The 70,550-nt window shown below is 39.9% G+C and overlaps 5 protein-coding genes, 1 non-coding gene and 1 pseudogene across 9 annotated transcripts; 3 read left to right on the top strand and 4 right to left on the bottom strand.

The window, feature by feature from the left end:
- The first annotated feature begins 20,540 nt into the window (after window positions 1-20,540).
- LOC141784417 (trace amine-associated receptor 13c-like) lies at window positions 20,541-21,536 on the top strand. The gene has a single exon (XM_074662256.1). The coding sequence runs from the start codon at window positions 20,541-20,543 to the stop codon at window positions 21,534-21,536; it is 996 nt and encodes a 331-aa protein (XP_074518357.1).
- A 3,600-nt stretch (window positions 21,537-25,136) lies between these two features.
- On the top strand, window positions 25,137-26,132 carry LOC141810665 (trace amine-associated receptor 8a-like). The gene has a single exon (XM_074698411.1). The coding sequence runs from the start codon at window positions 25,137-25,139 to the stop codon at window positions 26,130-26,132; it is 996 nt and encodes a 331-aa protein (XP_074554512.1).
- Window positions 26,133-32,229: 6,097 nt separating this feature from the next.
- LOC141810938 (trace amine-associated receptor 8b-like) lies at window positions 32,230-33,225 on the top strand (annotated as a pseudogene).
- A 1,410-nt stretch (window positions 33,226-34,635) lies between these two features.
- nsmce1 (NSE1 homolog, SMC5-SMC6 complex component) lies at window positions 34,636-40,324 on the bottom strand. Of its 3 annotated transcripts, none has more exons than XM_074697589.1 (8): window positions 40,208-40,324; window positions 39,766-39,887; window positions 35,784-35,905; window positions 35,564-35,641; window positions 35,338-35,484; window positions 35,120-35,236; window positions 34,902-35,028; window positions 34,636-34,775 (listed from the first exon to the last, which is right to left on the bottom strand). In XM_074697589.1, the coding sequence occupies exons 2-8, from the start codon at window positions 39,881-39,883 to the stop codon at window positions 34,741-34,743; spliced, it is 744 nt and encodes a 247-aa protein (XP_074553690.1). In that variant the 5' UTR covers window positions 39,884-39,887; window positions 40,208-40,324; the 3' UTR covers window positions 34,636-34,740. The 3 variants fall into 3 exon arrangements, with proteins under 3 accessions (XP_074553690.1, XP_074553681.1, XP_074553698.1); XM_074697580.1 differs by having other exon boundaries at window positions 40,216-40,323; XM_074697597.1 differs by lacking the exon at window positions 40,208-40,324 and adding an exon at window positions 39,996-40,193.
- A 1,161-nt stretch (window positions 40,325-41,485) lies between these two features.
- Window positions 41,486-52,082, bottom strand: vps37a (VPS37A subunit of ESCRT-I). 2 transcript variants are annotated; one of them, XM_074665488.1, is made up of 12 exons: window positions 51,600-52,082; window positions 50,100-50,174; window positions 49,625-49,742; window positions 47,905-48,008; window positions 46,745-46,958; window positions 46,539-46,609; window positions 46,318-46,445; window positions 46,161-46,219; window positions 46,011-46,079; window positions 45,785-45,928; window positions 42,810-42,898; window positions 41,486-42,682 (listed from the first exon to the last, which is right to left on the bottom strand). In XM_074665488.1, exons 1-11 carry the CDS (start codon window positions 51,707-51,709, stop codon window positions 42,818-42,820), a joined length of 1,173 nt encoding a protein of 390 aa, XP_074521589.1. In that variant the 5' UTR covers window positions 51,710-52,082; the 3' UTR covers window positions 41,486-42,682; window positions 42,810-42,817. The 2 variants fall into 2 exon arrangements, with proteins under 2 accessions (XP_074521589.1, XP_074521590.1); XM_074665489.1 differs by having other exon boundaries at window positions 46,745-46,955.
- Window positions 52,083-55,053: 2,971 nt separating this feature from the next.
- On the bottom strand, window positions 55,054-55,269 carry LOC141787235 (small nucleolar RNA U3). Its single transcript, XR_012598051.1, has one exon. It is a non-coding gene; the product is annotated as a small nucleolar RNA U3 (small nucleolar RNA).
- Window positions 55,270-56,471: 1,202 nt separating this feature from the next.
- On the bottom strand, window positions 56,472-69,070 carry ptp4a1 (protein tyrosine phosphatase 4A1). Its single transcript, XM_074697518.1, has 6 exons — window positions 68,921-69,070; window positions 63,625-64,284; window positions 63,420-63,512; window positions 60,791-60,921; window positions 58,976-59,050; window positions 56,472-57,615 (listed from the first exon to the last, which is right to left on the bottom strand). Exons 2-6 carry the CDS (start codon window positions 63,727-63,729, stop codon window positions 57,498-57,500), a joined length of 522 nt encoding a protein of 173 aa, XP_074553619.1. The 5' UTR covers window positions 63,730-64,284; window positions 68,921-69,070; the 3' UTR covers window positions 56,472-57,497.
- Between the last annotated feature and the right edge of the window lie 1,480 nt (window positions 69,071-70,550).

Below are 70,550 nucleotides of genomic sequence, written 5' to 3'. Positions count from 1 at the left end.
GGGGCTGCAGTTTTAAGCCTCTAGGGGGCGCTGTGGAGCATTCATTTTTGTGCAAGCACTGGAATCACGCGATTTTCGCACATTCAGAATTTTGGGGCTAGGCGCGTTCGCGTTTATTTCAAGTGAAAGGCACGCAATTTGGGGTTGTTTCGGCCCAAACAAATAATAATAATAATCGCAAGGGTTTCAATAGGGCTCTCGCCCAACCTGCGGTTGGCGGGCTCGGGCCCTAATTAAAGCTGCAAGCAGCGATGAACGGGCCCTCGCCCTGTGCGCGCCAGTCGGAGCGTGTGCTAGCCGCCGCATGCGCTCGTTCAAGGCTTGCCAAGTGGAGCATGTCCCAGCTGCCGCATGAGCAGCAAAATGTGGCTCAGCCAAAAGCCTTAGGTCAAGGCACGAGGGCTAAGCCCAAAACTTTTGATGCCCGTACCTCAAAGTAGCTGGACAGGCTGCAGATATGAGCCCCCCGGTGGTGCTGTGGTGCATAAATGTTAGTGCAACCAGTGATAGAAATGCACTGAGGCTGTGAAACTGAACCTCTGTGTTAATTTTGGCCCTGATCCAACACTGCACCAGAGAGAAATGAAGATTTTAATGAAGCAGCCAAAATGGTCAACTTTGACTGTCATTTGTGGCCACGCCCATGGACGTAGCAAAAATCCGTTCGGAATATATCATTGTCCGTGTGTGTAGATTACACAAGCTAAGTTTGGAGTGGATCTGATGAAAAACCAAGGAATTGTTGCATTTTGTCTGAGGCGAAAAATCGTCAAAATCCGATGTTTACGGGCAAATTGCGAACTTCCTGTTCGGAATTGACTATGGTCATAATACAATTTTTTGTAGGTCTTGGCATGCTTGTTATGCCTGATAAATTTCAGACCTGTAGCTCAAAGTAGCCAGGGAGGCAAAAAATTTGAGCCCCTGGGTGGCGCTATGGAGCATTAATGTTAACGCAACTAATGATGGAAATGGAATCAGCATCAGACAGTGCACACGTATGTGAATTTTTGTCCTGATCAAACATTTTACAGAAGAGTTATTAAGATTTTCAAAAAGTGGCAAAATGGCCAACTTCGGCGGTCGTTTGTGGCCACGCCCAAAAAAATTATAACAATTCTATTATGATTGTTAATCTTCAATGTCTGTAGTATACACATGCAAAGTTTGAAGTTGATCTGAGAAAAATCGTAGGACTAGTTCGTTCAAATATGTACCCTTTGAATGCAATTTTTCCAAATTCAGGCCATTGCCACTAGGGGGCGCTGTACTTTCTGGTTAAAATAACGACATGGCTGTGTCTGGGGTGCAACACTGAACATGTATGTCTATTTTCGTGCAAATTGGACATAGTTGAAAAATTCCGAACTTTGAGGCAATGTCGTAGCGACAGCGAAAAAAATAAAAAAAAATTTGATTATGATTATTGATCTTCAGTGCGTGTAGTATACTCAGGCCAAGTTTGGAGTTGAAAAGTCAAAAAACCTAGGACTAGTTCGTTAAAATACCTAGCCCAAAATCGCTAAATTTTGAAGTTTAGGTGCAAATAGCAATGTTCGTGTTCAGAAATCACGCAAGTCGTAAGAGACTTTTTTTTAGGTCTGGGCATGTTCATTATGACCACCAAGTTTCAGGGCTATAGCTGAAAGTAGTTTGAGGGGCTGCAATTTTTAGGCCCTAGGGGGCGCTATGGAGCGTTCATTTTTGTGCAAGCACTGGAATCACGCGATTTTCGCACATTCACAATTTTGGGTACACGCGCGTTCGCGTTTATTCCAAGTGAAAGGCACGCAATTTGGGGTTGTTTCGGCCCAAACAAATAATAATAATAATCGCAAGGGTTTCAATAGGGCTCTCGCCCAACCTGCGGTTGGCGGGCTCGGGCCCTAATAATCGCAAGGATTTCAATAGGGCTTACGCCCCTGGTTCCCAGGGCTCAGGCCCTAATAATCGCAATGATTTCAATAGGGCTTTCGCCCCCGGTTCCCGGGGCTCGGGCCCTAATTATAACAAAAACAAACCAATAAAAAAATATTAATCAGAAAAACAAAATTAATTACCACAAAAAAATTACTCATAGAAACAGAAAAAAATATAACAAAAACATACCAATAAAAAAACAATAATCAGAAAAACAAAATTTATTTCCACAAAAAAATTACTCATGAAAACAGAAAAAAATATAACAAAAAACAAACCAATAAAAAAAATTAATCAGAAAAATAAAATTTATTACCACAAAAAATTACTCCGAAGAATAAATTACTCTGAAAAACCTGAGTTGTTTGTTTTTCTTCAAGTGAATGCAATACGCTTCCGTACTCTACTCTACTCCCGTAACAAACAAACTAGACCTCCACTTCTTCAGTGGATCACATTGGTCCAGTTTAGAGGACAGACTTTAAAATAATGCTTCCTTTAAAAACAGCAGGATTATTATTTGTTTATTTTTATTTCAAGACATTAAGAGACAAAAGTGACGCCTGAGTTGCTCCTACAGAGTAAGAGTTTAACTTCCTGTGATGATAATTTCTCATAAGAAACGTGAAGTGGCAGGTGTATTTGTTGGAGCCATGATATATTTTTCTGTTAGCTTCATTTTTTGTTCCTTTATTAAAAGGAAAATATTCAGTGTATATATTGTTCAAGGTTTGAACAGTAGGTGGTGCTTGACACCAGCGAATGTATTTGGGTAAACTCAGGTAATGATCCAGGTGTGTGTGTGTGTGTGTGTGTGTGTGTGTGTGTGAAGGAGGATGCAGCGTGTTCGATCTTCTTTGTGTTAAATTAAAACCTTTGATTTGGAATCATATGCAGTTTCTTCCCCATACACACCTTAAACCAAATCATTTTGTCTTCAATATTTTAAAATCAGACATTTTTCTAGGTCTGTCAGGTAAATGTGGCTCATGTGAAGTCTGATAAGAAACTTTTACTTTTTTAAAATTATATTCAGTGACCATCCTTCTTTTGAAGTAAATGTTGCTTTTTGGACCATGTGTTTTATTCTTCCTTGAACTAATATGAGCCCGTTATTTGTGCAGAAGCCTCAGTTTAATAAACAGTAACCAACTTGGACTGTAAAAAATAGAGATAGACCAAACAGATTTTTGGGGCTGATACTGATTTTTAGTAGGCAAGGAGGCCTATTACCGATATCTGAAGCTAATATTCATTTGCAGTCAAAGTGAAAATATTGGTGTGAAATTTTTGAACAGTACAAACTCCAACACTTAGTTAAATGAAAACTTTAAAAAATAAGTTGCAAAAGTTTTCTCAAGTAAATAAAGTTTTCCAAAATTTCTATGCAACTGCAATAAAACTGGACTGAATTGAGTTTGTGCTGCTTTTTACAGGCATGTGATGAAGTTGAATTAACATTCTGTTTGGTTTTTACATGACTGATTTTAAATGACCATCTAGGGCTTCCATAGAGTAGACAGGGAGAAATTCTGTGCAGAGAAGCATCAGAGCCAAAACAACACAGTTTGAATGGGTTTCATATCAGCTGTTGGATTAACAAAAAAGCAGATGTGGATATGCCCCAAAAATGCCAAATATTGGCCCCGATAATCAGCTGGCCGATAATCGGTCTATCCCTAGTAAAAACTGAAATGTGAACAAGTGTTTATGTCTTTTTTTCTTTTTGCTTCTACTGGAATAACGGTCTGTTTATGTTTTGGTGATTGGATTTTCCGTTCTGAAAACAATATGAAAATATATTTATATATTTTAGTGGGTTTTTGATTTTTGGTTTAAAATTCAAAAATAAAAATTGAAAAAACCGTTGATTTTTTTTCTGTTTCTAAAATAAAATACCAGAAAACAGAAACCACCATTGTGCAACTGAAAGTTGCCTTTCAAAGTAAGAGCGCCAATGTCGCTATGGAGACAGGAAATCCTTTCCTCTTTCAACTGGCATTTTCTTCACAATAATACATAATTGAGTTACAAAACACGTTTTTTTATAATACAAATCTTAACACAAACAAATCCCATAATACAAAAAAACACACACATGCAAATTGCATTGTCCGATTTCAACATCGAAGTTGTGGTTGTTAGTTTGTTTGTTTTGTTTTTAATTTTCCAGATGGGACCGGGACATACACACTGTTAAACATATAGAGATTATTTATAGCTAACAGCTTATATAAAATAAAAAACCAAGAGTTAATATTAAATTCTTTTAGTTTTTATGTATTTTACTTATTTATTTGACAGCGACCCCACATTATATCAGTCAGACTACATGGGTCCAAGGGTTCACGGGGTCCTTATCGGGGTCAAAATGAAAAGCCGTCTTTGTTTGAGCTTACCCATGTTTTAGCAGACACAGCACCATCCTCAATGACGCTCTTACTTTGAAAGGTGTAGTAGCACCGCCTACTACACTAGCAGTGCTGACTTTTTTGGCTGAAATTCAGTCTGTAGTAGTCAGTATGTAAAAAACTTGTAAAATCTGCAGTTTGCCAAAAATCCCTGGATGTCCTACTGATCCAGGAAAATTTCTCAGTATGCAACAGATCAGTCTACCAGGCAAACTGTTTCCCACAATGCACGGCGCTAACGCTGTTTGTCTATGCGGGAAGCAGGTTTTTGTGAATTACCGCCATCTACTGGAATGAGTCGGCATTACAACTACAATACAACAACACTAACGTTAGACCGTCTGTGATATAGAAGTGAAGAGATGCAAAGAAACACCCGTAAATCTTGTCACTTCCAGCCGTAAAAGAGGTGTTTACTTCCACAAATTCATCAAACTCCATATAAACAACTAATTCACTTTTTAAACCATACGTGGATTATATAGAAGTGGTTTTTCCATCAACTGTAAAAAATAAAAATCCCTTTCGGGTTTATTTTCAGTAAATGATAAAACTTTTGGTGTAAGATTAGAAATCAAGTATGATGATTCTGTTTGAAATGATTAACAAAATAACTAAAAGGCCGAAATCTGCCCATATATTGTTTTATATATTTATATTAAAGGCAAAAAACATCATCTGTAGATATTCTTACTATTTTTCTCCTGTGTTTGTCTGGAGATCCTCCATGTAACCATGGCTGCATTGTTTACATGTGAAATCAGCTGTTAGCAGCCTGTAGCAAGTCAATGCTAACTGGTGCGAGGCCGGATGTTTCCCCATAAGGTGAGGAGAAGGAGGTGAGGACGACATGGACCTGTCCTTCCATCCATCGTTATTGGGAACGTAAGATCTATCTCCAATAAGATGGACGAGCTAGCTGTGCTAACCCAGCAACAGAGGGAATACCAGAGGGCAGAGTAGCATCATGCTATTCACAGACATGGCTAACAGAGCTAACAGCAGACACCAAGGCCACATGTGAAGAGCTTCACCTGCTGTGAGCAGACAGGATCCAGGAGACAGAGACTGAACAGACTGCTGAAGAAGCTCAGTCCTGGACCCTGTGGAGGTGGAGGCTGGCTGACTGGACAATGATGGACAAGCTGTCAGCATCGATTTTCTTATGGAGCTTTTTACACTTTCTATACACTTTCTTACTTTGGTTTTCTTGATTGCTGCTGTGGCTTTAATTTCGTTGTACTTCTTACAATGACAATAAAGTTCTATTCTATTCTATTCTATTCTATTCTATTCTATTCTATTCTATTCTAAAAACTTGCTTAGATTTTAGTATTGGCAGTGTGAACAGGCCCTGTGTCCGAGTGTGTGAATCTTATCCTAGAAATAAAGCTAAACTCAGACCTGCTGTGTCCACTTCATGTTTTGGTTTTTGTCTTATCTTCAGTAAAACTTTTCATATCGGATTCAATTTGAGCCACATTCACCTGACGAGTCCAGAAAAACATCTCATTTAAAGAAACTAAACAAGGAAATGACCCGTCCTCAGATAAAGCTACTGTATGCGACTTTAAATCATCGATAAACAGCCTCACTTTGGCTGATCAAACTAAAAAAACTCCTCTTGATTTTGAAAATAAAACTTACCTTTTTTAAAATTTTGATTAGATTTTAAAGTGGTGGAAAAAGTTTTTATTCCACTTTTTGCAGTGTACACTTTTCAATCAACTTCTCCTCAGAGTTTGTTTTGATGGACAGGAGGTTAAAGGTCAGAGGACATGTCGTGGCGTTGCTGCGTGTGCTGTGACCTGTGTGACCCGAGGAGGGTTTAAATATTTGTCTCGGTGGTGGTGGTGGACTCTTGAAGCAGCGTCTGATCCTTAATGATGTGGTTCAGGTCTGAGCAGGGCCAGGAGTGGACACAGGTCTGTGTTTGTGTTTCTAAAGTGTGTGTGTGAGAAAAAGAGTGAGTGGGAAGACGGAGCCAGGCTCGTCTGCACATTTACATCGAGCTTTTTATGAGAGGAGCCCCCTGCTGTGCTCCTCTTTGGCTCAGCCTGACTGTATGAATTCATTACGCCCGTCCAAAAACCAGCCCCCGATCCCCCACGCCCCCCTGCCGACCCATCAATTGGGCCTACATTTATTATTTTGACCTTTCCTTTGCGGGGGGAGCGACATCAAAGTGGATCCTGGACTGCGTGCTCTGTTTGGAGACGGAGGTGTCATCCTCGCAGTGTGAGCGGCAGACTGCCGGCCTGCGCGCCGTTTTGTTGTCAGAGAAGAAGAGAGACAGAGTCTGGGTCCACGTAATTAAAATGAGAATCAATTAGAGGAGTGTGAGAGTCTGTGTGAGAGTCTGTGTGAGTGTGTGTGAAACCTTTGACTCTTTAAGATAAATCTATCATGAGATTTTTAGTTTGTAGTAAATATTCTGACTGGCAGTTTAATTTAAGTGTTTTAACAAATTCACTAAAGAACATGAGACGATGTTTTCTCATATTTCCTCACATTGCTGTTTTGTCAAAAATGAGTTATTACAAAGTTTGACAAGAAAAAGGGCTGACGATATGCTAATTCTCACGATTCAGTTCTATTACGATTTTTTTTTGAGGGGGATGCCGATTTGATTTAAATTGCGATTCTTTGATATTTACGATTTTTTGGATTTTAAGTTTGTTTTTCTAAGACCAGACCATGTAAAAAAGTTAAATAATGATAATAATGTCTGCAGACTTTATCAGAAGCCATATTTTCGTATAAAATGCAGAACGCGAGTCGGCGAGAAACATGTTGCCCTCTGCTGGAGAAAAGTGGTAACTGTTTTCCAATCCAGTTTATAAACAATGACTGAAATGAAGAATTTGAATTTGAAAAAAAAAAAAAATCCTTTTTTTTTTTTTTTTGATATTGTCAAACAAAAAATCCCTTCATATTGATTTTTTACTTTTTAGCAAGAAAGAATAAACCAGGTTTTAAAATATGAGGATGACAGCTACAGTGCAGAGCTGTGAGTCTTTAATCTGGATTATAATTGGTCCACATGGTTCCTCCTTTTAACGAGTAAAGCATTATTTTAAAATCTGTTCTGTGAACCTGTACAAAGTGATCCAGTTTGTCTGACTTGTTGTGGTTGAATTCACAGTTTTTCAGAGTTTTTTTATATATATATTTTACCTGATCAGGTGACTTTCTGTCCCCAAAACATAAAAACTGAATTTGACGCTGAATGAATCTGTTTCAGAGTCAATTTGTTTGCAATGCACTGCAAAAAACTGAAATCTTATCAAGTGTTTTTGTCTTATTTTCAGTCAAAAATGTCTTTTTAGACTTCATATGAGCCACATTCACCTGACCAGTCCAGAAAAAATTCTTATTTCAAGTTATTTAAAGACAAGAATGAGGTCTGAATTGCTGTAACAAGTTTAAAATTACTTGTGTAAAGACATTATTCTAGTTTTAAGCTAATTTTTCTTGTTCTATTGGCAGATATTTTACTAGTTACAAACAATTCAGACCTCATTTTTGTCTTTAAATAATTGAAACAAGACTTTTTCCCGGACTGATAATTTAAATGTGGCTCATACCCATAACAATGAGACATTTAACTTAAAATAATAAAACAATTTTAATAATTGTATTATCATTTTATTCTTCTTATGGGTAATATATGGTAATCAACATCAAACAGGACGAACTTAATTTGATTTATTTTTTTTTATTTATGTATTTATTAATTTTTATTTATTCATTTTTATTATATTATTTAATTTATTTTATTATATTATTTAATTAAGTAATTCACTTATATCTATTTATTCATATTTATTTATTTATTTTATTATATAATTTAATTAATTTTAACTAATTTATTTATTTATCATGTATTCATTCATTTTAATTTATTGTTTTACTTTTCATTATTTTATTTTATTTATTTATTCATTCATTTTTATTAATTTTTATGTATTTATTCATTTTAATTAATTTTTATGTATTTATTCATTTTAATTAGTTTCTAACTTTTCATTATTTTAATTAATTAATTTATTTAGTTATTTGTGTTTCTTTGTTTTGTTTTTTTTGGGTGTTGGGGGGCCAGTCAATTTTGATTTATTTTAGAATAACTAAAAACACAAGTAAAATAAATCTGAACACGGGCTCACGTGCAGCTCTGAAGTGGACACTACTGGATTTCAGAGGAAGTGACTGTAAACGGCCGTTCAGTGCAGCGACCACGACAGGCCCCTGAGGGTTAAGGTGATATTAGAAGAGCGGGGGGGTAAAAAGCGGAGGCTCAGTTTGTTTGTTTTGCATCGAGGTAGTGTGAAAGGAGGGACGGGTCAGCCGTGGTTTTTCCTTTTTTTGATACGTCTCATGTTGTAAACTTTAAAAACTTTTAAAACTTGATTTCTTAAACCCTCAGACAAAAATTAAAATCTCAACAGCCAAGTTTTGCTAAGTTGTAAAGTTGTCATGAACTCCACAAAGACTTGGACTACTTCTGAAGTTGTTGTGATGTTTTATTTAAAGTGGAGTGATGATGACCATGATGATGATGTGGTTAGAGAAAAAGACAGACGTGTGTTTGTCAAGTGTTTAAAGCTCCTTAGTGTTCATGTGTTTCCTTGATGCACCCATGGCTTTGATAAAACCTCTTTTCTGTGTCTTAATACATTCCAAAAGCTCAAATCTAAATACGTTTTATGATTCATTTCAGTAAATTCAGATGAAAAGTCCAGAAAAAAAATCGTATTTTAAGAAATTAAAAAAAAAGACGTGTACATTTTTCTAACCCCAATCACCAGGTTATTATGTAAACTTACATCGACTGGCTCTCCGCACTCCGTCTGCTGTCCGTCAGGTCGATCTTCTCTTGATCTGAGCTGAAGTCGTGGTTTTACTGCTCAAACTTTAACAAACACCAGGACCCTCAGAGAAACACAGAGAGGCTGTCAGGTTGAGTCACTCTTTCATACAACTGTTTAAAAAATAAAATAAAAAATGTGAACTCCATTTGTAAGAAAATAAAAGTGAAAACAGAAAATTACAAGTAGTCTCTCTCCGGTTAAAAAATAAGAGATTAGTGAGGTTATTTCGATGGGGAAAGAACAAGAAGTTTTCAAAGATGGTAAGAAACGTCGATACCAACAGCTTAACCAACAACGCCATCTAGTGTTTGAATGACAAAACAGCTCCACTACAGTTCAATTTTCTTAACATGGAGGAGACAGACCGTTTCCTGAGTTTGGAGCTGGTTAGAAAAACTGTCGGGCAGATTTGAGACGGTTTAACAGATCACACATGACTTTTTCAGTTGGAGCAGTAAAGCTAAGTCAAGTTTTCCTTGGCATGTAGACATGGTCAAGACAAGCTCAAAGCGAGCATCAGAATGGAGAAGAAAGGTGATTTAAGGGACTTTGAACGTGGCATGGTTGTTGGTCTGAGTATTTCAGAAACTGCTGATCTACTGGGATTTTAACCCACAACCATCTCTAGGGTTTACAGAGAATGGTCCCAAAAAGAGAAAACATCCAGTGAGCAGCAGTTCTGTGGGACAAAATGCCTTGTTGATGCCAGAGGTCAGAGGAGAATGGACAGACTGGTTGGAGCTGATAGAAAGACAACAGTAACTCAAATAACCACTGGTTACAACCGAGGTCTGCAGAAGAGCATCTCTGAACACACAACACGTCCAACCTTGAGGCAGATGGGCTACAGCAGCAGAAGACCACACCGGGTGACCCTCCTGTCAGCTAAGAACAGGAAACTGAGGCTACAATTCACACAGCAACACCAAAACTGGACAATAGAAGATTGGAGAAACGTTGCCTGGTCTGATGAGTCTGGATTTCTGCTCCACATTCAGATGGTAGGCTCGGAATTTGGCCTCAACAACATGAAAGCATGGATCCATCCTGCCTTGTATCAACGGTTCAGGCTGCTGCTGCTGGTGTAATGGTGTGGGGGAGATTTTCTTGGCTCACTTTGGGCCCCTTAGTACCAACTGAGCATGGTTTAAAGTCCACAGAAAAAAAAGAAAAAAAAAAGAAAAAAAAAGAAAAAAAGAAAAAAAAGAGAAAAGGGAAAAAGAAAGAAAAAGGAAAAAGAAAAAAGAAGAAAAAAAATCGAGAAAAGAAAAAAAGAGAAAAAATAAGAGGAAAAAAGGGAAAAAAAGGAAAAAGAAAAAAAAAAGGAAAGAAAAAAAAAAATCCACAGCCTACCTGAGTATTGTTGCTGACCATGTCCTTCCCTTTATGAGCCAAGGTTATAATAGTTTTGAATTTGTCATTATAGTTTAGTTTCAGTTAGTTTTGACATTTTATTTTCCATTACAGTTTAGTTTTAATTAGTTTTAGAGCGGGCATTCTAGTTTTTATTTAGTTTTGATTTTTGCAACAAGGCTTAGTTTTAGTTTAGTTTCAGTTTACTTTTAGTTTTTCATACCTTATTAACCAGGTGCAGGATTCAAAAAGGTCAGAGTAAATATTTTGTCATACTGTTTAATTTCAAGTCCAACATAGAGCTCACTGCTCAGTCAATGCTGATACTGAACTGTTGGCTGCTGCCTTCAACACATGAAAATAATGTAAACTTAATATTAAAAAAAAAATAAAAACATAAATTATATAAAATAATGTTAACATTAATCGAATGGAAATAATATAAACATAAATTATATAAAACAATGTAATATAAACTTAAATAATTGGAAACTTGGACTCTGTAACAATTAAACTGTTACAGATGCTCTGATTCGTTGCTCCTCTACGTTTGGTCACAGCACAGCACACAGCCAGTCAGTGCAGTAAACAAGCACGTCCCAGTTCGTCGCTATGATGGAGTTGTGCGGCACTGACAACTGCCGAAAAGTGTCGTAAAATTGGTTGGGAAAATGTGTCGGATTAATTTAAATCCTAAAGGCTGTTAATATTGTCAAAAACAATAACGAAGGACATTTTGTCTTTAATTTCAGTTAGTTTCAGTTAGTTTTCTGAGCACAAGATACAGTTTTGGTTTACTTATCGTTTTTGTTTTCTTTTCTAGTGTTTATTAGTTTGAGTTAACTGCAATGTATTTTAAATTTTAGTTTTCGTTTTTAGTTTCGTTTTAGTTAACTATTATAACCTTGTTATGAGCACAGTGTACCATCTTCTGATGGCTACTTCCAGCAGGATAACGCTCCATGTCATAAAGCTGGAATCATCTCAGACTGCTTTCTTCAACATGAAAATGAGTTCCCTGTACTCAAATGTCCTCCACAGTCCCCAGATCTCAATCCAATAGAGCACCTTTGGGATGTGGTGGAACGGGAGATTCTCATCATGGATGTTCAGACGACGTCGCAGCAACTGTGTGATGCTATCATGTCAATATGGAGCAAACTCTCTGAGGAAGGTTTCCAGGTCCTTGTTGAATCTTTGCCACCAAGGATTAAGGCAGTTCTGGAGGCAAAAGGGGGTCCAACCTGGTACTAGCAAGGTCTACCTGATAAAGTGGCCGGTGAGTGCTGTGAAAACACAGAAAGACCCATGGTAAAGAAAGTTCAACCTGAAACAGCAAAAGGCAGTCAGTAGAAAAACACACTTTCATAGGATTTACATCCACAAATTGTAACCCAGCCAAGGCCTTCAGATTTTTCTGCAGGGAGAAATTAGCCAACAGTAGCATGAGCATCTTCAGCAAACTTTTCATTAAAAACTTATGTTGTGCCCTTTTTGTAAAAAAAAAAGGTTTTACTTTAGTTGAGTCACTAACTTTGGTTTGATAACAGACCTTTATTTTGATACTGAAAGCGGGCACTTTAAGTTGACAATTATGTGCACAAATCTTTTCTTTTCAATTAGTCTTTAGTTATTTTGATTTTACAGTTGATGTAGTTATAATTTGTTTTGCCTATTTGGTCACAATTATTAGGGTTAACACTGTTATTGATAAATAATTTTTCATAAATCAGACACTAATATTACAGCTCTGTGTTTTATGTTTTTTTGTTTGTTTGTATGTTTTCTCAACCAAAACTGCTTTGTGCTTTTTTAGGGGGAACTTGGCAGAAAGTAACATTTTACAGGGGGTACATCTCTAAAAAAAAATGTTTAAGAACCACTGCCGTAGAGCAGGGATCTCCAACTCTTACCATGGAGGTCCGAGAGGCTGCAGGTTTTCTTTCCAACCAAAAAACTCCACCAGCTGATTTCACTGATTAGTCCCTGCTCTCTGCTTGAAGGTGAGGTAATCGGTGAAATCAGCTGGTGGAGTTTTTCAGACCTCCAGGGTAGGAGTTGGAGATCCCTGCTGTAGAGCATTGACAGCCGGCCCGTGCCGCGTAGCACACACAGCTAGTCAGTGCCATGAAGCACAGACACTTATGGTTACAAAATGCCATCACAACCAAGATGATTTTGCTTAAATTTTAGCAGAATGGCCCTTTTTTAACACAAGCTCTTATGGTGCGGCCACACCAAACGCGAACTCGCGAATTTATACGCGCGAATCGCCTGTCATTAGCACGGCACTGCGCATGCAGAGTAGAGAGCCCGTTCATTTAAAGACCGAAAGAGCAGCTGAAAAACAATGAGCTGTGGTTTCAAAAGCACGACGAGCATTGATCACAATCAATGCCTGCTTCCTCTCCCTGGTAAACCACCAGCCCTACCTGGCTGTTCCCTGCAATCTCATCCTGGACCCTCCAAACCTCCGACCATCCAAACCCCTGACCCCCAAACCCCGACCCATGTTCCCAGAGGTCTCCCTTGGGGTAATGAAGGGGTCAAGGGAAGAGAGGAGCACAGAGAACTTCCATCTTTTCCCTCGCTCTGGCCCTGCCCCGCTCCTCCCTCCTCTCTATCAGGCTCAAAACTCCACTGAGGAAAACACAGTCGGACTCAGTGATGACCCGAGCAGGCAGATCCAGCTGGGAACGAATGTTTACAGAACTTACCTTCAAAACCTGTCTCCTCAGTGACTTTTAGCCAAGCCTGCTCCTGTTTCCTGCTCTCTGTAGAGTACACAAGTCGTATCGTATAACTCTGGATAATAACACGCCACACAGATTATTTTCTCCTCCATCTTCTGGCAGAGTTGGAGCCGAAGCAGGTGGTGGTTCCCCGCCAACGTCATTAAATCAATGCCGTCATGGGGGAATGTCATCGCTGATTGGCGGCCACGGCACAGCCTTCACGGGAATTTGAGTCAAAAGTTCAATATTTTAAACTCGAGCGAATTCACGTCTGCCGCACAAACGCACAAACACCCAGAACAAGCCGCGCCAAAAGCCCCAAACGCGCCAGCCGAGGCAAATCGGCGTCTAAACGCATCTTTGCATTGACTTTGTATGTAATCGCGCCCCAAATATGCGTTTGGTGTGGAGGTACCATTAAGTCGCGGCCACACCAACACGCAAATTTATTCGCGCGAATGGCCTGTCACGCACCGCGTGAACGCCCGAGTCTCGCTGCTGGACTATTTTGACAAGCTGAGGGTCGAACGTGCGTTAGCACGGTACTGCGCATGCGGAGTAGAGAGTCTGCTCGATTGGCAAAACCTGGCCCGCCCATTCAGTGACTTCACAATCATGGACGAGGTAAGTGTGTCCCCAACTTGTATCTGCTTTGGAGATCCCAGATGTGTCGTTGGGCCAAACGTTGACGTTTTTGGGTTCACCCGTTCCTGCAGAGACGCCTGCAGAGACGCCTGCAGCACGGTGAGTTTCACCACCTTCTGCAGGAACTCCGGCTGGATGATGGCCGCTTTCGGCGGTACTTCAGACTGACCAGGGCTCAGTTCGATGTCCTGTTGGCGAGGGTGCGCGCCAGGGACTCCTATTAGTCACTTGTTTAACGGCTGCAGGAAACCTTTAAATAGATAGATAGATAGATAGATAGATAGATAGATAGATAGATAGATAGATAGATAGATAGATAGATAGATAGATAAACTTTATTCCAGACTCATGGTCCACACTACAGAAACTAAAAAAAAAACACAACACACAAACAATTAAAACAATTAAAACCTCTAAACTTTCAAGAGGCAGTCATACCAGTGCTTCCAAAACACAGATAAGTATCTTACATTGCTATATACAGGGCTGGAACAATACAAAATCACCACATTAACAGAGTCATTCAGACGATTTATGAATTTAAACATCAAATTTCTCAGGACAGCAAGCAAAGCATTAACCTGGCTAGACACAAAAAGGTCACTAGCGCTGGTCCATCTCGGCTTTTTTAGGAGAAGCCCGAGTGCATCATTATATGCCACCATAAGTCTTTTGTAGCTGGCCTTTTTATAGCTCACCCACAGACGTGCCGTGTACAGAGAGGAACAATATGCTCTAAAAAGAGTCAATTTCACTTCTACAGAGCAACAGGAAAATCTTCGCACCAGAATGTTTGCTTGAGCGTATAACAGCCGGCACTGGCGATACATGTCCTCATCATCCGATAGACGATCAGTCATGATGTGTCCGAGGTATTTGACAGTATCACATACTTTTACAGAAGCCCCAGATAATGTAAAAACAGGAAACTTGTCCTCCTTAGTTCTACAAACCATGATGACACTTTTAGCAGGGTTGTGTTGTATATCATGTTGTTCACCATACACAGAACACACATTCAACAACTGCTGGAGTCCGGCTGAGCTAGGGTTTAACACCACCAGGTCATCACATGAGATGATTAATTAAGGCAAGAAACAATTTGACAAACATCCTTCAGTGATGAGATCAATAACAAAAATCCTCTTTTCAAGTTTCACAACAGAATCAGATCCACAACTTTTATCAGTTTGATTTATTTATTTAAAGTTATTTTGTGACTTATTTATGCCTTTAATGAGATAGTGGAGGAGAGTGGATCAGGTAGGAAAGGGGGCAAGAGTGGGGAGTGACATGCATGAAACAGGCCACAGGCTGGACTCAAACTGCTCACCCGTTCCAGGCCGAACCTTATGGGGCGCGACCTAAACTGCAAGGCCATCTCTGCCCTGATCAGTTTTATTTTTCACACATTTCAACACCATATATTTGGGCAGATTTTGAAGCTAAATCTGCCAAACAACTAATAAATCAAGCTGCTGTTGATGTTAAAGAAGAAGTTGTAAAGAAGCCGCTCCTGGAAAAAACAGCCTCAAGTCCAAAAAAGAAACCAACTCAACAACAACAAAAACAGTCTATTCCCCCTTTACTAAGTTTCACTAGTCATTAAAAACAAAAGTATAACATTTTCAAAGCACACAAACACTTGCCGAAGTCAGCAGCCCCTCGGGGAACCTCTGAGAAAACAAACATGATGTCTAAAGGTGCTGTGAAGCAGAGGGACATGTTAGGAATGATGATCACACTTTAACCACAAGTGGATCCCAGTCAGAGGTGTTAATGAAGATGCTTCAACAACAGCATGATGCAACCACACCCCTATGACCGTACATGGTCGAAAACAACGTGTGGCGGTGACCTGACCTGAGGATGGACCAGGTGGTTACTGAAAGACTTTACCGTGGAGGGAAAAAGTCTTTGGATGCCCTTAAAACTTGACTCTATCTTAAAGATTATCTTGAAATATTTGTATAAAAGCTTTTTTTGTGTTTCAAATGGTGTGGCTGCATCAGAAATACACAAGTACAGATGATAAACTTTTTGTTGTTTACAAGAAAAACTTACAAAAATAAATTCTTGAACAGTCAGTTCTCGACATTGTCGGTACCAAAGTCGACAAATAACAGAATGAATTCAAAACTGAACAAGAAGCACATGAACCATCACATCATCAGACATGTTTGGCAGTCACACAGCAGAGCTCTGATCCTGGCTGGCGTGTTCCTCACCAACCTTTCACCCTATTGAGAGGTCGTCTTGTCCCATTCCTCTTGAATTCCTGCTTGAATTCTTCTAAATTCTTTGGTTTATGCTTTGAAACAGACCTTTACGACCTTGCGTCGTTTACGTTGGCATTGCAGTTAACCAATACATTCACTTAGGGGGCAGCCCATAGACCTGGATCCTGTGCTCCTGCTGCCAAGTTCTCCTGGATGTGTGGTGAGGACCATTGTCTTGTTGAAACATCCAGTTTTGACCTGGACAGAACAGGGCATGTGCAGAAGGGAGCATGTAGGTTTGGAGAATGGTTCAGTTCCTGTCAGAGTTCAATGTACCATCACAGACACAGATTATCTCTGTATTTATTTCAACCGCTAACACAAATAGGGTTCGTTTGACATGAACCTCCCAGACGGTAAAAGTCATTACGTACATCTTTTCCACTCCCATAGATGTTGTTCCCGAAACAGGCCATCAGCTCTCTGAAGCCTCAACCTTCCACTAACCTTAATGGGAGCACCACCTATCTTTTTTTTTTTTTTCGCCTTGTGTTTTGAGCGCCTGTGGTGAAACATCAAATGAGTTATTCCGTGGTTTACAAGCTTAACCCACATATCTGCAAGGATGGGTACGCCCGCCGACAGGAGGGGACAAACGGTTGTGTTTACCTGCTGCCTGCTGCCCCAGAGCGGAGGGTCAGACTCAGAGCCAGGCTACCGTGAGAGCGAAGAGAGAGACCATCATGGTAAAGCTAGAGGGGGACCTAATAATAGCGATCCTGCATTTTACACGGGATGTGCGTGGGGCTCCATGATTCCTGGGGAGACCCATTTTGCGCAAGAGGATGCATCCTCCACTGTCTGAAGCAGCAAGGATCCACTCTGTGGACTACAGGCCTGATAATTTCCACTTAGAATACATCTGTTATCATTGTTGTCTGTCAGTTTGCGGTGCAGCCAATGTGCTCATAAACACTTGATCTACACACCTCCTGAATCGTATGCCTGGGCCCAGCCAAGGCCCAGCTGGCCTGCTCAACGGTACCAATTTTTGTTTAGTTTTTTTGTGTTTATGTGGTAAAAAATATCTATTTGTTTGAATAATAGAAAAATGTATTTAGAATGCTGTGTTCATGTCCAGCATGGAAAATCGCCTACTCTTCCACTCCCTCACAGTCACAAGGGTAAGTTTAGGTACCCAAATGTTGAACCTTCTGATTTTACGTGAATCAGTACCCAGTACTTACGACAGAATCTGTCGGTACCTATAAAAGTAGCTAATTCGGTACCCATCCCTACATATCTGTCACTGCACATTAACTTAAAGCAAAATCAGACATTTTCTTCTAAACACCTTTAATAGGTCCTAAATGAAGTCCCTTACAACATATAGAAGCCAGTCCACCATTTAGAGTTTAATTGTGGGGCTAGGCTTCACAAACATATTTTAGAGTTTCTGTGTTCAGGATTTAATGAGCCAGAGAGTGTAAGTGTGTGTTTATGTTATGAATATTGTAAATTTGGGCAATTAAATGCATTTTGTTGAAGGTGCAAATCCTGAGAGGGATTTTACATCATGCATCACACCAATGTAATGTTAGCAAATGTAACTGTATGTAATCACGGCATGATTTTGCCTCGTTCTCTGGGCTGAGTCCATCTGAAAACACAGTGGTAGTCCCATGGTAATATTTTATGCTCACCAATATAGCTATGACAAGGGTTTACATGTAGACTGGGGTTTTACGTTTGTGTGTAATGTAGAACACCGACCGAGGGCCACCAAAAATGAGCGCCGTTAGCGCTTTTCTTTTTCCGTTACATTGGTTGTTTTTATACTGAGAGAAGGGAGCAGCTGGCTCAGACGGAGGCAATGCGTCGTCAGTTGTCATTTTCTGTGCGCATGCAGCATGACACTGTGAGGAAGGAAGTTGAGCACTATCACTGTATGACTCAGCACCAGTTTCTGGCTCTGATGGCTCAAACAGGTAGGGCTGGATCCGTCTGATGAGGCTGCTAGCGCTAGCTTCCATTGTCACTGTAGCTGTCACCATCACAGTTACAGGGAGGCGCCTCTCTCTGCGTGTGGTCGTGGTTTCATCGCTGCCAACTGACACACCCCCAGCGTCGCACAGCAGAGAGAAGTGCTTGTTTTTTCATGATTTTGAGACCTAATTTTATATACTTAACTTTTTTTTTTTAATCTTTCAAATTTGGCTCAGTGGTCAATGACATGTTTCTTTGCTGTGACAAACTAATAACACAAATTTATTTCTGCTTTACACGGACTTTAATCATTTTTGTCAAAGTACTTCCAGACAACATTTGTCTTGACTGACATGTCCCAGGTTTAGTACAACAGTAATAGCATGCGCTTAGAGAGTTGCCATAGCTGCCATAAAACAGTTTTCGCTGAAATCAGTGTGCTAAAGCTGTGGCCTGAGAAGTCCTGAGTTTGAATCCCATTAATAAGTCTCCTACTAGTACCTTTACTTAGAGACAGAACACAGGGTCACACATGTAAAGCTGTGTGTGTTCAAGCTATGTCTCCAAAGGCAGCGCTTGCACAGGTGGGCAAGTCACAAAATGAACTCGAATAATGGGGTGAACAGCGAGTACTCGATTACTCGTACCCATCCTCAGCCTTGTCCATGTTGACAGTAGGTCCTGTACCTGCTGCTTGGCCTGGTCTTCTATGCCCCTTCACATTTGCAGGAAAGAGATGAAGCTAGGACCTGGACTCATCTGACCCCAGAATCTTCTTCCAGTTCTTAGTGGTCCAGTTCTTGTGTGCTTGGGGCAAACTGATCAGGGGCCTCTTAAAAGCCTTGTAGGACCTTAAGCCATGATCTAAAGTGGGCCAAACACAGAGCAGGTTAAACACTGGACCCCAGTTTGGTTTGACCTCTGCTGCTGAAGCTCCTGTGATCTCGTGTGGTGGTTTTCCCTCCACAAACGGATCAGGATGAGGTCATTTCTTGTTGAAGAAATCCTTGGACTCCCAGATCCCAGTTCGTCCTCCAAGCCGTTGGTTGGTCTGTATTTGAGCAGAGTGGATCCAACTGCCTTAGTAGGAATGCATCTGCACTTCCTATTTGGTGGCCACCAACTTCGCAAGAAGTGGACCGAGTCTGGAGTCTGAGCAGCAAGAGCCACTACGCACAGATGGATCAAAGAGTTCAACTCCAGTTGTCTCATTAGACGTGTCAAACCACTCCTGAACCAGAGACCACGTCAGAAGAGTCTGACCTGGGCTAAAGGAGGGAAAGAACTGGACTCTTGCTCAGTGGTCCAAAGTCCTCTTTCAGGTGAAAGGCGGTTTTCACTACATTTGGGACTCAAGGACCCAGAGTCTGGAGGAGTTGAGAGGCCCAGAATCCAAGCTGCTTGAAGTCCAGAGTAAAGTCTTCACAGTCAGGGATGGTTTTGAGTGTCGTGTCATCTGCTTCTGCTGTTGGTCCACTGTGGACTCCAAAGTCCAGACTCAACGCGGACGTTTACCATGAGGTGCCCTTCATGCTTCATCTGCCGACGATCTTCATGGAGTCTTCATTTTCCAGCAGGACTTGGCTCCTGCCGGCAACGCCAAGAGAACCTGTGATTTTTACTTTCATACAAACAACCGGTCATCTGAATTAAAGTGATACACCGGGATGGAACGAGTTGGGTCCGATTACAAGGTTTAGGGCAGAAATTACCCCTTTTTACGACACGAATAGAACTAGAGCCTTATTTAGCGGTGTTTTTGTGTGAAAGTAACGCGCTGAAAATTCTCTAAATAAAGCGTGAATGCAGACCGATATCAGATTTTTTGGTGGGAGTTCGTTTATTTGTGTTTTTGGTCAAGTAAAATATGGCCCCGTCTGAGTGCAGAGGAAACCGGCAGAGGAGCAGGGAGGGGGTGTTTGGTGCGAGCGCTCTGGGCTTCTGCTGCACAAAAACACTGCTGTAGGGGTAATTTCTGCCCTAAACTTTGTGATAGGACCCAACTTGTTCCATCCCGGAGTATCACTTTAAGTATCCCAGGTCTTTTTGTCTGTTTTTGGTTTTTCCTGTTAGCTGATCACACATCAGGGGGTTACTGTTTTGGGGGTCAGGGGCTTGAGCTGTGGGAGCCTCTGACTCAGACTCACAGTTTTAAAGTTTTGCCAGTTTTTGCTTGGCATATCATTGCAATCCACTCACTTCTTTGACCTGGATAAACAGTATGTCAAAGTTTTGGAAGTGTTTCCATAACTTGCTGTCATGTTGCATCATGTCACAGTTTCATCAGACAACAGCAGAGAGGATGCAATGATCAAGGGAGAGGAGAGGAAGGGGCAGTGATGAAGAGGAGGACTCTGGGGTAAGGTGAGCTCTAACATATCTGTAGCACTCAGAGAGGGGATGATGGGTGACCAGCAGGAAGCTGAGCTCTGCTACCCTCAGCTCCTGAACCTCTCCTGCAGCTTCGTGCCTCGTCCTCACACTGAAGCCGTCCTCCTCTGTGCTCTGCTCTCCTTCATCACCGTCCTCACTGTGGTTCTCAACCTGCTGGTCATCATCTCCATCTCTCACTTCAAGCAGCTCCACACCCCCACCAACCTGCTCCTGCTCTCGCTGGCTGTCTCAGACCTCCTGGTGGGGGTGCTGGGGATGCCCTTGTACACGGTGCGCTTCATAGACACCTGCTGGCCGCTGGGAGATTTCTTGTGCGCTCTGTCGCACATCTTCGGCTACACGATCGCCTCGGCCTCTGTGGGGAACATGGTGCTCATATCCATCGATAGACACGTAGCTATCTGTTATCCTCTGCAGTACTCCAACCAGATCACACGCAGCCGGGTGGAGCTGTGTGTGTGTGTGTGCTGGGCCTGCTCTCTGCTCTATAACGGGCTGATCCTGAAGGAGCACCTCACACAGCCTGATAAATATAATTCCTGCTTTGGGGAGTGTGTGGTGGTGACTGACTTTGTGTCTGGGAGCGTGGACCTTGTGGTCACCTTTGTGGGCCCCTGTTTGGTGATTGTGATTCTGTATTTGAGAGTTTTCATAACAGCTGTGTCTCAGGCTCGTGCTATTCAGACTCATGTTCCAGTGACTGCGGTTGGTAGGGCTAAGGTCACTGCGAAGAAGTCAGAGAGAAAGGCAGCGAGGACTCTGGGTGTGGTGATTCTGGTGTTTCTGACAACTTTCTGTCCTTATTACTGCCTGTCTCTAGCAGGATACGATCTTTCTAGCAGTGCTTTGCCCCCAACCTTTGTGGTCTGGTTGCTGTGTTTTAACTCCTGTTTGAACCCTCTCATATACGCTTTGTTCTACCCCTGGTTTAGAAAAGCTATCAAGTACATTGTCACACTGAAGATACTGGAGCAGTGCTCCTCTCTGGCTAACATACTCTAAGTCTCCTAACACGTTTCATTTCTTTTCACATACTGCCTCTAAATGACATGTAATGGATACGTGTGTCGTGGAACTGCAGAGTCATCTACGTCCTCTGTTTTTCACTCTGTGTCACATTAAGTTTGAAGATTTTGTCCTGAAGAAAATCTGAAGACATTCATGTGAAGTCACCTCAGGCTTAAAGGGATGAACTTTTTCGTGTCATTTGACTTTTCATATAAAGCTTTTGTTCAGATCAGACCAGACGTGTCAGACTGACATCAACTTTGACCCTTTTCATCTCAGTCACAGTTGTTTTTGGTTTCAAGTGGCTCAGCACACAAAAATGTCATGCTCTCCTGTTTCAGTTTTCTTTGTATGTTTGCTGCAGGTTTTTGCTGACACTTCAGAGTGGCTGCACTTGATTACAGACAGAAACACAGGTTGGTTCAGCAAATGAAGCATCAGTTCTTTGTCCTGTGTTGAAAATGTATTGTGATGCCTGAGTGAAAGAAAATATGCACCTTTTACAAAATGAATGAATGTACAGAATGAACAAAAGCCTCCTTTCTTTCCAGTCATTTGTGACAAAAGATAACTGACTTCATGTTATTAGAAGATATTTTCCCTCCTTTCTTTCCACATTTTTGAAATGAACAATTACAATTCAGTTTCATTTCAGTACTGCAAAAGAGATTGAACAAATGAATCTGATGGTAATGCTTCAGAAAATTCTTTAAAATGTGTTTTATGGTTTGAATATAGAAAATAAAAGCTAATTTAGCTGGAATCAACCTTTTCTGTTCCCTTTTTAAACATATTCATTAAGCAATGCAGCACGAACATTTTAAAGTGATATGAACGTAAATAATAAGCATGATGAATACACTGTGTATGACTTTTAAGAAGAATAATATTAATCAGTGTTTGAGTATTATGAGGTGTCTGACACATTTCCGTAATGAACCCAAAGCAAAAGAGATATGAAATGACTGATGTTGATCATGTTTGTTTGATGTGCTTTTTTGCATTGTGGCTTGTTTTTATGAGTCTAAAGGCTCTAAGGGCTTTGGATAAAGAAAATAAAAATGAAAATGGTTTAAATTCTGACTGAGAGTACAGTTTCCTCATCGTGTCAGCTCTCACAGGTGCAGAGCTCTTTTTCTCCTGTGGTCATTGTTTCCTTAAGAAACTGCATTAAATGTTCGCTTTCGAGTGAAGCTTTGCTTCATGCATCAATACATAAATATTGTCTCCTATTTTAATATTTAGCAGACCTGTTCAGGTTCTTATAACTCAGGCTGTCTCCTGCAGATGTCTTGTGAACAAACTAAGGTTACTTCACATTGACGCACAATCTCCTTAATTTGGGTCATTCTATGAAATATCATATCAACAGTTTGGTTAATGTAAACATTTGATTACAATTTACCCATGTAAATATTTTTATAGACTTAGGACATAAATTCCCAGCCAAACAGAAGGATAAAAAAGTGTGGCTAATAGGAAAATTGTATTCATTCACAGGACATAAATTTAAAATATAATGAAAGTAAGTAAAAAAAACATTTATTTTAATGTTCATAGAATGTAAGAAGTGTTATTAATGTCATTTATTTTATTACATTATATTATATTATGTTATATGATATGATATATGATATGTTATATATAGGCATTAAATATATAGGCTGAGACAAAGATTATATATATATATATATATATATATATATATATATATATATATATATATATATATATAAATATAAAGGGCATCATATGACAACACTCACAACTACCAAGGCATGCATTACACGACTGCTGAGGAAGCTACTGGAAAAATTAATCGAGGGTGTGTGTATCCCTCTTTCTCTGTCAACACCCCCCCCCCTCCCCCTTCTCTCTATACTTCTCTCTCCCACTCTCTCTCCTCTATCTGTCTCTCTCCAAACGCAACACACTCTCCTCAGATGTCTGTCTAACATGAGTCTGGTTCTGGTTCTCTCTCCCCCTCTAGTTCTTGTGTGCTTGGGGCTAACTGATCAGGGGCCTCTTAAAAGCCTTGTAGGACCTTAAGCCATGATCTAAAGTGGGCCAAACACAGAGCAGGTTAAACACTGGACCCCAGTTTGGTTTGACCTCTGCTGCTGAAGCTCCTGTGATCTCGTGTGGTGGTTTTCCCTCCACAAACGGATCAGGATGAGGTCATTTCTTGTTGAAGAAATCCTTGGACTCCCAGATCCCAGTTCGTCCTCCAAGCCGTTGGTTGGTCTGTATTTGAGCAGAGTGGATCCAACTGCCTTAGTAGGAATGCATCTGCACTTCCTATTTGGTGGCCACCAACTTCGCAAGAAGTGGACCGAGTCTGGAGTCTGAGCAGCAAGAGCCACTACGCACAGATGGATCAAAGAGTTCAACTCCAGTTGTCTCATTAGACGTGTCAAACCACTCCTGAACCAGAGACCACGTCAGAAGAGTCTGACCTGGGCTAAAGGAGGGAAAGAACTGGACTCTTGCTCAGTGGTCCAAAGTCCTCTTTCAGGTGAAAGGCGGTTTTCACTACATTTGGGACTCAAGGACCCAGAGTCTGGAGGAGTTGAGAGGCCCAGAATCCAAGCTGCTTGAAGTCCAGAGTAAAGTCTTCACAGTCAGTGATGGTTTTGAGTGTCATGTCATCTGCTGCTGCTGTTGGTCCACTGTGGACTCCAAAGTCCAGACTCAACGCAGGCGTTTACCATGAGGTGCACGTCATGCTTCATCTGCCGACGATCTTCATGGAGTCTTCATTTTCCAGCAGGACTTGGCTCCTGCCGGCAACGCCAAGAGAACCTGTGAGTTTTACTTTCATACAAACAACCGGTCATCTGAATTAAAGTGATACACCGGGATGGAACGAGTTGGGTCCGATTACAAGGTTTAGGGCAGAAATTACCCCTTTTTACGACACGAATAGAACTAGAGCCTTATTTAGCGGTGTTTTTGTGTGAAAGTAACGCGCTGAAAATTCTCTAAATAAAGCGTGAATGCAGACTGATATCAGATTTTTTCGGTGGGAGTCCGTTTATTTGTGTTTTTGGTCAAGTAGTAAAAGGCCTCGTCTGAGTGCAGAGGAAATCGGCTGACGAGCAGGGAGGGGGTGTTTGGTGTGAGCGCTCTGGGCTTCTGCTGCACAAAAACACTGCTGTAGGGGTAATTTCTGCCCTAAACCTTGTGATAGGACCCAACTTGTTCCATCCCGGAGTATCACTTTAAGTATCCCAGGTCTTTTTGTCTGTTTTTGGTTTTTCCTGTTAGCTGATCACACATCAGGGGGTTACTGTTTTGGGGGTCAGGGGCTTGAGCTGTGGGAGCCTCTGACTCAGACTCACAGTTTTAAAGTTTTGCCAGTTTTTGCTTGGCATATCATTGCAATCCACTCACTTCTTTGACCTGGATAAACAGTATGTCAAGGTTTTGGAAGTGTTTCCATAACTTGCTGTCATGTTGCATCATGTCACAGTTTCATCAGACAACAGCAGAGAGGATGCAATAATCAAGGGAGAGGAGAGGAAGGGGCAGTGATGAAGAGGAGGACTCTGGGGTAAGGTGAGCTCTAACATATCTGTAGCACTCAGAGAGGGGATGATGGGTGACCAGCAGGAAGCTGAGCTCTGCTACCCTCAGCTCCTGAACCTCTCCTGCAGCTTCGTGCCTCGTCCTCACACTGAAGCCGTCCTCCTCTACGCTCTGCTCTCCTTCATCGCCGTCCTCACTGTGGTTCTCAACCTGCTGGTCATCATCTCCATCTCTCACTTCAAGCAGCTCCACACCCCCACCAACCTGCTCCTGCTCTCGCTGGCTGTCTCAGACCTCCTGGTGGGGCTGCTGGGGATGCCCTTGTACACGGTGCGCTTCATAGAAACCTGCTGGCTGCTGGGAGATTTCTTGTGCGCTCTGTCGCACATCTTCGGCTACACGATCACCTCGGCCTCTGTGGGGAACATGGTGCTCATATCCATCGATAGACACGTAGCTATCTGTTATCCTCTGCAGTACTCCAACCAGATCACACGCAGCCGGGTGGAGCTGTGTGTGTGTTTGTGCTGGGCCTGCTCTCTGCTCTATAACGGGCTGATCCTGAAGGAGCACCTCACACAGCCTGATAAATATAACTCCTGCTTTGGGGAGTGTGTGGTGGTGATTGACTTTGTGTCTGGGAGCGTGGACCTTGTGGTCACCTTTGTGGGCCCCTGTTTGGTGATTGTGATTCTGTATTCCAGAGTTTTCATAACAGCTGTGTCTCAGGCTCGTGCTATTCGGACGCATGTTCAAGTGACAGCAGTTGTTAGGGCTAAGGTCACTGTGAAAAAGTCAGAGAGAAAGGCAGCGAGGACTCTGGGTGTGGTGATTCTGGTGTTTCTGGTGGTTTTCTGTCCTTATTACTGCCTGTCTCTAGCAGGATACGATCTTTCTAGCAGTGCTTTGCCCCCAACCTTTGTGACCTTGTTGCTGTGTTTTAACTCCTGTTTGAACCCTCTCATATACGCTTTGTTCTACCCCTGGTTTAGAAAAGCTATCAAGTACATTGTCACACTGAAGATACTGGAGCAGTGCTCCTCTCTGGCTAACATACTCTAAGTCTCCTAACACGTTTCATTTCTTTTCACATACTGCCTCTAAATGACATGTAATGGATACGTGTGTCGTGGAACTGCAGAGTCATCTACGTCCTCTGTTTTTCACTCTGTGTCACATTAAGTTTGAAGATTTTGTCCTGAAGAAAATCTGAAGACATTCATGTGAAGTCACCTCAGGCTTAAAGGGATGAACTTTTTCGTGTCATTTGACTTTTCATATAAAGCTTTTGTTCAGATCAGACCAGACGTGTCAGACTGACATCAACTTTGACCCTTTTCATCTCAGTCACAGTTGTTTTTGGTTTCAAGTGGCTCAGCACACAAAAATGTCATGCTCTCCTGTTTCAGTTTTCTTTGTATGTTTGCTGCAGGTTTTTGCTGACACTTCAGAGTGGCTGCACTTGATTACAGACAGAAACACAGGTTGGTTCAGCAAATGAAGCATCAGTTCTTTGTCCTGTGTTGAAAATGTATTGTGATGCCTGAGTGAAAGAAAATATGCACCTTTTACAAAAAGAATGAATGTACAGAATGAACAAAAGCCTCCTTTCTTTCCAGTCATTTGTGATAAAAGATAACTGACTTCATGTTACTACAAGATATTTTCCCTCCTTTCTTTCCACATTTTTGAAATGAACAATTACAATTCAGTTTCATTTCAGTACTGCAAAAGAGATTGAACAAATGAATCTGATGGTAATGCTTCAGAGAATTCTTCAAAATGTGTTTTATGGTTTGAATATAGAAAATAAAAGCTAATTTAGCTGGAAACAACCTTTTCTGTTCCCTTTTTAAACATATTCATTAAGCAATGCAGCACGGACATTTTAAAGTGATATGAACGTAAATAATAAGCATGATGAATACACTGTGTATGACTTTTAAGAAGAATAATATTAATCAGTGTTTGAGTATTATGAGGTGTCTGACACATTTCCGTAATGAACCCAAAGCAAAAGAGATATGAAATGACTGATGTTGATCATGTTTGTTTGATGTGCTTTTTTGCATTGTGGCTTGTTTTTATGAGTCTAAAGGCTCTAAGGGCTTTGGATAAAGAAAATAAAAATGAGAATGGTTTAAATTCTGACTGAGAGTACAGTTTCCTCATCGTGTCAGCTCTCACAGGTGCAGAGCTCTTTTTCTCCTGTGGTCATTGTTTCCTTAAGAAACTGCATTAAATGTTCGCTTTCGAGTGAAGCTTTGCTTCATGCATCAATACATAAGTATTGTCTCCTATTTTAATATTTAGCAGACCTGTTCAGGTTCTTATAACTCAGGCTGTCTCCTGCAGATGTCTTGTGAACAAACTAAGGTTACTTCACATTGACGCACAATCTCCTTAATTTGGGTCATTTTATGAAATATCATATCAACAGTTTGGTTAATGTAAACATTTGATTACAATTTACCCATGTAAATATTCTTATAGACTTAGGACATAAATTCCCAGCCAAACAGAAGGATAAAAAAGTGTGGCTAATAGGAAAATTGTATTCATTCACAGGACATAAATTTAAAATATAATGAAAGTAAGTAAAAAAACATTTATTTTAATGTTCATAGAATGTAAGAAGTGTTATTAATGTCATTTATTTTATTACATTATATTATATTATGTTATATGATATGATATATGATATGTTATATATAGGCATTAAATATATAGGCCGAGACAAAGATTATATATATATATATATATATATATATATATATATATATATATATATATATATATATATATATATATATATATATATATAAATATAAAGGGCATCATATGACGACACTCACAACAACCAAGGCATGCATTACACGACTGCTGAGGAAGCTACTGGAAAAATTAATCGAGGGTGTGTGTATCCCTCTTTCTCTGTCAACACCCCCCCCCCCCCCCCCCCCCTTCTCTCTATACTTCTCTCTCCCACTCTCTCTCCTCTATCTGTCTCTCTCCAACCGCAACACACTCTCCTCAGATGTCTAACATGAGTCTGGTTCTGGTTCTCTCTCTCCCTTTCTGTGTGTGTGTGCGCGTGTGTGTATCCCTCTCTCTCTGTCACCCCCCCCTATACTTCTCTCTCTCTCCTCTATCTGTCTCTCTCTAACTCCATCCCAGTCTCCTCAGTAGGGCTGGATAATTAATCGGATTTTAATTGTGATTTCAATTTTGCCATCTGACAATCATAAAAACAATATAATCGAAGAAAGACAATTAATATGCCACACAGTGTAGATGTATGCAAGTTCCTGTGCTTCATAGCTCTTCTGTGTTCCATGTGCAGCCACAGCGAGTGTGTGTGACTTATGTGTATCAATAATACTGTGTGTGCCACTTGCTGGTTCTTTAAAGTTTTGTTTAAATCAGTACTGAAGTTTTTGAATAAAGGAATAATTGTGTATACTAATCATGATTTCAATATCACTTAAAATAATCAAGATTCTTATTTTTACCATAATCGCTCAGCCCTACTCCTCAGATGTCTGTCTAACATGAGTCTGGTTCTGTCCGAGGTTTCTGCCTGTTAAAGGGAAGTTGTTCCTCTCCATTGTAACTTGCTAAATGCTGCAGAGCTCTGTCCTCATGGTGGATTAAGATGAGATCAGACTCCTTATCTTGTCTTGATGTTGGGTTTCTGCAAATAAAATATTATTAACAATTACGGATCTAGACCTGTGAATGTTTTTGTAAAGTGTCTTGAGATAACGTTTGTTATGATTTGGAGCTATACAAATAAAGATTGATTGATCAAAGGTGGATTGATTGAAATGAAGCCAAGCAAGGCCAGGAGCATTTCCACCACCAAAGCTAAGGTATCGGAACAGCACATCTACATCGGTAAATAGGGCTGGGTATTGCTAAGAACTTCATGATTCGATTTGATTCGATTCTTTAGGTTGCGATCAGATTCGACTCAATTCGATTCGATTCGATTTTGATTTGATATTGATTTAAACGCTTCAATTATCAATTTCCATGTGAACACATGTGGTATGCCACCTCACGTTTTGGAGCAATAGAACAACCCAAACGTCAGACTTTAAAGCCAAGAGATCTGGCTTCATGCTGCTGCTTTGGCTGACTTTTATTGTTGTTTGGTCTCTCGTGGCCCTCATCCTTGCAACACCAATAACACGCACAGTCCGCCTCACTTGCCAGGAGATTAATCGATTCAAAGGATTTGCTGAATCAATATTGAATTGGACGAGGAAATTCTTTGATGCATCGATTCATCAATATTTTTACTCACCCCTATTGGTAAGGAACCCATACCAACACTTACAGAAACACCAGTCAAGTGTCTTGGACACTAGTACAATGCCACCCTCAAAGTGACAGAACAGGTGGACCAGCTTAGGAAAGTCATTGTCAACAGCCTTGAGAGCGTCAACAAGTCCTTGCTCCTGGCAGGGAGCGGCTTCTGCCGAGGCTTGTGTAGCCTTAAATAGTCTAGGAGGTACTGATTTCAGAGGTTAATAAACTGGAGAGGTTGGTTAGCTCATTTGCCAAAAAGGTAATGGGTCTCCCCAGGTGCTTCAGCAGCAAAGGTTTGTATGGAAGAGGCATTCTGGAGCCTCCAGTGTACGGTCTAGTAGAAGAGTTCAAGTACACCAACAAAATGCATTGACCCTTGCACTGCCCAAACATTTCCCTGGTGACAGGAAGAAAATGGACCCCAGTAGCAGCTACTCAGCAGGCAGAATTGGCTCTTGTACATTGGGACATTGCTGGCAACAGGGGAGAGGACTTGGCCTTGGAGACAGCAGACCATCCTGGCACAAGATAATTCGGTCTTAGCACTGAGGTCTGGTCGTCATGGAGGTGCACCACTAAGAGCAGGTAACAAAATGTGTGAAGGCCGTCTTGCAGGTGAAACAAGAGCAGTGAATGAGATGGGAGGGAGCTGGGAAGAGAGTTAAAAGAGTTGTGGGGTATGGAAGCATTTTAGATCACCTTCATCCTTCGAGCTACATACAATCAACCAGTAGTACGAAGGAGACCCTACGTGCCCTCACTGCCCACCTCTGGCAAACATGAAGCGTATTAGCCACAACGAACCCCAGACATCTTCCTCTTGCTCTGGTCTGGATCAGTTTTGCACCGTCTTCATCATTGCCTTCGAAGGATGCAAAGAAGGAGGCCATACCTGAGGCAAGAGCCTTAGGTACCACAAGCTGGCAGCTGATGCTGCTGCGGTTTGCCCAGTGGAAATCAGCTGCAGAGGCTTTGAGGGCAGATCAACAGGCTGCTGAAGGACTTGGGAATTTACGGCCAAGCCTAATGGCAAGTCCTCTCAGGTGCAGCTGGACAGACTAGTTGGTGGCTCTGGGCAAAGAGGAGGGACACTTCCTGGGCCCCAAATAACATCACAGGCCTAGGATACCCTACAAGACCAAACACACAGCAGGGAGGTAGGCCTCCACCTCCAAAACCCCAGACCCCACCACTCAAGCCCCACACCCACATGTGGGGCAAAGGGCAGAGGGGGCACATCTAGGATGCCAGATGTCTCTGATGAGCCCTCTGGTCATGTTAGGGACTAGTCCTCCTGGTAACCCCAGCGAAGCTCTTGGCCCCCTACCTCACAGTCCACTTACATCTAGAGCTGGGGGTGGTGGGATAGCCCCTGGTCACGGCAAGGTGGCTAGCTGGTGCCAGGGGGGCCCTTGACCCCACCCCACACATGGCACCACAGTTCCCTCTGCTTATACCCCCCACTCATATTTTAGGTGCTGATCCACCTTTGGCAGCAATTACAGCCTCAAGTCTTTCTGAATGATACCACAAGCTTTGCACACCTATCTTTGGGCAGTTTGGTCCATTCCTCTTTGCAGCACTTCACAAGCTCCATCAGATTGGATGAAGAGCATCGGTGCACACCCTGAAGCCCCTCCTTTGATATCTTGTCTATGTGCTTAGGGTTGTTGTCTCACTAAGGGATGAACCGTTGCATCAGTCTGAGGTCCAAAGCGCTCTGAAGCAGGGTTACATCCAGGGTGTCTCTGTACTTTGCTGCATTCATCTTTCCCTCAATCCTGACTCGTCTCCCAGTTCCTACTGCTGCAAAACATCCCCACAGCATGATGTTGCCCCACTATGCTTCAATGTGGGGATGGGGGTCCAGGTGATGAGCGATGCCTGGTTTCCTCCCAACAGGATGCCTGGCATTCACGCCAGAGAGTTCAATCTTTGTCTCAGAGCAGAAAATTTTCTTTCTCTTAGTCTGGGAGTCCTTCAAGGGCCTTTTAGCAAACTCCAGGCGGGCTGCGCTGTGTATTTTACTAAGGAGTGGCTTCCGTCTGCTCACTCTATCATCCAGGCCTGATTGGTGGATTACTGCAGAGATGGTCGTCCTTCTGGAAGTTTCTCTTCTCTCCACAGAGGACAGCTAGAGCTTTGACAGAGTGACCATTAGGTTCTTGGTTATGTCCCAGACTACGACCCTTCTCCTCAATTACTCAGTTTAGACAGGGAGCCAGCTCTAGGAAGAGTCCTGGTGGTTCAGAACGTCTTCCATTTACGATGATGGAGGCCACTTGGCTCAATGGGACCTACAAAGCAGCAGAAATGTTTCTGGACCCTTCCCCAGAATTGTGCCTGGAGACAACCCTGTCTCGGAGGTGCGATGTCTTAGTTGTTTTTTCATTTTAAATAAATCTGTGAAATTTAAAAAAAAACTAAAAATTAATATGGGGTGTTGGGTTTAAATTTTTGATAAAAAATGATTTATTTCCTTTTGGAATGAGGCTGTAACATAAAATGCAGAAAAAGTGAACCTCTGTGAATACTTCCCTGACGCTCTGTGTTTTTGGTTTCAAGAGCTGAAATGTTTGGGAGGCATTTAGGATTAGATAAACAGTGCGTCAAAGTTCTGAGAAAAGTTAGCACGAAACTATCGTGTTGCATCATGTCACACTTTCATTAAACAAACAACAAGAGGAGGGGGGCGCAATAATCGAGGGGACAGTAAAGGGAAGAGGAGGAAATAAGAAGTGAGGAGTCATGAATTATAAGCTTATTGGCCCTGAGCAGGCAGTGATGAAGAGGAGGACTCTGGGGTAAGGTGAGCTCTAACATATCAGTAGCACTCAGAGAGGGGATGATGGGTGACCAGCAGGAAGCTGAGCTCTGCTACCCTCAGCTCCTGAACCTCTCCTGCAGCTTCGTGCCGCGTCCTCACACTGAAGCCGTCCTCCTCTACGCTCTGCTCTCCTTCATCGCCGTCCTCACTGTGGTTCTCAACCTGCTGGTCATCATCTCCATCTCTCACTTCAAGCAGCTCCACACCCCCACCAACCTGCTCCTGCTCTCGCTGGCTGTCTCAGACCTCCTGGTGGGGCTGCTGGTGATGCCCGTGGAGACGGTGCGCTTAATAGAAACCTGCTGGCTGCTGGGAGATCTCATGTGCGCTCTATCGTATATCATCGGCTTCACTCTCACCTCAGCCTCTGTGGGGAACATGGTGCTCATATCCATCGATAGATACGTAGCTATCTGTTATCCTCTGCAGTACTCCAACCAGATCACACGCAGCCGGGTGGAGCTGTGTGTGTGTGTGTGCTGGGCCTGCTCTCTGCTCTATAGCGGGCTGATCCTGAAGGAGCACCTCACACAGCCTGACAAACATAATTCCTGCTTTGGGGAGTGTGTGGTGGTGATTGACTTTGTGTCTGGGAGCGTGGACCTTGTGGTCACCTTTGTGGGCCCCTGTTTGGTGATTGTGATTCTGTATTTGAGAGTTTTCATAACAGCTGTGTCTCAGGCTCGTGTGATTCACACTCATGTTCGAGTGACTGCGGTTGGTAGGGCTAAGGTCACTGCGAAGAAGTCAGAGAGAAAGGCAGCGAGGACTCTGGGTGTGGTGATTCTGGTGTTTCTGACAACTTTCTGTCCTTATTACTACCCGTCTCTAGCCGGACAGGACATTTCGAACAGCGCTTAGTCCTGGGCCTTCGTGTCCTGGTTGCTGTATTTTAACTCCTGTTTGAACCCTCTCATATACGCTTTGTTCTACCCCTGGTTTAGAAAAGCTATCAAGTCTATCGTCACTCTGAAGATACTGGAGCAGTGCTCCTCTCTGGCTAACATACTCTAAGTCTCCTAACATGACTCATTACTTTTACTGATTCTATCCCCAAAAACTGAATTCATTTGTGTAACATCATTTCAGGGTTATTGAATGAACTTCTTCTTGTGATGTGACTTTTTTGGATAAATCTGTTTTGAGGATTGTATCGAGCATGTCAGACTAATACAAAGAAGACCTACTTTGTTTCTGTGTCTGTTTTTGGATGCTCATCTGGGAACTACACGCCTTCCTATTTAAGTGTCATTTTTGCAGGCATGTTTTCTGCAGGTTTTTTGATTTAACTAAAGGATTGTTGCACTTTAAGAAGCATTCATGGGACGTTAAGAGACAAAAACACAAATTAGTTTTAAAAAATTAAGGCTCAATAATTTGTCTGTTGTTAAAAAATGCATCATGATGTTACAGTAATTGGAAATTTGGGTCTAAATCAAAATAAATTTAAGTACAGAACGCACAATTTCTTTTTCTGATGTGTAAAAAAAAAAAAAGTTCAATCAGTGATGATTTTGTTTTGTATGTAAAACTGTTTGTTCTTTTTTCTTCTCATTAAAATGTTTTCTTCATTCTGCACAAGATAAGTTTTGAAAAATATGATAAATTTGATAAAAATGCTTCAGAGAAATCCTAAAAATGTGGAATTTTAGATTCACTGATAAATGCATTTTGAGAATGTAAAAATTAAAATGTTGGGTTAAAACAGGAAATTGGATATTTGAAGTCTTGGATTTCAAAATCAGATTTTCTTCTGTTGTATTTCAGAAGCTTCTTTTAAAATGCTGGAGTAGGAAATTGTTTTGTTATTTTGATATGGAAAAATAGTTAATGAGAAAAAATATAAGCACTATGAAAAACACACATAGTTTATAAAATAGAAAACAGTTTGTGTTTAAATTCATCAATGACTTCGCTTTTTTATTTTTCTTGTCTGAAAGAGACAGAGAAATACAACACAGAAACTGTGAATTGGTACATTTTTAAATAATCTGCAGATGTTGAAGGTTTTATTTTTTGATTTTAGATTAAAAAACACTTTGATTTTGATTTTTAAATAAGGTATGTGAATGTCACTTTTCTAGTTCCTAAATATGAAAAAAAATGGCTTGTTTTGTCTGATGTGTTAGTGATGGGGTTATTTTTTAACTTGTTTATCGTTTTTGTTCTATTTGTGGGTCTTGTATTTATGTCTTGCTTTATCTGGTTTAGTATTTATGTGCACCTTATAAAATGAAATGAAAAAAGGTTATTGGAAATCTGATCCAGAGCAAAAGATTTCTAAACTATCCAGATCAGAGCTTTTTGGCTTAAAGGTCTGTCTTTTTTTCATTTGGTTGTTGTTTCCTTTGTAAAGAAAAGGAACAAAATGATTAAAAAAAACTAACTTCACAATGACTCAAAATCTCCTTTATTTAGGTCATTTTATAACATCTTATATCAACAGTTTGATTTATGAAAAATTATATTCAAATATACAAAATAAAATTCATTAAAAAAAATAATTTAAAAAAAACAAAGTTGGGATCCTTATCTTCTGGACGTAGAGCGAGGACTTCTGATTCCTGCAACAAACAACAGAAGACGTGAAAAAGGGTTCGTTGTCTCTTCTTCTATAAATCACAGAGATTTAATCCATCTTCTTTTCATAGATAGTTTCAGGGAGTGTGGAAGAAAAATAAATCACATACTGGGGATTTCATGAGGCCAGAAGTCGTTACAGGCTGGACATCGCGGCTCTGGTTTTCCTTGAAAGTACCTGGCCACACATGGGTTGTGTATTTTAATTCCACACACAGGGTTTTCACAGATTTGGCTCTGGAGAGGAAACACAGAGCCTGTCACATGACGCACACCATCCTGTGATTAAACCATTAAACATTTGTGTCTGTATGTGAAATACATTCACCTGGATGGCGATGTTGTGGCAGATGTGGCAGACTTTGACGTGGTCCTGATACATGGAGCGGATGTAGGGCTCCATCTCTATGATGCATCTAGTGGACAATGTGTAATCACCCCTTTTCTACGTCAGGGGACACAAACACCCCTCTTTAACTTCCCCTTTAAACTGAGGCTTTATCCAAACGTAACACTTTAAGTTCAGACTGGCTGGCTTTGTGTTACCTCATCCAGCCATTTGTCCTGCACGAGTCGGGAGAGGAGGTGCTCCGTCTCGCTCTTCTTCAGCTTTTTGGAGGTCATGCTGTCAGCGCTGTTTAAGATGTCTGTGGAGGACGCCTTCCCGTTTTCAGAGCTAACGATCAGCTCCATCTAAATCAGAAAGATGGGACAGTCTGAGTCATACCGCTGAGCGTCCTTTTCCACCTTTTTGGTGTGGACATTTACTCACCGTTTTCACAAACAGCTCCAGCTCATTGTCGGCATAATCTGAAGACATCCTGGTGATATCAGTTACAGCCATGTTGACCTAGACCAAAGTAAAGTGTATCTAAATTAAACATACTACATCAAGGCATATTTTGGCTCTCATACTGACTAGTTTTAATCTTATGAAGGAACGATGAAGGTTTAAGTTTTAATATCCAGCAGTTCAAGAAGCTGACACTAACCAAGGCGTAGAACTGTTGACCCGAATCTTCAGACGTCCCCTTTCTGATCTGCATGAACAAAGGCTGCAGCTGTGTGTTGATGGTACCGATGAATTCATCGAGCTGTTCTGGGACATGCTGTGCTGCAAAAACAAACAAAGAATGAGTCAACCTGCAATCATAAAGGCAAGAGATCCTGGATGGTTTAGAGCAGGGATCACCAACGTGGAGGCATGTACCAAAATACATCACTGGTCACAACGGAGCTCCTTCCAGAAAGGACCTCTTTCACAATACATGAAATTTTGCCCACAGCCCAATTTTTTGTTTATTATGTGGTATTTGTAGTACACCCAGAGACTCCCAAAAATATACTTTTAGAAAATCCAAAAGTCATCCAGGGCCTGTACTATGACCTGTTTTATGATCATTGCCATAGGTGTGAGCCAGGGCGCACACTTTACCCCAAAACTTACTCAAACACAAATAATAAGTCATCAAATTGGGTCAAATCACCTTCACTGAAGTCTGGTGCATCTTTTGAAATCAAATGTAAAGCTAAGTATTACAATTGAAAGAAGTTATTGAATTTAAACTGGAAAAAAAAGTTTTTTTTTTCATGATTTTTTTTCAACAAATTCAATTCATTAGAGATGTGTCTGACCAACTTACAGTTGATGTACACCTAAAATACTTACAAATTATTTGGCCACATATATATTCTCAAAGTGGGAAAGAAATCATCAAATTCTGAGAGCGGTAAAGTTGTTCAATTAACAGGTTGGGTCACTGTGGTAGAATCAGGATACATATCTTGTATATCAGGGAACCTTTAAAGATTTGTTCAGAATTCATCCTTTAAGTATGATTTCTTTTACAATTTGGATGCTAGATTCAAAACAAACATTTCACATGAAATGTTATTCATTTTAATATTGAACAGCCACAAAGGGCCTGTATATTATGCCTTTGTGATGAGATAATAATGAGCCATTGATACAAGTAAAAACCAATGCATTTTTGGATTGTTGTAATCAGACTGTAAATATCTACAATGACAGCAATACAGAAACATTATTTCTGTCAATTTCTGTTTCTAGTACCTATAAATACATGTAATCTGTTTAATGGCCTTTGTGTCTTTTTGCATAGCAATGGCTTGGACAATTTTCATTTGTAGACTGGAACTATAGTAAGGGAAAGGGGATCTGAGAAATCCATAAGATGATTGATTGGCTGGTTATTTCATAGAATACAGTCTTTGAATTTGCTTGTGTATGGTTGGAGGGGTTTCTGATTTTGAAAATGTTTATAATATCCCCAATAATAGATTACAGACGCAACATGTGCACCGAGGCCGGCTTTACGCAGGGGCAAAAGGGGGCATGGCCCCCTTAAATAGGTGCCTTGCCCCCTCAAATCAAAATTTTACGAGTTGAGAAAGCACATTTTAATATACTCACAAAGTTAACAGACATTATTGGCTGACAAAATTATCTGCCGAAAAAAAGACACACGATACTGCCTTCTCGTCTGTGTCCCTCTGCTGTGCATGTATTCACTCAGCACAGACACACACACCAACACAAACGCACACACCTCTCAATAAGCACCCAATCACACCGCAGTATGCAAATGAGCCAAGTCAAAGCCCCAGCCTGAGAGTGTGGTGTCGGGTTTCAGCACAGTCATGGAGTGACAGTGTTACAAGCTGAGATGAGCGCTCACATCCATTGCATGTGACAAACTGAAAACAAGTGACCTGTGTCTGACAGACCCCTACGTAAAGATTGTTTTATACAGCCTATGGTAAAGACCCATCCCAGACTGTAGTTGTGTACAGTTTTTTTCACATAATCACAGCGTTTTTCGCTTTTTTTTTTTTTTTTACAAACCAAACTTACTTAGCTGTTGAGTTGCTAAAAAAAATGAAAAATGAAAAATGAAAAATGAAAATCAGAAAATAACCTGCTGTATATCTGATGTGGTTTATGAATTAGTTTAAAAAAGTTTTTTTTATTATCATTCATAGGACTAGCTTTTAGTTTTGTAAATATTGACTATGTTGTGTGAAGTCCTGCTTTATATCAAAATTTATTTGAGGATTAGGCCATCCAGTTAAGATAAATGTTGCCGGTTGAAAACTGGATGAAGGATGTTTTATTTTATTTCATTCATTTATTTTATTTTTATTTTTCAGTTTTTTCCCCTGAGGGATTGCCACCTTATTGTGGTCAGGGGGTCTGCGTGCCTCCCTCAGTGACCTTAAGAGCTATACCAGCAGGAGCTTAGTCTTCAGGTGGGACACCCAAGCTGGACAGGTCTCAAGGTAGAGGCCTGACAAAGTGCAATCTACTTCTCCAGGCTGGGGTTAGACACAAAGACCCCTTTCAATTAGGGATGCACGATATTATCGGCACAATATCGGTATCGGCAGATAAAAGCTTAAAAACATGTTTATCGGTATCGGCAAATATGAAAATTTCTGCCGATAGGCACAGCTGATAAGGTGCTATTCAGTTAGGATTATTATTATTTTCCATCTGAAAAATAAGCTCCTTAAATAAAATGTAGCACTTCATTTATTTGCCCTGCAGAGCTCTGTGTCTGTCACCAGGTTGTTACAGTAGCTCTAAAATAATCAAATGCAACTTGGTTATGTTTAAAAATGCATTATACATTTAAAGTTCATGTGATCTAAAGAAATTATTTTTCTGTATTTCAATACTGAATGTGTTGAGTTTGAAAAAAATAATACATTTCTTATTTATGGTAAAATCAAATGTTTTTTGTCTTGTTTTATGTGTGTTTCTTAAACAAATAAGACCATCACAATAAGAGCAACATATAAATTCCAGTACAGGATAGACTTAGCTTTCTTTACAGTGAATAAAACAAACTTGTGATTATCGGTATCAGCCAAAAGGGGTTTCGATATATCGGCATATCGGATATCGGCAAAAATCCAATATCGTGCATCCCTACTTTCAATTTAAAAAAAAAAAACATTATTATCAGCACAGGAAAAAAAAGTGCTGGAACCATAGACTGCATAAAACATGGACGTAGTCTCGCTGACATCACCCGTCTGTATCTGGAATGGAAAGTGAAGCAGATCGGCTTTAGCAGCCATATTGGTAGTGGCAAGGGCTTCACGTACAGCTATAGGGCTCTGGCCGTCACATGACCCTCAGCTGTGCCTCTTATTTGGGGAGCTCGCGATCTAAATATCCTCTGAACGGCCACGTTTGAAAAAAATTCACCCCCCGTACAGTGGAAGCCAGTAGTAAAATTATTGACTCAGACAGGAGACGTTTTTTGAACCTGTCTGTAAATAGGTCAATTTCTGCTTAGAAAATGTCTTTTTTGGCTTGGTGTGTATATGACTTCCACTACTTCCAGAGCCAGCCTCAAGCAAACACTCCAGGAACAGCAGATTTTAGCACTTCAGCATTGCCTCATATTCCCAGACTGGAGGTAGTCGCTTGGCTGGAACATGATGTGTACTGTACACATCATGCCCCCTTCACAATTCTGACTGCCCCCTCATATATGCCTGTCTAGAACCGGCCCATTGTGCACACATGCCAGATGTTCTCTTTCCAGCAGGACAGAGACAAAAATTTGCCTTCACAGGATCATCTGATGCATTCTTGTCAAACTGAATCCAAACATTGTATTTTATTTGAGATTTGTGACGAGAATGAATCTGTCCCCTAATGAGATCAGCATCATGCTGGTAAACCCAAAACCCAAATATGAAATAGGAAATATAAAAGAGGTCCTTTATGTTTCCTACCAACATTGTTGTGTAAATCCTTAATGATAATTGTGTAATAATTTACACTAACATATGAGCTCTCTCTTAACATAGTTTGACTACTACTACTCGTATTATTATTGTCAGTCTCAACAGGTTGGTGACCCCTGATTTAGAGGGTAACTGCTATGTTTGAAATTACATGAAACATAAAAGCTGTTTGCAGATAAACAGAAAACTTACTGTTGTGGGTTTCACAGCAAAACTGATGGAGCTTCCGGGCGTCTTGTTCATCAACTATCCCGCTGGACATCATGGTTTGGAGGAACCTCCGGTGGCTGTCTCCCATCTGCCGGGACATGGCTCTGGACGAACGGAGTAATCACAGTTAGTACAGTCTGCTCATACAGACTTATGACAATAAACAAGAACCTTAGAGTTAGTTTTCAGGACTGTTTTGACAGATTTATCACCATTCTGGTTTAAATCGTGTTGAATTAGTCTAATAACCAGTTGAAGGCTCAATATCTTTGGTTTCACTGAAGCTAACGACCGTTGACGTTTCACGCTAACCAACAAAGTGCGTCACACGGAGGTTTTATGGTTTGACGGTTGATGTTTAAAGCCCGCCATTTATTCTTGCACAGCTTAGAGATGAAAAATTAACTCATTTGACAGAAAACACCTTCTTACGTTGAATTAATGTTGAAAAACAGCTCCCGGCTCCCTGAAATCGCGCCGTCAGTTCGTTTCCCCGGATGTACTTTCTTCTTCGGCTGCTCGAATCAAGTTACAGGCACTTCGCGCGTTTCGAAAACTATACCGCCACCTGCTGCTGTGGAGGGGGGAGTTAGTTTACGCCATGTAATAATGTAAACACGGACAAAAATAAGCAAAATTGAAATAACTGAAGAGGTAAAACAGGATATTAATATCACAGATATGTAGTTAAAAAATAACACATTATAAGAGAAAAATATAGAATTTAGATATTTAAATCAAATTTATATTATTTTATATAAATATTCATATATTTTCTAAAATATAAAATTAATTAAAATTAGTTATCAATTCTAATAGTGGAGATTTTTTCATCACATCCGTTATTTTGAAGCTTTTCAATGTAATGTTTGGCATTTAATATAATGAAAAGCCATAAAATATCATCAGTTTTATATATTATTTTGCTTGTAAATTCTATTTTTCATTTTGTTAAAATATATATATTTTTTCAATTCTGGTTAAATTCAATTTCTTATTTATTTATTTTCTTTATTTTACCTTTTTAAAATTAAGTGTATTGTTCTGTGCAATTCTGGCAATGCAAGAAAATAGTAAAATGATTGTAAAATAAAAATAGATTAATAGATGAAAACAATTCAACCAAATCAAAAAGTAGAACACAATTAAAATATTTCATATTTAATGTATAAATAATGTAAAAATGATAAATATATGACGTATAAATTGTGCATATGAGTGAAATTCAAAAAGGTGTTTCAGGAATCTTTAAACAACTGGTGTCATGCCCTATGTACAATGATTCCTTATTGGATTTTTGTTGTGATCACACACATATTTATTCTTCCATTTATCTGACCTTTGACTTTTAATTCCTCATTTGAATTTATCTAGTTGTCCCCATCCCTTAATATCAAATCCCCTTACCTGGGCTCATCGTAACATAAGTGGTAGCATGAGTTGCTTTAAAGCCATTTCTCTTTAAATTTCTACAGAGACAGCATTTGCTAGGAGAACTTTGCTCAGTCTTGTTTGCTTAAAAACAGTAATCTGGTTATTTATTCCACACTAATCCTCTGCGCTGAACACTTAAACCCACTGTTGTTCAGTGTTTGTGTCGCTGAAGTACAATGCAAGAATAAAACCTGCTGAGTAAGACTTTTTTAATCAACCTCAGCTCCTGTTAGGAGGTATGACTGAGCAAACTAAAACATGAAGAGGGTTTATTCTAAATGCTTTATTATTCTAACAAATTAAATAACATATAATACAAGGTGGCTGCGTCTGATTACAATATAGCCTATTATTAACATCATTAAATACAGTATCCAATGTCCCCAAGTTTTACTGCAGCATTAGACCTAATACTCATCAAAGATATCACAAATCTCCAGAGGCTCTTCATCACAATTCAAGCTCCAACAGTGTCAAAAAAAAGGGCGTTCATCATCATCATCATCGTGAGCACGTTTACATCAATTCAAAAAGGGGCACGGGATTAAAACGCATGAACAAACCGTGACTGCTTTAAAGTACAGTAGAGAACTTCATCATGGGCTCCACGGCTGTGTGACGAACACACGGATACTGGGTCAAGACATACTCGAGATGAACACCACACACTGTAATCACACCAAACGATACACTACTTTTCATTGTTCAGAGCTGGTTTTTAGAGCGGCTTCTCCTGCGACACACTCTTTGTTTTTGTTTTTTCATTCAGGGAGAAGATTCTGAATTCTTGTAAACAAACATCTGCAGATCAGAAGTTGTTTGATTCTTCTGGGATAATTCAGCATGACCTGACGATGACAAACACCAGATCTGTCTCCTCTCCGTCGTGCTTTGATTGCATGACCGAGGAGTTCTTTCTCTGATGAGCCTCTCCTGGTTCACGTTGGGCTGAAAACCTCAAACCAGTTGACTCCTGGCCTGGCTCTGACATCAACGTTTTTAATTTTGAAAGTCAACCAGATGTTTTTCGAGTTGTTTTTGGTGATTGATACCTATCCCTGACAGAGTGGAGTCAGATCTGGTGTGATTCTGCCGTTAAAACAAGGAGAATGTAACGTTATAAAGTTTTAAATTTCACCATGTTAACATTTACATCCTCATTTTTCCAACACCAACCACTCCATCCAGGTGAAGTTTCTGCTCTTTACAGAGCAACGTAAAACCTTAAAAGAAACTACATTTTCTGATGTCACTGTGAAGTCAAGACCAGACAGACAGCATGTGCAAAACAAAAAAAGAAAAAAAAAGGTAGATATCCAGATTTAATCACTCCACAGACACGTGCGTCTCGGCTGCTCCAACAGTCTTGTGTCTCTCTGAAGTGCCCATTGTTGCCTCGGTGTGCTTTTTCCTCGCCTCTGGTGTCCTGATCCTTAAAGTTGGCAGCAGTTGGCTGAGAAATTACCTGGAGGAGGGGAGGAGAGGAATGAACAGAGGGTTTTCCAGGAAAGAAGAGAGGAACGTTAAGCCACAAACAATGAAATGAGTGTCTGGTTTTGCTGCTGCTCCTGTAATCTGTGAGGGTGCTGTACCTTGTTTTCTAGTGGCTGGTAGGAAACGGTCCATGTGTGTTGATGGACTGCTGTAGTTTTTCCTCTTTGGCCCGTCTGCTGTGGCAAAGCTGTGGAAGAAGGAGAAGATCTTCAGACCTATTTAAATATAGCCTAAACCTTCATTAAAGAGGGGCTATGGTGTTTTTTTAACCTTTATTCTGACCCTCTGGTGTTGCCATAGTGGCTTACTTTTTAAATCTGTTTTTTTTTTCTCTCACTGCTGTTTTTAAAAACTCATTTGTCAGCCTCTCTCTGAAGCACTTTGTTTTAGGAGCTATCTCTTTAAAGCTCCCTGCTCCACAAACCCCTTCAGTCTGATTGGCCAGCCCTCTAGAGGCCAGTCCTTAGTGTTTGAGGCCCTGTAATGTGTCGCGAACCAATTAAGATATCCTTGTGTTTTTTTTCCTTCTAAGGCTATTTGATGCGGTAAACTTTCTTCTTCTGTTATTTAATGTGATCAGCAAACAGCTTTAAGACTCACTGCAGCCATCCTCTGGTAGGAATAATGTATTACACAAGGCATATGCTGAAATCCTGAGGTTAATTTTAAAACCTTCTTAACACTTTTTTAAAAACGTTATCAAAAAATGTTAAGCCCTCAACTTGACTTTAAGCTACTATTAGCAACTAATCTCTAACAGTTGTAGTATGCATTTTAACAGAAACGAGGTAAACTGAGAAGGAATAAAGCTTGAAAGAATAAATTAAACTGAACATTCAGATTTTATCTTATCTGTGACTGACCTTTGTTTTACTTTTAATCCCTTCACTGGGATCCTTTTAGGCCTAAATTATTTTCACCTTTTCTCACGTTTGCTATTCTATTATATCTTTGCTTTAATATATTAATTACTTTATTTTAATATGAATCTGTCATTTGTTTTTAACTGCCTTTCATTGCCTTCTTTCTTTTTCTTCCAGAGTTTATGTTTTATCCTTTATTTCTGACCTCATGGTCTCATTTTATGTTGCATGGTTCTTGTATTGTCTGGGTTCCTGTGACTTCTACTTCTCACTAAGGTCTTGTTTTTGTTTCCTGTTTTTGATTTGTTCCCCTGTGCTTTGTTGTGTCCTGTCTGTTGTCAAAGCACTTTGCAAAACGGCTGTTTCTAAAGATGCGCGCTATCTAAACAAAGTTATTATTATTATTATTATAAGTAGGTGTGCACCAATGACAATATTCTGCCCAATCACCGATCTTTAAAAAGACTGACCTGCCAATACTGATTCTAACCTTTTATTTCTCAACTCTGATAATGTTCAAAGCCCGGCTGAAAACAGTTCTGTTAGCTTAGCATATGACAACTGAAACAATTTTATCTGCACTCTCCTCTTTTAATTTAATTAATCATTTTTAATGTTTTTTTTTTACATGATTTTATGCAATGATTTTATTTTGCCTATTGTGATTCATTTTATGTTAGCTGGAAAGCACTTTGAATAACCTTGTGTATGAATTGTGCTCTACAAATAAACTTGCCTTGCCTTGCCTTATTTTTCACAACAGGCAGCTCATACCTTCAATTCTCCAATCTTATTTTGTTAAATATTATTGAAAAATACCTGTGAAACAATAATATCTTTATGTTTTAACTTAAACAACCAATAAAGTGTCCTGAGGTTTAGGTCTCAGGGCAGAAAGCAACGATGGCTGGCTGTCAGACCTTCCTGGAGGTATTTGATATCAGTTTCATATGTCAGGATGGGCCGATCACTGATCCCCCAAAATTAAGGAAATCTGCACTGCTTGATCGGTACATGTCTAATTGTAAGAAATGCACTTTAAATGGAATCCCCACCCCAAAAATCGTGATAGAAACGAATCGTGACAACATCATATCATCCCAGCTCAAGCAATGAAAAATGTGAGCTTACAAAAAGATAACTTGAAGATTGAAAGCAGGATAATTTTTGGACCATATCTTCATTTGAAGCTCCAATAACCAGAAAATGAATGTTTCTAGCTTCATACATAAATTATTTTTTTTAACCCTCTGAATCCCAAGCACTTTCTGAGCGTTTTTGCCTCAGTAATATTTTTACTGTGGACTCATTTTCCCCATAAAGTGAAGTGCAGCACCTCTATAGATTCAGAACAACCATGGCTATAGGCTGATGTAACTCAATTATGTCTTTATGTAGTGTAAAAAAATTAAAAGCTGTCATTCATTAGAAAAAAGAGAAACAAAAATTACATTTTTAACTGATTTTCTTTTAAAAATTCTAAAAATAAGGTGGGAGTATATACACAACACACTTTTAGGTACCCAGAGGCTACACATTCCTGCATTTAAGATAAGCTGATTTGAATATTTACTTAAAAACAATGAAAACTGTGAATAACTATGTACAAAACACTTTATTCAAGTGTTGGATCAAAGAAGAGTGATGTATTTTTATTTTTACAAGCTCTGAACACACAAACTGTTGCTCATTGGTGCAGAGCAGCCCCAAGCTGAAACATGACACCAGGAAGATGGAGGGAAATTTCAAATAATTCTTCAGATTTAAATACAGGACAAATATCGATCATTCAGGGCTTGTTTGAAGCAGTAAAGAGTGTAGAATTATTTGATTTTTACAAAATTGAGCAAACAGTTGATTTTCTGCAGATTTTCAAAGAGGGTGTGCGAATAAATGAGATGATGGTGGCAGTCTCACAAAATCATCGTTCTTTCCCGCCAGTTTTCGGCATGTTGCTGATGTCACGTGTGATGCATTCAGAGACCGTTGGAAATTTGAGAATCTGACAGAAAATAAGTGTGTTTTGGGATCCTGAGGGTCAATCTGTAAATCTTAGGATGGATACTTTGTGTCAGCTTGTTTGCATATTTGGCTCCAAACAGAATCCCAACAGGGTGAGACAAACTTGCAGCGGCATCATCATCATCATCATCATCATCATCATCCCCCCTCCTCCGTTAAAGAAACTAACCCCACCCGTGCTTTCTCACCGTTCTTTTCTCCATGAAGCTGGTCAGGAATTCATCGATGTCCGTGCGCCCCTCCAGGAAGTTTTCGGCCGTCACCTCCGACTCCTCCTCGGCCTGGTGGGCCGCCACTTTTAGTCGCGCCTGTAAGGTGCTGAGGCTGCAGCTCTAACCGTGGACAAAGTCACACATGTTAGAAACTCAGATTAAAGCTTTAAAGATGTTGGTGTGAAAGAGTGCAGCCTCTTACTTCACTGAGCTCGTGCTGTCTCTGCATTCTTGTCTCGAAGGCCGACTTCATCTGAGTCAGCTGTTCGTACTGTGAACAAACCAGAGCACGCCGTGAGCAGCCGGACAAAGGCATGAATGTGTCTGAAAGAGGCGCGGATGTTTCACCCACCTTGTAAAGCATTTCTTGTCTCTTTCCTTCCAGCTGTGGCTCCATCTGAAGGTTTTTCTCTGGAGGAGACAGAAAGAGAAGAACATTTGCTCATTTTAATATTTCTATCACAACGCGTCGTTACGCCTCCTCACATGGGGACAGATGGGAAACCTACTGGCCATGTCTACGATACTGTTGACCAGCTCCTCTTTGTCGTTGGTGACCTGTTTGAGCTGAGGCAAAGTCACGAAGAACTCCAGCAACAGATCCTCGTTTTCAGACATGCTCGAGAGCTGGGTCAGACTGAGGGGAGAGGAGACAGGCGTTAACGCCAAACAAGAAATTAAAACTTCACCTCAGAGGAAGAGACATGGAGAATATTCAGGGGTACGTTACTTTAAGTCACTGAGTTCAGGGAAAGATTCAGGGATCTCAGGCATCTTGTACATGTGTCCGTTCAGTCCGGCCTGAAACACACAGAAACTCATGTAGCATCATGTAAACAAACAACATCCATGTAAACGTGAGGAATCCATGACAGGCTTCAGGCCTAAACTCATCTCTATCTGTGAGCCTCTCTGGGCTGGACTGGGTCACAGTACCTGTCCGTCTCCAGTGGGGACAGGCAGTGGCAGGTCAGAAATCAGGCCGTACGGTGCTGGGGCCCGTGGGGGTCCATGGGTGCTGTCGACCCCCGGGTGAGGCATAGGAGTAGGAGACGGAGCAGCCGGCGCCGTGTGACCGGGGCCCACATGGCGAGGGTAGTGGAAAGCCTGAGTGGGGTACGGAGCCATGCCGGAGGGCTTATACATACTGCTGTGGAGGAGAGGAGCTTGTTAGTCACACTAATGCATCAAACTCTGAGAATAGAATAGAATAGAATAGAATAGAATAGAATAGAATAGAATAGAATAGAATAGAATAGAATAGACTTTATTTGTCCCTGAGGGGAAATTCAGGAGTTACAGCAGCAATCAAGAAAACAAAAGTAAGAAAGCGTATAGAAAGTTCCAATAATAATACATAACAAAAATAAATAAATAATTAAAAAATAAAACATAAATAATAGTTAAAGCTGCAAGCAGCGTTCGACGGGTCCTCGGGGCTCCTGCCGGTTCTTCACGGCCCTCTTAGTGCTACAACTGTTGATACCATGTATTATTTCCTCTGCTGAGTCACATGACCAGCTGCAAAGAACTCCTAGACAGTGTGTGACATCATCACGGAACTGCTGCAGCAGAGGGAGGATTCAAATTCACAAAAGTTTACAAACAACTCCTCATATAGGCCAGATGTTGACCTAATCTGTGTGAAAATATAATATTTTTGAAGGAAATTTTGTCAGCAATCCATTCATGTCATTTTTAAAGCTGTACGACTTTTACTTTTTTGTCTAGAGGCCCAAATGCAGCAGCCTGAGTATCTGAAAAGTGTTTTCCCACCTGTTTACATGGAAGGAGCTAAAAGGGTTCGCAGACTTTGAGAGCCCGCCATTGGAAAACCGGGTTTGAAACATCAAAGTCCTGCATATGGTTTGTAGAGCAGGGTCTAGTCTGTCAAGTGAGCAAATTTCAAGCCAATACCTCTTATGGTTTTAGAGGAGACAATTTTGAGAGAAAGGGTAAAAATGCAGGGAAATCTTATTTTGAAAGGCACATTGCCGGCTTTCTGTTTGAGATAGGCAAAAAACACCACCTATCTTTCTCCTACCTACAGGTTTTTTTTGCCACAATGAAAGTGTCTATGATTAAATAACACTCACTACGGAAAGCCAGCAGGGCCAGAAGACATCAAGGCAGGAGGACTTTTCCAGAACTCATCCAGCAAACTCTGAATGACTTTTCCGAGGTCTGAATGCATCCCAAACTGAAAAACAACAGAAATACTGTCAGTACTTTGAGAATTACCAAAACAAAACCAACATGCATCTGTCATTCTGAAAAACCGTTGGTCTTAAATTTGAACAAATATGTTGCTATTTATTTGATATTTCACCAAACAACCACACATGAATCTAGGAACAATCCAGCACACACAGATTGAAATGAATCTGGTTGTTGTGGATTTCAGCGTGTGCAGGCAGACCCTTTTACTTGTGGTGTTCCCCAAGGGTCTGCTTTGGGCTCTATCACGTTCTCTCTGTAAATGCAGCCCTTTAGGTCTTATTTCAGCTTTGCTTTCCCTAATAAGTCCATAAAAACTCCTCAGAATGCTGCAGCTAGACCCTTGACTGGGACCAGGAGGAGAAGGCACATCTCTCTGGTGTTAGCATCTCTACAACGAAATTCAAGATCCTTCTTCTGACTCACAAAGCTCTAAATGGTTATGAACCATCCTATCTTGGGGTGTATTCACACCTGGATCTTTTGGGGTTGTTGTTCAGAAACAGTGAACAATCTCCCCTGAAAGGTTCCTTGGGGCGTATGTGAACACAGCAATCTCACTCGGATACAGGACAAAACAAGCAGGTCGAGATCGCCAAAAATAGGCAGTCTCAGCTCGCTTCCATTTGAGCCCTGTAGCGGTTCCTGTGCAGTGAGAACACAAACGGCCCAGCAACCGACACAGCTGACTCATAACTGTGGCTCACACTGTAGTGATGGGGGCAGTAATGAGCTCAGTTGACAACTGTACGGTCAAAACAGTAGAAGAAGAAGGAGTTGAAGAATCTACAAACTACATATGTTGATTAGCGCACACTGGTCCATGAGCCATAAATGCTATAACGCTAACTAGCCACACACGTTGCTGATGCTCCATGGCTGTTCTTCTCTGTGGAAAGCGGGTAAGCGCATGAATGACTGAAGATGAGTTAACTCCCCGCCTCCTGGGTATGATTCCTGACCAGTAAGAGAAAAAAATTGATCGGACATGGCATCTGTTTACAACTTTGGACCACAACAGACTTTTGCCTTGTGAACACAAACAAACCAGTTGACAACCGCTACGATTGGATCATTTCTGCTCCTGAATCTGAACAAAGCAAACAAGCCACAGGTGTGAAGACATCCTTAAAGAGCCCATGTTGCCCTTTCATCCCTCTGGAAAACTGAGCTCCCAGCCTGCCCATCGTAACTCTGGTCTCTAAAAGTATAAAAGTAGTCTGGGAGGTGGCGCCTAAAGTTATGAGGCTCTTCTTCTTTGGAATCATCTTCCAGCCAGGGTCCAGAAGGCAGACGCTCTCTACTTTCAAGAGGAGACTTTGCTTTTTGGTAAAGCTTATAATTAGACCTAGCTCAGGCCTGGACCAACACAGCCTCAACGTCTGTCTAACATGAGTCTGATCCAGCTCGAGGTTTCTGTCTGTAATAAGGAAGTTTGTCCTCTCCATTGTAGCTCAGCAAATGCTGCAAAGGTCTCTACTCATGGTCGGGGTCAAGATGACTCCAGACTCTTTATTGTGTCTTGAAGTTGGGTCTTAGGTTGTATCTTAGGATGAACTTAAACCAAAGCTCAGCATCAGACCCTGGACGACGTCTTACATTAGAGATGAGGGGGCTGGTTATTATGGTGCCATTATTGCTGTCGACTAGATGATGACCAACAGGAGGGTAGACGCTAACAACAGGTTTCTCCTGGGGGAACTGAGGAGGCAACAGGCTGCAGGAGAGGAAACAAAGAGGAGGTTAAGCTCAGTTTTAAGTTCTTCAGAAAAACAGGATAGAAAACAAGATATGCTGCACAATTAGCTGTGCAGTTTTTGATGTTTTAATGAACTCTGTAAAACCTTTAATGTGCTAAATATCTTCTCTAAAAGTCCTAGGAGTTCACTGAATTTCTGTCGGTTAATGAGTGGAGACTTAACAAACATCGTTTCTCGCTGTAAGTGCCTTTTCTGGATTTTCTTGTATTTCCTCTGAAAGAGGCTAAAGTAAATACGACAGTTAGGATCTTGTTTCTGGTGTGATGCAGCTGGTTCTGGCAAAAGTGTGACCAAGGGTGCAAAGATGTACTCACACGTTGACGCTGATGGTGGAATTGTTGACTGTGAACGGTATTCTGTACTCCACATCTTTCTGGATCTCTGCGAGACTGAAGGACAAAAACACACAAAGTTTAAAGATCTGTGAACTCAAATGTCAGGATGTAATCACGAGGGAAAGATGGAATCATCCTCGACTGAGGATGTGTAACGTGTCAGACATAATCAATGTCTTACAGCTTCTATTGCAATTTTACATCAACACAAACACAACCAGCTAATTCAGAGCTGTCTCATGTGTACAAGTGTCGTTCTCAGAATCTGGGGTTGGCAAGGACAGAGAAACAACCTTATGAGAGCAGGTGACAAGGACCGACCAAAACATTAGGGTTTTTTTTGCAATTTGGTTGTGTAAGAAATAGTTACAATTTGTTTTAATAAACACCGTATGTCTTCAGTCAAACTATCTCTTAGTTCTTTCTTTAATTATTTTGCATGTATCACAGTTTGTTGCGCATTTTGAAGTTGTTTATACCTGAACTTGTACTTCCCTGGGTTTTTACTTTGCTCATGTGTAGGGATGGGTCCTGAATTAGGTACTTTTAAAGGTACCGACCAAATTCCATCTTTAGTACCAGGTACAGATTCAGTAGAAGAGTAGGTGATTTTACAAACAGGACATTGGAAGTTTACATATTGAGAAATACATGTTAAATTGAAACATTTTAAATTTTATTATTAGACAATTAAATATATATAACTGCATAAACACACATAAAAGCACCAAAAATTGGTACCATTGAGTTCCGATTTCGTATTACCGTATTGTCAAATATGAAAGGTACCCATCACTGCTCATGTGATTGTTTGTATACAAGTAAAACTATAAGTAAATAAAGACCCTTAGGCACATGAAATCTACAACAACCTATCTCTGCTGTGTGCTGTGTTGAAAGCTGCTTCTTCTACACATCGTGCTTTGAGCACATGAAAACTATCACCACGGTGATTAGTCTTGTTGACCTATACATTCCCACGAACACTGAGCAGGCAGAACAGGCAGAGTCATCACTTCGTAACTCACTCTGTGTTTATATGACAAGCAAAATCAACTGCACAGGAGTGGAGAAAAAGGCTCTCCAGTAAACAAAGTGTAATACTTTAATTTCAGCATCTAATTAACTCGTCATATAAATGTGTGGCCGCAAGGATTGGCAAATACTTGAGCCATCACAGGACTTCCACATGTGTCATCAACCCTAAAAATAGGAACTGTCACTCGATTAGCTTGTGTTGTGATCTTGCAGCAACAAGCAGCAGTTTGTGGTTTGACTTCAAACCGATTATAACGTCTTTAGTGAGGCTGACATGTTAGCAGAGTCAGCTATGTCAACATGTGATGAACTCAGTAAACATGTTCGTGTCAATAATGCCGGTCCATTGTACAAGACATACTGTGGTGATAACAGGTCACGGTTGGTGAGGCTGTAAGGCACACCTGGCTCTGGTTTTGGCCCGCCTGTTGTCAACATTACCTGGGATGAGCAGCTTTGAGAGACTCGATCTGCCGCTGTCTTTGTTGCTGAAGGCTGTTCAGAGGAGGGAGCGGTCCGGAGCCTTTGGATAAGGGGAAAAGCCAGTTCATCCTCTCCTGGCGACACCACTGCCTGGACTTGTTGACGAAATTAACAAACCGAGACGAGACGTAGAGGAACAGAAAGTGAGAGTAAACCGAGAACGATGTGAAGATTTGTGGTGCTAACTCCTGTTAGCTGTTTGACGCTAAGGCTTCGGTTTGTTATTCACACGAGGCTGACTTTAAAGCGTCCTTTCACAGTCATGTGAACAAACTCATGTTTCAAACGAAGGTTGATCCGCTCTCCGACTGCTTTACAAAGATTGTATAACTATAATCAGTGTTACGGGGACGATAAATGGTCTAATCTGAGGAAAACAAAAACCTTTCGAGAAACGCTGAGGCTTGATCAACTTATTTACGTATGACGTCACACAGCGGCTTTACGTACAGCGCAACTTCCCCTTCTGGCACTATTTCAAAATAAAACAACAAGCCCGTTTCCGGTGGGAAAATACAGCAACGATTGTCATATTGTCAAGTAAGTAAATAAAATAAATTACCTTTGATTAAGTTTATGATTACTGTAAATATAACCTCTTTAAGCTTTTTAAAAATAATTTTATGTTGTACTTGATGTGTAGATTTTTTGTAACACATCAACTGAGTTAGAATAGAATAGAATAGAATAGAAAATACTTTATTTATCCCCGAGGGGAAATTCAGGAGTCACCGCAGCATTTAAGAAAACAAAAGTAAGAAAGAGTACAGAAAGTGCAAAAAAGTCCATAAGAAATTAGATGACGACATCCCGTCCACCACTCGTCCACCGCTCTCCAGCCCAGCCAGTCTCCACCTCCACAGGGTCCAGGACTGAGCCTCCCCAGCAGTCTGTTCAGTCTCTGTCTCCTGGATCCTGTCTGCTCACAGCAGGCGAAGCTCCTCCAATGTGGCGCCAGCGTCCGATGTCAGCTCCGTCAGCCACGTCCGTGAACAGCACGATGCCGCTGGGTTAGCACAGCTAGCTCGTCCATCCCCCGGAGCGAGATCCCACGTTCCCAACAACGATGGATGGAAGGACAGGTCCACGTCATCACCTCCCAGCTCACATCCGAGAACCAGCACGTCGTCCTCACCTCCTCCTCCTCAGCTCGAGGGAAATCATTAAGCCCTACACTAGTTAGCATTGACATGCTACAGGCTGCTAACAGCTAATTTTGCATGTAAACAATGCAGCCATGGTTACATGTAGGATCTCCAGACAAACACAGGAGAAAAGTAGTCAAAAATATCGCCGAAGCCACAAAAAGTTTGGTGTCCGTGACCAACAATGAACCATACAAAGTGATGATCCACTCCAAATACAAAGATGACGAAAAAGAGACAAAAAAAATTACAAGAAACGGACAAAGACGAGAGAGCTGCTGCAACAGGCAGCTACTTGGGTAGCGCCTAGCAACGGAAAAGTTATTCCATTTTATTCACTCTTAGTGTAATATTTTTCACTTAATACTTTCTTTTTTGCGACTGTAACTCTACAAATTTCTCCATTGTGGGACGGATAAAGGAAAAACTTATCTTAAATGTATAAATGGATTATATATCTCAGAAACTACTTACCATTCTTTCTAGTTGAAGTTATGCAGGTATACAGAACAATTTAACCCTATTAAAAAAACTTTTGAGGCAAGGTGATTAAATAAGCAACACGTGTTTTTTTTATTATTATTTATCTAATTTAATTCATTTATTTCGGCACCGGTGAAAGAACCACAGGTATACACAGATGAAAAACATATGAAAGCCTGTATCTGCCAAAATAATGATTAAAAATATATATACTATTAATTGTTATTATTATTATTATCATTAGTAGTAGTAGTAGTAGTGGTATTCATAATAATAATAATAATAACAACAATAATAATAAACATCTGATACATTTTTAAAAAGGTAGACGTGTTTGATTAAAAAAAAATTGGGACTTGTCCTGAAAGCTTTTTTTCTGCCAGGTTAGGAACTATAAAATGCTTTTATATGTTACAGATTTACATTAGACAGGGGTTAAGAGAGAGAAACTAGTCAGCAAACCACAAAAATCATCTTTTAATCTGTGTGGGCAGGCTAAAAATTTGGGGGTTTTATTCGACTCTGAGCTCAGTTTTGAGCCACATAACCGGATGGTCACCAGAAAAGCTTTTTATCATTTAAAGAACATAGCCCGTGTGCGACAGTTTCTCTCTCAAGCCAATGCAGAGACATTAATCCATGCTTTTATCACCTGTAGAATAAATTACTGCAATGCTTTTCTTTCTGGTCTTCCACAAAAAAATCTACCCTCTTCAGCTCCTGAAGAACTCAGCTGCACGGATGCTGACGGGGACCAGAAAGAGAGCCCATATTACACCGGTTTTAAGGTCTCTGCATTGGCTGCCCGTTTCTTTTAGGACAGAGTTTAAGATTCTTTTACTGGTTTTTAAAGTTCTTAATGGTCTTAGTCCTTCATATTTATCAGATTTGCTTTTACCATACGAGCCCATTAGAGCCCTCAGGTCTTCAGGAAGCTCTCTGTTAACAGTTCCCAAAGTTAAAACAAAAACTTACGGTGAGGCATCTTTTTACCTCTGTGGCCCCCACTTATGGAACAGCCTACCTGAAAACCTGAGGGCTGTATCTAATGTTAATGTCTTTAAAAACAAATTCAAAACCTACCTTTTTAGTCAAGCTTTTACCTGAATTACCTTTGAGTGTTTCATTTATTTTAATAACAGACCACTTTTTATTATTTTATCTTGTCTTATAAATTGATTACTGAATCTCATCTTTTCTTTTTAAAATCTTTTATATTATTTATATTTTTATATTTTCCATATTTCATTCTCTAGTTTTCCTGTTTTATCCTTCATTTATCTTTCATTTTATATATATATATATATATATATATATATATATATATATAAACTTAATTTTAAGTATTTTTTATTCTTAATTCTTAAAAATCATTTTCTCATTTTATATAATGATAAATCTATTTTTATACTTTTTACCTAACCTCAGTACGTACTGGGTACAGCAGTGTGCTTTATTATTGTCTTTTATCTATGTTGCTTTTTTATCAACACTGTGTATGGGTTGCTGTGTGGGTGGGTTCCGGGGCTGGGTGGAATGGGTTTGGGGTATAATTATTTTTATTTAATTCATGTGTCTGTAAAGCACTTTGTGCTACATTTCATTTGCATGAAAAGTGCTATATAAATAAATTTTGATTGATTGATTGATTGATTGATGAGACAAAAAGGATGTTTGGGTAAGTTTTCAGGAGGGATTATATGCAGACCCCAATCTCGAGTACTTCTTGAGGTAGATTTTGCGTACCCATTTCCAAGTTTGTTTTTTCTTCACCAGATTGCGCGCCCACTCTGATCATGTTCCCTTCCTCAAAGCCTCCAGAGAAGACAGTGAACGATCATCAATGACAGAGGACTTATGAACTGAATCATTATCCTTTGCCCGCTTCACGCTCAGAAGGGAACATCACGATTCATCATCGTGGTTGGCGAGACCAAACACTTTAGAAACACATTTCTCAAGTTAAGAACTATAGAAATGATCCCTGAAAGTATAGTCTTAAAGAGATAAAGTACACTCACAAGTATTGATGTCTGGAACAGTCTGTTTCAGTCAGAGGCTTTTATCCTCACAATATTCAAGTGAAGAGTATCTCAATGATTCATTAACAAAACATGGCTTTAATTTAACAAGTAATATCTCTAAGATAGCTTCAAACGGTGTTTAATGTGGAACAGTTTGATTGTGGGAACAGAAGACCCATAATGCTTTGCAGCCGCTGTCACACACGCTAATGCGTTATTTTACGAAATTTGTTGATTTCAGCTCGAGTGAGAACTGATAAAAAAGCAAACTGTTAAGAATTTCATCGAAATAATATGATAAAGATGCTGTTTTATGGGCTAAAAGTGATAATATCGACGATTTTTAAATTCTTCTCTCATTTATAGCCCGACGGTCCGTCAATGAAACTGGTCCTGACAGACTTAGAGCGGAAACGTTCCGCCCTGACGTCAACTACTTTATACTCCTAATGCTGGCTTTTATCGTCTTGTTAACCAACGGAGGTGATCCATAATTATTTTTTAAATGTTAACTAGTATTTACTCGGTTACGTGAACAGACATGAACGTTTATCATTGGGTTCTCTTTCGTTAACCGAAAAACGTCACATTTAGTTCCTAGTATCACACGTGGTCGGCTGATCTCACCGAACACCTTCGTAGACATGTTGTGACATATTATAATTTATCGCTACAAATAACTAACGAGCAAGCGTAGGAAAATGTAGCCATGAAAGTTATAAGGCTATAAATCATCCCTATACATCGAATATTTAAAGTGTTTGTCATGTGAACAGGAAGTAAACGTGTTTCCCTGTACAATTAAATACTTCCTTTACTTTCTACAATGACGTGCAACAAAGATAGAAACAGATAAAAGCAAAAAAAAAAAAACATTCTATAAAAAAATAAAAAAATGTGGAATAAGCAGTTAAAAAAGACAGAATAGTTTTTATTTTATTTTTATTACAGTTTTTTCTTATATAGCTCTTCATATTTTTCTATTATTGTTGTTGTCCACTTTTGCTGCAACACTTTTGTGTATAAAGGTGCTACAGGTAAAGCAAAGTTGAGTTAGCATTTCAAACCAGTAATAATTGGCAATTATTTGCCAGTGTCTCAAAATGCACTTCCTCCTCTCAAAATAAAAAGAATTCTGTAATCAAAGGGGGAAAAAAACACTCAGTCACTCTTATGTTTGATGTTTTTAAGTGTTTCATTTAATGTACTCTCACAAGTTGGTGAACAGGTACAACTTAGTCGCTCACGGTACTAAATCACACATCCATTGATAGTATAAATAGCCAACCTAATAATAATAGTACACATTTTCAAATACATAAAATCATCAAGTATCCAAGTCTTAAGTTACGGACATCAAATAAAAAGGCATACAAAATATCGCAGACGTTGGAAGTCCAGTTTGAAGCGAGAAAAAAAAAATTATAAAACAGAAAGAAAAAAAATCACATCTTGGACATGGCAGTCAATTAGTAAACAGAAGGTTTGATAGAGAAAAGAAATAAGGTCCTAGACTTTCAATTGACAAATAAATATTGCAACAATTAAGCGTCTTATATTAAAAAATAGTTACTGAAAGGGCTTAAGTGAGTGTAAGACTTCCTGCACGAGACAAAGGCAACAACTTCTTTTTTTGTTTCGAGTAGAAAAATGAAACGCCTTTTTCCGAATGCCGGCGAGGGTCGACTCCCGCCTCGATTGCCTTTGTTCCACTTCGATTGTAAGGCATTTATGGATGAACCGTCTGATCTGAAGGAAGGCAAACCTCTTTCTCGTCAGTCTGGAACCCTTAAATTGAACGGGGTGGAGAAGAATTTCTGACATGAACTTAATTTTTTTTGTAGCACATTCTCAGGTGATGTAAACCAGCCAATCAGAATCTTTGGGATGCAGAAAACAGTTAATCCAACATCTTACAACGACACACGACTCTGCTGCCCTTTCTCTTTTTTCTATACTGGGCACATGAAGAGAAAACACGGTGACTCCGGTTCACACAAACTCATTTACTTTCTTTTTTATGACACTTGGTTTGAACCGGGAGAAGAAAAGAGGACAGTTTAAATTACTGAGCATGGTTTTTCAAAATAAAATACTTCAACACAATGACTAAGAAAACAAGCCTGCCAGGTAATAAGCTAGCGAGGTCAAATCAATCTTCTTTTCTTGGGGGGGCGGGGGTTGGCGTGGCTCAGGGTTTGGCTCTACTGGATGCAGCAGTTATTGCGATGGCCGTTGGAATCTTTGAAGCGCAGGCGCATCTTTGGACGATATTTCTCCAGGTAGAACAGCTGCTTGCTGTTGAACGCTCCGCGACGCTTCCTGGAGGAAACAAGACGACAAAAATCCAGATCAGTTCCAGACATTTCCTTCATGAACACTTGAAACCATGTGTGTGTTGAACACGCCTCAGATGAAAAGCCATTTACTGGAGAGCAACACGTGAGAGCTGAAAACTTGCGCTGACACATTACACACTTGGAAGCACTCCCTCCACTCCTCCCACAGAGTCACTCTTATCTCACTGTCAGATACCTCAGCTATTTACAGGCGTGACTCATCCCTGCTTGTGTTTTGGACCACACAAACATCCAGCACATGTGAGGAGACCTTCAAATCACTGGTGTGCATGTGATAAGAGTGCTGTATGTGAAAGCCAAAGACACGGCTCAGCTGAAGGTCTGGAAGGTGTCATAGTTTGTGAAGAAGGGAAACCAGAGAAGTTAACTCGTGGCCTGAATTTAACTTTCTGTGTTCATGTTGAGGTGGAAAAATCTCTGGGGTCATTCTGACTGCTTTAAGATACGGCAGCGTGCTACATCAATAATCAAAGAAAGATTATCTGCACCACTAAAGCCAGATTTATACTTCTGCGTCAAATCTACACCTTAGCATCTCTTGTAGGTTTTGCAAACCCCATGTCTTCAACGAAACTCAGATTCAGTCTGTTTTGTCTTGTGCAGTGAAAAGAATTGAGTTCAACAGAAGTTTGGGAGTCCGTTTCAGCTTTACAAACTAAGTTTGTGTCAGGAAGTCCTTTAAGAGGTTTGTATTTGTTAGTTTGTGTGCTGCTTGTGTGACACTCACAAAATAAATGTTGTGTTGTTGATATTTTATTACTTTTTGGTTTCCTTTACAGTCATGGTAGCTAGTAGTAGCTCGTTCATTCTTTATTTCTTTTGGCTCCCGAACATTTGAGAGTTATTTCTCTGTGTAAAAAGTTAAATGTGTTGTGTTTCATGTCTAGACTGCTACAAGCTAAACATGCTAATCAATTTTAGATCAGCTCTAGCTACAGCTCTGTTTAAGGGGCACAATCGCCAGCTGAAGCTGTTATAGCTGTTGCAGTAATAGCTCATGAGAAAACTGTGTTACATGCTATTCGAAGAGAAGTCAATACTTGTAAAATGTGCAGTGGTTGCATGATTCCTTTTTTTCCGAAAAGACACAGACGTGTCACAAAGATATGTATGTTTAGCAGAGAAATGAACACATAGCTTATGGTAAAAAAAATAGCATATAATTTAATGTAAAGCTGTTAAGTTAGGATAAAACTGATGCTTTGTTACAAAAGAGAAGAATAAGACTGCAGCCATCTGTTTTCTCTGACTCCTGTATAAAACTTCTAATATTTACAGATTATCTGTTCAGCAGAGACCTCGCTGGGACCTGTTACACTTACTGTCGAATGAACTGGACAGCGTCTTCGTACTTCATCCCACATTCAATCAAGGCGAGTGCCACCAGAACAGGAGCTCTGAGAGGAGACAGAGAGAGCAGGTGGGTTAGTTCAAGAGCTGATTCGGTTTTCCTTGAGTCCATCCTTTCCAGACTGCTCTAGTGTGGTTTATTAATAATTGCACAGATTTGTCTTTGGGTGTCAGATAGGGGTGGGAGAAAAAAAGAAAAAAATGATCAGGCTTTTTTTTTTTTAACAATACCAAATTCAAATCCTTCATTTCAGTCTTTGTTTATAAACTGGATTGAAAAAAAGTTCCCACTTTTCTCCAGCAGGGGGCGAAATGTTTCTCTCTGGCTCACGTGATGTGCATTTTATGGGAGAATATGGCTCCTGATATAGTCTGTAGACATTATCATTGAACTTTTTCACATGGTCTGGTGTTAGAAAAGAAAAACAAGCTAAAAATCACAAAAATCGTATATACAGAAGAATCAGTTTTTAATCAAATCGGCACCCCAAAACGCACGAGAATAGGATATCGCTCCAGCCCTAGAGTCAGATGAAGACTCAGATGATCAAAATATACAAAAAAAAACAACAACAAAAAAAACTGCTGCAGTCCTTGTCGTTAAAAATCTGCCAGATAAAAAGGCTCAGACTGACTAAAAATGCAGTTTTTAATAAGTTAGAGAGTCTGGAGGAGTCTCTGAATTTATATTAATATTTTTTGTAACAAAAATGAAAAACTAATGTCTGTGGAAAGCAGCTAAAACTTGGACTCTAATTTTCCACATATTTAGGAGCTCAGATAGAAAGCTTCAAACAGTTTGGGTTAATAATGTGTCACCTTACACGTCCTTTTTTGTCACTGACACGCTCAGATTTGTATTTGAAATTTCTGACCTGATTAAAGAAATGTTACAGAAAGTTCGGCAGAGACAGACCTTTTGTGAGGGTGAAATATGATTATTTTTGTAATGTAAAAACATCTCTTATATCTTTCTGAATGGACCTGCAAAACTCCACAGATGTAAACACAACTTCAAAAAGCAGAAAGTGAAGTTTGTGGTCTCCTGTCACTGTGACCTGTTTATTTTTCTGTGTTAAAATGAGAAAAAAAGGGTTTAATCTTAAATTAAAAACACCAGATTTGTCCTTTAATTTATAATAGATTAATAGAAAAATTAAGAGTCCAGGTTTTGAGAGTTTAACTGTTTGTGAATCTGACCTAAAGGTAACCTGGATGAAAACAGAACAAGTTTGGCACGTTGTCAAAAGTGAGCAAACACACAAGTGGGACAAATGTGAGCGATCGTATGAGTCATGTTCGACAACATGAGAGTGAATCCACGTGACCACTGCCTCCAGCTGCTTTTTTTTTTTTTTTTTTCAGAGCAGAGCAGACGACAACCTGCTGTGTTTGATGGTTTTAACTCCAAAACCTGGAGAGCAATCACTGAGAGGAGCAGCCAATCAACACCAGGAGCTTCTGCAGTTTTTCGCTTTTCATTTTTTGGCATGTGAGGCTGAGTTTGGGCGTGATTAAATAAAAAACAGGTGAGCATGAGGAACGTTTTTCACAATCCTGGACACAGGTGGTTTCTTATTGAAGCTGCAGCAGTTTTTTAAAAATCACTCAGCTGAGAGTGTTTGCTCCAGCTGGATGTTGTAGTGTCACAGTTTTCTTTGCCAAATCCAGACCTTGAGAAATCACGTGTAAAATATGATCCTGTGTGATAAGAACTTAATACTTTAATCCTCCCCCGCAGCAGCAGCAGCAGGAGCCGCAGCGGGAGCAGCAGCAGCAGGACTCACCTCCCCAGCCCTGCCACACAGTGGACAGCGATGCAGCAGCCGGGCTCCTCCCTGAACTTCAGCTTCAGCAGGTTCAGCCAATCGTCCACGATCTGGTTGGAGGGAGGAGCTCCGTCGTCAAACGGCCAATCCTGGACGAGGAGAAGGGGAAGAAAGAGGGAAATGATGTCATCTGCCCGGTTTCTCAGAAACCAAAACAAAAGGAGTGTGAGAGCCGAGAGCAGCTGCAGGGGAAGAGAAACGCTGCGGTCGGGGGAGGGACTGTATCTCTGTAACTGTGTGTTTATGGTGTGAGTGGTTACAGACGATGTTTTAATATTTAATTTCTCACAAATCCAGCTGATAATCCTGATTCTTCTGAATCTGGTTTAATAATATCTGGTCTATCTATAGATATTTTTACAAGCAGAAACAGAAAAATTTCAGATTCAGAAATATGTGGATATTGTTTCTTCTCTTATTGGAGATCATTATGGCTGAAATATATTTTATTTTGACCACAGTGCACCAAAAAATTTTTTTCTGAGGCTGCTAGTTGGTTATTTTGGATATTATTGTTCGCTCTTTTTACAGTTTTATAAATGTTTAATGTTTCAGATATGGATAAGGATCAGCTCTTTTGCCAAGTGGGTTCCCAGATAAGAGGATTTTGACCTGTTTTTGTGCACAAAAGAGAACACATAAATAAAAAAACTAAAAATAATACATAAATATATATAAATCAACTTATTTCCTGGTCTTTAAAATGGAAATTTAAGTGCACTGTGGGTAGTGAGCAGCTTTGGTTTGCCTCCAGAAAGAAGCCCCAAAGTGTCACTTCAAAAATAAAAAAATTAATAAATACATAAATTAAGTAAAAAAAGAGGTTTGCAGGTTTGCAGTGTGGCTAACACTAGCAGAGCTAGCACCACCTCTTTGCAGGTTAGCGTCCTCATGCCTGTGCTGGTTCCTCCATGCTAACAAAGCCTACTTACAACTTTATTTCCATTGACTACATGAACACACTGAGAAGCTACACCGTGCTACAACGCGATACCTGTGACTGCTTACATCCAGGTAGTAGAGCTTTAAACCACTATGGCAGCATTGACCACAGACAGTGGCTAGTTATGACTCAGTATTAGCATTTTACCGACATTTCAGGCCTACACTAATATAAACATTAGGGCTACCACGAGCTTTTCTCTTGATTTGATTCTTGTACTATTTTTGGGGTACCGATACAATTTAAAATGCAATTCTTCAATATTTCTGATTCTTGCAATTTCTAGCTCACCTTCTAAAACCAGACCAAGTAAAAAAGTTGCATGGTGATAATGATTCCTACAAAAATGCACATCACATGTGAGTCAGTTTTTAGGATCTATTCAGGGGATCCGACATCTTAACTTTTTTTAACCCAAGTTTCAAACAAATAGCAAAAATGAGGGACTGAAATTTAGAGAAAAAAAGATTTTTTAACAGAAAAATTCAAGATTCAGAATCATTAAGTAAAAGATCCAGATACTGGGATACACAGATCATTTTTTCCCAGCCTTGATAAATATTACTGAGCTTTTGTGCAGATCTCTAAAGGAAGTTAAAAAGCTAATCATCAGCAGTAAAAACACATACGATGAACTTTACATACAATGACAAAAAAAAAAAAAACAGAACAAAACATGTACGCAAGTTTAGATTTAGTCTTAGCAGTCCACGATTTGAGGAGCGAGTGTCAGGTGAAGCCAGGGTATCATCAACGGAGAAACAGATAATTTCTTACGTCATAGTAAGGATGTAACGATTTATTGCATCACAGTTAAAAGTCAATACAAATGTATGACCGTTCAAAACAGCTGAAAAAAACAAGTTGCAATGCCCTATTTAAACAGCAGAGGGCTCTTTTCCTTTCAAAAAAAAGTTTAAAAAAATGTAAATCCTGAACTATAAACACTTGCAATCCTGAGATTATTTATTGGACGAGATTTTTTTTATTATTATTGTTATTTAGTTATTTTGATGTGAGATTTGTTTAAAATTCATTTTTTTATTAATTTTTTTGTTATTCAATCTAAAATATAATTTAATTTGCACTTTAAAGTTTACTCTACCTCAGAGAATTAAAAAGGGAATTCTGTTTTATTTGTAAAAAAAAATGAGAGATTCTTTTTGGGAGTTTTTATACATTTAAATAAATATATGTATGTGTGTGGGTTTTTTTTAAATTTTGCATTCACTGCATGGTTTGTGTTTTGTAGTTGCTGAAATAATTAAAAGAATCTTATTTTATTTCTTGATTGAAGATGAAACTTTGTGCAGAAATGTCAGCCGCTCAGATTCAAACAGTGTTTTGAAAAGTAGGTCACTCTGGTCCAGGGATCTTTGGTGTTTTTGAAGCTGTGTTTTGCACAGCTAGTCTCAAACTCTCTAAACATGTGAATAAATCCAACATGATGGAAACTGGAGCAACGGCCAAGCTGTGAGCTCATTATTATGATTTCAGTTTTATTGATGGAAAACTTTACGAACGCAGCAACAAATCGAGTCCAACAGATGAGGTGTGTTTTGGATAAAGTGGGGCTCGGTGAGGAGGGGGAACAGTGGAGAAACTTTGAGTTAAGTCAGACGCAGTGATTTCACCAGAACTCACCAGGACCTGGATCCCCTCCTTCACCACCAAGGTGGCATCATAGGTGGCTTCACAGACTCTCACGACGGTGGTCACTCCATACTTCTTCAGCTCCTGTGGAAAAAAGAAACTGTTAGAAAACACAAGCAGACAGAAAGATTCACTGGCTGAAAATCTTCCACCAACTCCCGAACGATTCTGACTCAAACGAGTGACCCAGGCTCACCTCGATGAACTTGTTCAGGGTGGCGTTGGTGGGATTGTGGGTGATGAGGAACCTCATGTTTTTGTAGGTGATCTCCACAGGGGCAGGTCTGTTCATTCGAGCCATTGTGACAACGCAAAAAAATAACAAAAGTCTTCAACAGAGTAAAAACACTAATGTAAACACGGAGTCAAAACTCGGAGGGAATGTCAAACAAAAACGTTCAGAGATCCTCCGCTCTTCCTTCCGTTGAGGTTGGCAAGGCTAAACAAAAAGAGTACGAAGGCTTTGACGGGCAAGAGGGGGGGAAATTTGGGTCGTTGGCGGCCGATAAAAGGGGTGGACAATCAGAGAAACAACTCAAAACCTTCTCCTCTGGGATAAAAGAAAAGAAAAGGAACAAAAACAAGGCTGGTTCCACCTTGATTCTGGCCAGGCGGAAGCCGACGAGGGCAGTGTGCAGCAGGTGAAGTTACCCCATCCAGGCCGAGTTGTCGCTGGTTCTGGGAGGCGTCCCGGTCCTGCCAACTCTCCGGGGTCCCTCCTGTGGCTCAAGTGTGTCGGATCGATGGCGAGTTTGGCTGTTCACTCGTCTGCATAGGCAGCGTGCTGAGCCTGGCAGTAGTCCCCACTGCCCTTCAGAAACTCCATAAATGTGTGACCCAGAACACCACAGAACTGCTGCAGGACACAGAGCGGGACAAGAAGCGGGACACGGTTAAAAGCAGCACAAAAACAGACGGGAAGGCCCAAAATCAGACAAATAACTCAAAAAAAATCAAAACATTTTATTTTTGAGATGTTTCTGAGCCTCCTGAAGCGCCTCCCAGGGATGGGTACCTCTCACGTTTGAAACGATACGGTACTGACACCTGGTACCCGGCAATAGGAATCGGTACTCAACGGTACCAATTTTTGGTACTTTTTTTTAACAAATCATTTTAATATCTTGTCTTTAATTTTGCACTGCAAATTTTATCTTAAAATCTGTTTTTAAAATCTGTTTTAAAATCTATTTTAATCTTTTGTTTGTTTGTTTTTTGTTGTTGATTGTTTTATTGCATCTTTTTAATGAATCTCATTTTTAATTGAATTTTAATTGTTTTCTATAATTTGTTCTGCCTGTAAAGCACTTTGAATTGCATTGCTGAACTGTGCTATAGAAATAAACTTGCCTTGCCTTGTGTGTCTATGGTAAAAAAATATATAAATTTGTGTAATAATAAAATTCAAATTCTTTCCAATTTAACAGATCTATTCTTTAATAAATAAGCTCGTAATGCTGTGTTCATGTTCAGCATGGAAAACCGCCTACTCTTCCACTCCTTCACAGTCACAAGGATGCATTTAGGTACCTAAACACGGTACCGTTTGATTTTACATGAATCGGGACCCGGTACTTTTGACAGAATTCGGTCGGTACCTTCAAAAGTACCTAATCGGGTACCCATCCCTAACGTCTTTCTCCTGTTAGTCACGTTTTCCGACCAAAAAGTTTTAAGTTCTGAATTATCAAGATCATGAAGTAAATTTCACTCCTTTCATTGGATTCCCAAATTAAGTATCTGCTAGAATGGCTTCATATGGTTCCCATAAAAAATCAAACGTACCATGTTTTGGTACCTAAATGCATCCTTGTGACTGTGAGGAAGCAGAAGAGTTGGCGATTTTCCATGCTGGACATGAACACAGCATTGCAAGTTTATATAATGAGAAATAAATATTTTAAATTGAAAAACTTTGAGATAAACAAATAAATATTTATAACCATTTAAAAACACACTAAAGCACTGAAAATTGGTTTAGTACCGATGCTGATTGCCTGGTACCAGGCATCTGTACCGTACCGTTCTCACAGACTTAAAACTATTCTTAAACTGCATTTTCAATAGAGATGCACCGATATGAAAACTCTGGCTGATATCAATATCTGATATTAATATTGCTGTTGTGGCCGACAATCGATGTTTATGAATATCAATATCGGTAAAAAAAAAATCTCAACACGGGTAGTTCAGGGAGAAAGAGCGGCATAATCGTGAGAAAAGACGACCATGGAGAGGATCAAAGGATGGTGCACCCGAGATAAACGCCATCAAAAAAGTTTGTTTTGTCTGTTTTTTTGGACCAAAAACAGGAAGAGAGACATAAAAGAAGAGAGTCCACTCTTCCCAGGCAGTTTTGGTGTTTATATAGTCAGAGAAAACAAAATTATTTGGGTCATAAAAGATCGTTTAAGATGCCTGAAAATGGCAGCAGCTAATGAGTAAATATTGACCGATATCCATATATCCTGCATCCCTAATTTTTAACAGGCCATTAAGCATTAAAATCCATGATACACAAAAAAAGAAACCATATTACAAAGTAAATAAAGGTTAACCAAGTTCAAACTGATCTAAAATAATAATATTAACAATAATGATGGAAATTTTGAAGCTACTATGCTCTGTAAGAATCCATTTCCCCCTTATTTAAAGTATTTTTTGTTTTCTTGTGTCAAAGAACAGTTGACTGAAATTTAACATCTGGAGTTGAAAAACTAAAGTTTCATTAACATAATGTTATTTCAAACATAAAAGTTAAAAATGTACTGTTGGAATTCTGAAAATAATAATTGTGAAATTCATTGGTTGGACAGCCTTGAAGATGAATTAAAAGTAAGCATTTTCAACTGAGCTAATCTGTAAAATCACAGTATACAGCAATTAACATTTAAAGTGAAGATGAAAACAAGTCAAAATAAATGAAAAAAAAAGAGCTGATCAAAGTTGCTTTTAAAAAAAAAAAAAAAAAAAAACTTGATTCATTTATAGCATTTCTGCTTTTTCTGTTTTCCCGTGAGAATTGGCCAAAGGTCAATGTCCGTTCATCAAGTCCATCACACAAGTTTCATCGACTTTTTAAACTTAAGGCTGATGTTCAAAGTAAAGTAAGACGATCGAAAACATCAGCATCTGCTTAACCTCACTTTTACGAGGGGCCGAGGGCATTCAGAAATGATTTATCTTTGTTTGAGCATAAGAAAATATTTTTTTTGTTCATTGTTTTACTTTGGCTAAAAATCTAAATTATTGGACTTCACAAAAACACATGAAATATCTTATTTCCAGCTCTAAAAAACAACTACTCAGGCATTTTAAAACGTAAATACACTGATTTTTCTATCATTACGTTGTACTTTCTGATGTTGCTGTTCTGTTCATGATGCCAGAGAATGGAGGGAAATCGTGTTGTTGACTTTACTGTATTGTCGCACAGTTGCATCATACACATGAGTAACATCAGTGCAACCAGACACTTATACTGCATCTCCCAATCCAACCTGTGGACTGGTTAGTGTGGTTAAATTGGTTTAAAACAGCATGATGTGGTACCAAAATCCCAGCTGCGTTAATACAAACAGTGAGGAGCTATCCACAGCTGAACTATCCTCTCGTTCTGGAGAGGTGTAGTCAGGAAAAAGGTGAGTTTTCATGCTTCCCAGAGGAACAGGTGGTAAACTAAAGGACGTGCACAGCCACACCGCAGCTCTATGGAACAACCTACATAATGGCGGCTGGTGTACAATAGGAGGGATGTGTCATTTCTGACATCTAGGTCATATCTGTGAGAGCTGAGCTCACCATGAGGCCTTCAGCGGGGGCTTTAAACACACACTCACACGCATACACACTCTGTTATTATCATCCTCATAAATCTGACTCACCCAAGCTTTCACTGCCTGGTACTTCCTCATGTTTCTGCCCTTTACACCATTAAGGACGAGGAGAAAGGTGTTAATACCTGAGGGCCAGCTGGATACTGGGCAGGTGTGTGCTTTCTTTAATTTGTATTCTTAAGCTAAAACACACACACACTAATTGGTGAGTGAGTAAATGGTTAAAAGGGAGGTGGTGGTCACTCTTTTGTCCTTTTTCTCCTCAATGCACCATCTTTTTACACCATTTTACAAACAAACTCACATTTCAAAGACATTTTATCAACTTTAGAGCTGTGATTTCCTTTTTTTAGTTTGGCTTTTCATCAGATGTCTTCATCTACTCTGCGACTACGACGGTAAAATGCCCGGATTTAAGAAATCCTGGGGTCAAATAAGGCAATACTGAGCCGCCTGTCACAAAACAAAGACTTAAGCTGCATTTTTGGTGCTTATAGACAATGTCAGATCATTTTTCAGGCTGTTTCCTCAACACATTTCCTTTTGAATCAATTATCAAAGCAGGTATTTCAATATATACAAGATTTATCTTCCACATCAGCTGCTTTTGGTGTTTAAAAATAAAAAAGCAAGACACAAAGACACACATTTATACATTATATGCAACATAATAATCACAAAGCACAGCATTTAAGCTTTTTTAATGTACTTTTGCGATAAAAACAAGTTAAATAAAATGATAATATGATGACAAATGGAGAAATTTTTCAGTACAGAACATGCTTAGAGCCAGACACAAAGATGTTTGAGCTGTCATTTTCTATTTAAAGCCGAATAATGTTGATTTTTTGGAAAGAACGGGGTGAAACGTTACATTTAATAAAAATATTAGCATTAATATGAGCGTTAAGGTCAGGCTGTTGAAGCAAACAGGATTTAAAGGCGTTTATTCAGCAGCCTACCAATAATTGAGGACTCAAACTTAACACGTCGATAGCTTGATATATGAGACACAATTATCCACTCTTTATACATATAATTTTTTTTTTTTTATTGAATTAATGTGGCCTTTTTTTTTTTTTAAAGTAAGCTAGCAGGCCTGCTGTAAAGTGTCCTTTGTGTGAGGAGAGACTGGGCGCCATCATCTCACGTTAGAGGCCCTGTCAAGAGCTGCGAGGTGGACAAACACACGTTTCTTTCAGGTGACAAACACGACGCCTCGTTAACGCACAGAAAGGCTAATCTCTGTGGGAAACCACGAAGAAAATTTCACTTATATCTTAGAGTTATTTTGAACAAAATGCGCCAATTTTAACCGAGAGAAACTTCGTCTGAGTAGCCAGAAGCTGCGCATCCAGCAGCAGCAGCTTCCTTCCCATGACGAAGATCACACTAACCGTTAGTCAGCTCCGAAAACCCGGTGCTAACTTATATCCTGTCAACGGAACCAGCTCTTAATAACGAGATTTAACATTTAACAGCACTGTAATGTGTTTTTTCAAGTGTTTAACGTAAAGAGGCCGTGATTTCACCGAAGAAACGCGAAGGCCAGCTGGAAAACGGTAACGTTCAGATTGATAAAGCAGAAGACGAAGGAATAAAGAAGCAGAAAACAAAATGTCAGCCAGAACACGTAACTTACTGGGATATGCTTACTCATTGAAGATTGTAGCTTAATCATACAGCCGGTCTCCAGAAAAATGGTAAAAAGGTAAAATGGTTCTCCACCATGCAGTCCGGTGCTGTTTCTCCGAGCGGAGCCGAAGTCTCCCTGAGCTGCTGAGACGAAGCCGAAAGAAAGCCGAAGTCATTTCCTGTCCAGACCTTCAAAATAAAACATGTGTGCGGCACTTCCCTCCACACCTATCCACCGTTATTATTTTGTTTGTTTTTATATATCATAAAAAATTGAACAAATAATCCTTATTTAATAAATCAAGTTATCAAGCTATTATTATTGATTTAATTTTGGCATTTTTTTCATACTTAAAAAAAAAACTTGCTGTTAAAAAAATATACAGAACAACAACTTCAACAAAAAAAAAAAAAAAAAAAGAAAGAAAAATAATACATAAGTTAAACAAACAAGCTCAAACTCAATGGTGTTATTTCACCTCAAAAAATTAAAAAAATAAATGAATTAATAAAAATTGGGGGTTACACTTTGTTATAAACGAAACCAAATTCTCAAAATATTTAAGTTCATACCATCTCAAAAGTCTTTGTTGCCTTATTGTCCACTTGTTTGACTTTTAAACTGATTTGAAATCAGAAAAAAAAGAAACATTACCAAAGGATAATGTGCAAATTTTACAGGTGCTGTAGACAGTGCTGCAGATATAACAAGCTATAGAGTCACAGCGCACTCTGGTGGACAATTCTTGAAATGTTGCTTCTGTGATTCTGTGTTTTTTAAGTTGCCAAAATTGGAAAAAAAAAAGGGGGGGGGGGGGGGCTTTAAAGAACAAACTAAGCTTGATTTTTTTTTTTTTACATTTCTGTCCCTTCTATTAAAAAAAAAAAACTAACGCTGTTGTTTTAATTATGTTTGTTTGTTTGTTTTTAATTTTCTTTCTTTATCAAAAACAAAATAATTGGCTTAATTTTCGGCTGTATCGAAAATAATATTCTTCAGTAGACCAAACCAAGGGCTAATCTTTGCTTATTAGCCAAAAGACAAATACACTCTTATTCATGAGATGAGTCATGCATGTTGAAGCAGTTGTATCCCCTGCAGCTAAATTCCCCACACTCACAGAGGTGTGCACGTGTAAAATATAAACACCCTAGTTTTAGTGAGAAAAAAAAAGAATCACAATTTGTAATCCACGTTTACTCAAGCATTTAAGGATTTAAGTTTTTTTTTTTCAATTTATGTTGTGTTTTTACTGTTTTTTTTTATCGATTTTTTCGGACACACCTTGAGTTTTATTTTGAAAAATAAAATCTAGCACAGTGTCCGGTGCTCCCCACGGTGGTCTGTCTCGAGCTTGACGCAGTTCTCCAAAACCCCACCCTGAAAAATGTGAGGTGTTCTGCCCAGACATCTCTCCCTCCACGCTGCCTGGGTCAGGTGGTGTCGGCCTGCTCAGGCCGCACTCACCTCCTGGGACCACGTGCGGACCGGAGACAGCAGGAAGCATCCAGAGATACTGGGAAATTAATCTAAAAATAGCTCCAAACTGGCCTGTTGTTGAACTGCTTTTCCACGTGGATTGGGGAAAAACGTTTGAAAAAGATGAATTTTTTAAAGCTGGTTTTAATTTTGATGTTTGGCAAAGGTTAG

This window comes from Halichoeres trimaculatus, unplaced genomic scaffold, assembly GCF_033239565.1.
Source record: "Halichoeres trimaculatus isolate MK-OKI-2021-1 unplaced genomic scaffold, fHalTri1.1 fHalTri1_scaffold_2, whole genome shotgun sequence".
Lineage (NCBI taxonomy): Eukaryota > Metazoa > Chordata > Actinopteri > Labriformes > Labridae > Halichoeres > Halichoeres trimaculatus.
The sequence above is the reverse complement of the archived record's forward strand: the minus strand, read 5'-3'. Positions and strand labels throughout refer to the sequence as shown.

Excerpts from the sequence above, each read along its gene's own strand:
- LOC141784417 (XM_074662256.1), top strand. The coding sequence starts at position 20,541 with ATGATGGGTGACCAGCAGGAAGCTGAGCTCTGCTACCCTCAGCTCCTG.
- LOC141810665 (XM_074698411.1), top strand. The coding sequence starts at position 25,137 with ATGATGGGTGACCAGCAGGAAGCTGAGCTCTGCTACCCTCAGCTCCTG.
- nsmce1 (XM_074697589.1), bottom strand. The coding sequence starts at position 39,883 with ATGTCCCGGCAGATGGGAGACAGCCACCGGAGGTTCCTCCAAACCATG. Across the intron at positions 35,906-39,765 it reads TTGCTGTGAAACCCACAACA|CACAGCATGTCCCAGAACAG; the intron begins GTAAGTTTTCTG and ends TTGTTTTTGCAG. Across the intron at positions 35,029-35,119 it reads GCCACAACATCGCCATCCAG|AGCCAAATCTGTGAAAACCC; the intron begins GTGAATGTATTT and ends TTTCCTCTCCAG.
- vps37a (XM_074665488.1), bottom strand. The coding sequence starts at position 51,709 with ATGAACTGGCTTTTCCCCTTATCCAAAGGCTCCGGACCGCTCCCTCCT. Across the intron at positions 49,743-50,099 it reads TCCACCATCAGCGTCAACGT|CCTGTTGCCTCCTCAGTTCC; the intron begins GTGAGTACATCT and ends CCTCTCCTGCAG. Across the intron at positions 46,220-46,317 it reads CAGTATCGTAGACATGGCCA|AGAAAAACCTTCAGATGGAG; the intron begins GTAGGTTTCCCA and ends TGTCTCCTCCAG.
- ptp4a1 (XM_074697518.1), bottom strand. The coding sequence starts at position 63,729 with ATGGCTCGAATGAACAGACCTGCCCCTGTGGAGATCACCTACAAAAAC. Across the intron at positions 60,922-63,419 it reads AGGAGGGGATCCAGGTCCTG|GATTGGCCGTTTGACGACGG; the intron begins GTGAGTTCTGGT and ends CTCCTCGTCCAG. Across the intron at positions 59,051-60,790 it reads TGTGTGGCAGGGCTGGGGAG|AGCTCCTGTTCTGGTGGCAC; the intron begins GTGAGTCCTGCT and ends GTCTCCTCTCAG.